Below are 72089 nucleotides of genomic sequence, written 5' to 3'. Positions count from 1 at the left end.
CATTCCATCTCTTCACAAGAGAACAAATTCAAAACATATAACTTAACATATATTACCAATATGCATATTCCGAAATTTTGCAAATTTCAAGGTTTTCCCAAACATGTTCAATGTTTATAAGAAGTTTACATTTCCAAAACTCAAACAACATATATAATGCTTATATTAAACTTGCATTCCCGAAACGCATTCAACATTTACAATGTCTTCAAAATCCAAAACATATACATCATTTTTATAGTTCATAAACAAAGCCACAATTCTGACATACATTCAAACGTCAATAAATAAGTCCAGATATTTCTCTTGGACTTCTAATTCACACTCCCACGTTGCTTCCTCAACCCCGTGATGTTTTCACAATATTTTGACCAAGGGAATCGTCTTGCCTCGCAAGACTTGATCCCACTTATCCAAGACTCACACCGGTCTCTCCTCATACGAGGCATCGTCATCTATCTCTAAGTCGGTCTAATCCAACACATGTGATGGATCAGGCTCATATTTCCGAAGCATACTAATATGAAACACGTCATGCACTCCGGAAAGTTACGGAGGCAATGCTAAATGGTATGCAACCTCCTCAATCCGCTCAAGGATCTCAAAAGAGCCAATAAACCGAGTGGATAACTTCCTACTCTTCCCAAACCTTATCAAACCCCATCTAGGTGATATTTTCAAAAAGACATGATCACCCACCTCAAATGACAAAGGTCTCCTCCTACGGTCGACATAACTCTTTTGGCGACTCTGAGCTGTAACCAACCTCTTATGGATAAGTGTCACCTTCTCCGTCGTTTCCTAAACCAACTGGACCTAACAGAGGTGCATCACCCACCTTGGCCCAACACACTGGAGATCTACACGGTCGGCCATATAAGGCCTTAAATGGTGCCATGCCAATACTCGATTGGAAACTGTTATTGTAAGCAAACTCCACTAAGGGTAGATGTCTGTCCCACGACCCCTTAAAGTCAAGGACACAGCCCCAAAGCATATCCTCAAGTATCTGAATAGTGCGCTCGGACTACCCGTCAGTCTGAGGATGGTAAGCCATGCTAAAAGTCAATCTAGTACCCAAGGCACTCTGCAAACTCTGCCACAACCGGGCAGTGAAATGCGGATCTCAATATAAGACAATCGTCACTGGGACCCCGTGCAATCTCACTATGTCCCAAATATACAAGTCAACAAGGTAATCTACCAAATCTCTTACACGCATAAGAATAAAATGCACTGACTTGATCAACAGGTCAACTACCACTCAAATGACATCACTACCCCGTTGAGTCCTCGGAAGACCCACAACAAAGTCCATCGTAACATGCTTCCACTTCCACTCCGCTATAGGCAATGGTTGCAACAAACCTGCTGGCCTCTAGTGTTCGGCCTTCACTTGCTGACAAGTAAGGCACCTCGATATAAACACTGCCACATCCTTCTTCATACCCCTTCACCAAAACTGGTGACTCAGATCATGATACATCTTTGTGCCTCCCAGATGCACCACAAGGCGTGAATGGTGAAACTCTCGGAGTACTTTCTCTCGGCAAGACTTCGGCACAAACAAGCGGTCTCGATATTTCACACTCAGGTTAGGGTACACAGTTAAACCCTTCTCTACCTTTCCACTGGAGATCTTCTCCCGAAGGGATTCTACCTCAAAGTCACCTTTCTGTGCTTCTAACACTCGGTTCACAAGTGTAGGTTGTGCAACTACAGAAAACAAGGCTGCAGACTCAACAGACTCGCCCAGACGTAAGTCAAATTCACCAAGGGCACCCAACATCTCCCATTCCCGGATAGCGATACAAGCTACACTACTGAAGGATTTCCTACTTAGGGCATCGCCACAACATTAGCCTTTCCCGGATGATAATGCAACTCGAAGTCATAATCTTCTATGAACTCCATCCACCTTCTCTGCCTCAAATTGAAGTCCTTCTTTTTAAATAGATACTTTAGACTCTTATGATCAAAAAATACCTTAAACCTCTCACCATATAGATAGTGCTTACAAATCTTCAGGGCAAAAATTATAGCTGCTAAATCTAGGTCGTGAGTAGGGTAATTCCTCTCGTGTGTTTTCAACTGCCGCGAGCCATAGCCTACTACTTTCCCTTCTTGCATCAATACACAACCCAAACCCTCTCATGAGGCATCACAATACATCGAATAGGCCGAACCCCTCTCCGGAATAATCAAGACTGGAGCGGTGGTAAGTCTAACTTTAAGCTCTTGGAATGACTTTTCACAAGCCTCACTACACACAAATTTGACCCTTTTCTACGTCAATCTAGTCTAAGGCAAAGCTAGTCTGGAGAAAATTTTTACAAATCGACGGTAATACCCGGCTAATCCCAAGAAACTATGGATCTCGAAAATATTTTTAGGTTGTGCCCAATCTAGCACTGCCTTAATCTTGGATGAATCCACAGTCACCCCTTTCCCGGAAACTACATGGCCTAAGAACTTAACCTCTCTTAGCTAGAACTCACACTTTCCGAACTTGGCATACAGCTTATGGGCTCTAAGCAACTCAAGCACCACTCGCAAGTGTTCTTCGTGCTCTTCCTCAGAGGGTGAATAAATCAGAATGTCGTCTACAAAGACAACTACGAAACGATCTAAGAACTCCCGGAAAATCCAGTTCATCAAGTCCATGAACACAACTGGGGCATTGGTTAGCCCAAAAGGCATCACCAGAAACTCATAATGGCCATATCGCGTACGGAATGCCGTCTTCAGGATATCCTCCTCCCGGACTCTCAACTGATGGTAGCCCAATCTCAAATCTATCTTAGAGAAACAACAGGATCCTTTCAACTGATCAAACAGATCATCTATACAAGGCATAGGGTACTTGTTCTTAACCGTAACCCAGTTCAACTTTCGGTAATCAATGCAAAGTCTCAAGGCCCCATCTTTCTTTTTAACAAAGAGGGTCGGTGCTCCCCAAGGCGAAGTACTAGGGCAAATAAAAGCATTATCTAGTAACTCTTGGAGTTGAATCTTCAACTCAATCAACTCGGCTAGGGCAAAATGATACGGTGCCATGGAAATTGGTGTCGTGCCAGGCACTAAGTCAATAGAGAACTCAATCTCTCGGTGGGGTGGTAAACTAATAAGATCCTCGGGAAAGACATCCGAGTACTCACAAACCACTCTTGGTAACTCAATCTGGACTTCATCACACTCACTATTCATAAAGCTAGCGATAAGGTAACTAAGCTCATTCTGCCCGCGCGGATCATACACCGGTGGTAAGACTCTACCAACCCGATCCCCCAAGAAATGAAAACAATCGCCGCTCAAGATACATATAGTAACCCTCTGACGGTAGCAATCTATAACAGCCCGGTATGACGATAACCAGTCCATATCCAAAATAACATCAAAACCGATCATATCTATCAACACAAAAGAAAAGGGAAGCCGACGATCGGCGACCTCTATGTCACAGCTCCGACACCCCTGTTTCAAAATCATCTCGCCCCTAATAGGTGATACAACACAAATAGGAGATGCTAACTGTGCCAACTCCAATCCCAAATAGATGCAAATGGAGAAGAAATAAATGAATGGGATGCACCCGTATCAATTAACACATTAGCAACTGAGTTACAAAACAAAAAGGTACCTCTCACAACTGATGGAGTAGATACAAGATTTGGCGCTGTAACAACATACACGCGCCCCGTAGGCCTTTGATCAACATGCTCACCTCTCGGAGTATAAGACTGCTGCACTGACTGAGTTGAAGAGGCTCCCTGATTGGCTCTCGAGGCCTGTGCTGACTGTGCTGGCTGGTGACTCTATGTCTGCCTCGAACCAGACGCACCAGGTGTGCCACCCAACTGCGGGCAAAACCTTTTCAAGTGCCCCGCCTGCCCACACTGATAACAAGTGAGCGGCTGGCCTCTACCCTGACTCTGGCCCTAAGAACGGGCCGAAGATGATGCTGCTAGCTGCCCTCCTCCTCTCTGTGGACAAGCTGGAGACTTATGGCCCAACTGACCATATATGTAACAGGTGATGTTCCCCTGACCACCTCTCTTAGAACCTGAACTCGGTACTGGAAAGGTAGATCTCAAATGTACTCCCTAGGACTGCTAAGGGTTAGAACCCTTCTGCCTTTTACCGTCCCCTTGACTATCTTGACTCCTTTTGGAGCCCCTCATCATCTCCTTCTCCGTATGCATAATAGTCTCAAGATGGGCTGCAGCCTCCATAAGGCGCCCATAATCCCTAATCATGGACCCGACAACTATGAACATGAGTCTGGTCCTTAATTTCTTCTCAAACTCCTGACAACAGCATTCCTCAGTCGCCATTAATTCCGATGCAAACCTAGACAAGCTAGTAAAAGTGGCCTCAAACTCAGCCATTGGCGGGTTCAACTGTTTGAGCTGAGAAAACTGATCCCTCAGCTTCTCCCTCACTGTAGCAGACAAGAACTTGTCCTGGAAAGCTTCAACAATGGCCTCCCAAGTCCCTCCAATGCGCCCCGGCGCATACGTCCACCACTGACCCGCGTCTCCCTTAAGCTGGAAGAATGCCAAGGTCACCCTCAAACCTCCGTCTTCGATGCCGAGCATCTCAAACGTCTTTGTCATCTGCTCAAGCCACTCATCAGCCTTCAGTGGCTCCTTCGGATAACCCAAAAACTTTTCTGAATTCAATTGGAAGAACTCCCTCTTCAGAAGAGACGGCCCTGCCTCAGCTACTTGGGCCTGGACTTGATTCTCAGCCCTGAGAATATCCATAGATTCCCTCAATGCTCCAGCCATTTCACGGGCTAAGGCACCCATGGCATGTTGACCTACTGGCTCAGCCATGTTGGCCTGACCCACTCCTTCCTCCTGTGCAAGAATCTCATCCGGTATAGGCATCTCATGCCTCCTAGACCTACCATGCCTACCACCACGACCTCGTCCTGACATCCTAATAAAGGTAACAAAGAGATTAGCACATTTACAAATGTGTTGAAGCTATCTCACTCGCGTCCTAATACAATGGACAACTGTAATTCACTCCACTTAAGCACATAATCACATAAACACATACGAATTTCATTTCCGGATAATGACCGTCCTGTGGCGCCGCTAGAGCTCCAATTAGAAATGAAAGTAATCAAGTGCCTTACCAGCAGGACTCCCAAAAACCATAGACCCGATCAACATCCAAGAAATTAAATCTCATACCCATATAGTCACATAAACATGTTATTATATAAGCATGGAACATCATACTTAAGTCTCTAACAAGCGAGACAAACCCATTGTGGTACTAACCACTTCCACGTACCCAAAGTATTCAAATCCGATACGCTCTGATACCAAGTTGTAACGCCCTCAAAGTATTATATAAATTAACCATTCACAAGAATCATTAACATAATAGAAACGGTATATTTCATTCATTAGGGTTTATATCACAAAAGGTATTACATATAGTTTCTAAATGCTAACAACAGAATAAGTGCCCTACGGGTTTACATCTTTCCAAGTTGTTACTTGGTTTTAACAAAAGAAGAGTCCTAACTCTTTTACATATAAAGCCCTAGGCTTGAATTTATATTTAAATACAAAAATAATAACAAAAACGGAGTTTTCAGCCCCTAAACCTCCCAAACTAAGTCCTTGGAGATGGCATGTCATCTGTACCTGAAAAATGGTTTCCCAAGTAGGGTGAGCCAAAGCCCGGTAGAGATATGCTAAATTGTATATGAGAATCAACTAAAATATGAGCATCCGATAAATGTGCAGTATTCTAAACCAACACACACATTCTTTTCAAGGTCATTCAATAGACAGCCAATATCTCGATTCATTTCCGTTCTTTCATTTCGGATAAATCAATTAACAAACTTCATGATTTCAAACAACCAAAATGAGACTACAACTCAATGATTCACAGTTTAGTACATTCATCAATCCAACACTTCTATTTCTTGCCATTTTACGAAACCACGTCCGAGGGAACCGACACCCACAAATAAATAATGTTTCGGGACTTTCACCCAGGACACTCCGACCAGCTTAATTCTCAATGGAGTGCATCCCCTATCTCCTCCCAAACAATGGAGTGCATCCCCTATCTCCTCTCATACAATGATACATATACAATGTATTTAAACACGTTGTCATATACAATGACTCACCAATTTATATATTCAATTGTTTACTTAAACCGTCATATTCAACGACATAATTCAATTGATTAGTTTCAATTTTTCTAATCCTCATGCATTTTCTACAACAATCATAGTTGTCCTCCACCGATAGCCCAAAATAGATATTTCTAAACAGATAAATAACTCTATCAACAGATAATTTATCAAATATTCCATAGGTGAGGGATTTATCAATCCAACTACACCATTTAATCACAATTTCCCCCAATTTCATAATTCCCAAACCAATTTCATATTTCCACATTGATTTCATTATTTATACACAACAGTTTATTTCATTCAAATTAGGGCATTTTTCCCCCTTTCCCAAATATTGCACCCAAGGCTAAAGTTCACCCATTATACACAAATAACCCCATCTTCAAGACCTCACATACACATATGGAGCTCAAAATAGAAAACCTCTCTTTCACAAAGTCAATCCCAAACCATAACTTCACCCAAACTTCCCAACTCCCCCATTTATGCAAAGATGACACACATCTAGGTTAAAACTCATAATAAAAAATAGAACATCCCTACCTTAAATGGAGAAGCTCAAAGAGAAAGAAGGAAAAACTTGAAGATGCTCCAAACTTGAACTTTTTCAGATCAAAAGGAAGCCCACGCCAAACTCTAGCTTTTTAACAAAGGGAATAGGGTAGAAGGACTCTAGATCAAGGAGTATTTGTAGAGAGAGAGGGTGTTTTAGAGAGAGAGACAACCAGATTAGGGTTTTGAGTGAAGAAAAGGTCAAAAAATGATATAAAATCACGCTGCTGCGAACTGATATATGCGAGGCTCGCACGAGCAAAAGAGTTGTCACTCGAGTGACCAGACACAACAAGTGGCCTTGCTCGAGCGCAAAAAGCGTCACTTGAGCGCACAATGTAAAGCTTCAGGTCTGCCACCAACGCAGACGCACGCTCGAGCGCAAGAGTTCTCGCTCGAGCGAAGGAACAAAGAACACACGTCTCGCTCGAGTGCAAAAGTTCTCGCTCGAGCGAAAGCTGCGTCTAAGAAAGAAACCTGAAGACTCTTAATCCTCGCTCGAGCGAAGAAGCAAATACCCAAGGCTCACTCGAGCGCAAAGAGCCTCGCTCGAATGAAGAAGCCAAAACCTGGGCAGCAACCATTTGTACCAATAGACAACCAACTTGTTCCAAACTCGCCTAACAAGTCCCAAAATTTAAATTTAAAGAATTAAAGGGAGGAAACATAACAAAGGCAACAACATACAACCACGGAACCCGAGTCCAGAATACAACAAAGGTCGGGGTAAAACTTGGATCGCTATAGGAGTGGGCCAAACCACGGGCACTATGTTAGCCTTGTGAAAAACTATAACCACTGGTTATTATTTGATGATGAGAACGTAGAGATGATCGATGAGTCTGCTGTTCAAACTTTCTTCGAAGAATTTGCTTAGGGGTAAAGAAATGGAGAAAGAAGACAGTAGGCAGGCTCAATGAAGAGAGAGAGAGAGAGAGAGAGAGAGAGAGAGAGAGAGAGACGAAATAGAGAAAGTGGAGCGAGAAATGAGGTTTGATAGAATGAAGATCAGAAAGAGAGATAGTCAAATTTCTCTGATATGATTTATGGGTATGGGTTTAGGGACCTTAGATATCAAAAAATAATATTATGGATCTTTTCCATTACTAAAAATGGGAGAGGGACCTTAGACTAATTTTTCCATTAGCAAGTCACCCGTTATGCCCGGGATTAAATTTAAAAAAAAAAAAAACTATTTATGTGGACTTAATAAATATAATTTAATTTTTTAAATATAAATTAAAAATACAATCACCGTGTGATTGTATTCAAAAAACATGAATACAACCCCTTTTTTTTCCTTCAAAAAACATAGATTAAATGGAGTGTAGAAAAACACAATCATTAAAAAAAACAAAATCACCATGTAATCAAAATGGAGTATAAAAAAACACAATCACAAATTAAACTAATTAAAAAAAAGCAATGAAGTCAATTGATAATTAAAAAATATAATTTTTTTTCTTTCAAAAAACATAATGAGTTAAAAACCCGATCAGAAATTAAGCTAATTAATAGCTAAAAAGCACAACCATTTTTTTTTATAAATACAGTGAGTTAAAAAATCTAATTACAAAATATAATCCAATCATCATCATTAACAGTGTGTAGTTTATGTGAGCCTAATGAATACAATCTATTTTTTTTTTAATCAAAAAATGTAGATTAAAAATACAATCACCGTATTGAAAAATAAATTAAGTCCAATCACAATCACAAAATACTATCCAATCATCATCAATCAAATAGAGTGTAAAAATACAATCACTATATTGAAAAACAATGAAATCAATTGGTAATTAGAAAATAAATTTTAAAAAAAAAATACAAATTAGGTTAATTGATAGTTAAAAAGCACGACCATTTTTAAAAAAACAATACAATGACTACTTTATGTGAATCTAATAAGTACAATCTAATTTTTTTTTCCAAAAAAACATAGACTAAAAATACAATTACCGTGTGGTTGTATTAAAAAAATAATAATAAATGCAATCTATTTTTTCTTTCAAAAAAACACATATTAAATGGAGTGTAAAAAAACATAATCATTTAAAAAATAAAGTCACCGTACGTAGTTTATGTGAGCCTAATGAATACAACCTTTTCTTTTTCCCAAAAAATATAAATTAAAAATACAATTACCGTATTAAAAAATAAATTAAGTCCAATCATAATCACAAAATACTATCCAATCATCATCAATCAAACAGAGTGTAAAAATATAATCATGGTATTGAAAAACAATAAAGTCAATTGGTAATTAAAAAATAATTTTTTTTTTTTAAAAAAAAAAACATAGAAATTAAGTTAATTGATAGTTAAAAAACACAACTTTTTTTTACCAAAAAAAAAAAAAATACAGTGACTACTTTATGTGAATCTAATAAATACAATCTATTTTATTTTCAAAAAACATAGACTAAAAATACAATCACCGTGTGATTGTATTCAAAAAATATGAATACAATCTTCTTTTTTTTCCAAAAACACATATTAAATGGAGTGTAAAAAAATATAATCGTTTAAAATAATAAAATCACCGTGTGATCAAAATGAAGTGTAAAAAAACACAATCATATTTTTCCTCATTAAAAAAAAAAAAAGCAATGAAGTCGGTTGATAATTAAAAAATACAATTATTTTTTTTTATATCAAAAAGCATAGTGAGTTAAAAATCCAATCACAAATTAAGCACAACCATTTTTTTTTTTTTAAAAATACAGTGAGTTAAAAAACCCAATTTCAAAAAATAATCTAATCATTATCATCAATAGTGCGCACTTTATGTGAGCCTAATGAATAAAATTTTTTTTCCCCCAAAAAAACATAGGTTAAAAATAAAATATTGCAAAAATAAAAAAAGTTTTAATCACAATCACAAAATATAATCTAATCTCATCAATAATTAATATTTTGTGTGAACCTAACGAATACCATCATTCTTAATTAATTTAAAAATATAATTACTATATTAAAAAATAAATGATTTACTCACAGACTTTGAAATATTTTTCTTCCAAAATTTTGTTCCAAAGCTGCTAACGCTGTGATAAGAAGGCTCCAAGATTCTTTCTTACTCTATGTGAACTATCTCTCTCTCTCTCTCTCTCTCTCTCTCTCTCTCGCCCAAATTTAAACTCTCTCTCGTCCAAATTTTTTATTTAGGTTTTTGTGTGTTGTGGTAGGGTTTAGGTTAGTAAGTAGTAATGGGTAATAATTCGCCCAAATTCTTTTTTTTAGGTTGCTGTGTGTTGTGGTAGGGTTTAGGTTAGTGGGTAGTAACGGGTAGTAATGGGTAATAATGGGTTTAGGGTAATACGGAAATTTAATGGATAATAATGGATAATAGGGCTTAGGGTAATACAATTTTTTTTTTAAAAAAAATCAAAAAATTAAGAAATTAGAATTAGAATAATGGAGATCCCACAAGGTTTGTGGATTAAAAAGACCATTTTCCTTATATATATATAGATGCTATGCATACTTTCAAGTTAATTGTTTATGAATTTATTTTATAGAAAATCGACTAATAATCAATATTGAAATATATTCACGATAAGTTATCATTAAAGATAATAAAATAAAGGGTAAATTATAAATACACCCCCTGAGATTTGCTTAAAGTACGGATTACCTCTTGTAGTTTGAAAAATTACAAATATTCCCTTATTAGAATTTTTTTATTTGACAGAATTAACTAAAAAAATGAAAGTCATAACTAAATTATTAATTGAAATATATTTCTAACATCATTAAAAACTATTAATTGACTTGATGATTTATTAATAAAAAAGATGATTTATTATAAAATTAAAAACCTCGGGGGGTGGGTGTAATTTTCAGAACCATATGTGGCAATTTGTATTTTAATTAAATCTCAAAGGATGTATTTGTAATTTATCCTAAAATAAATAAAATAAAATAAGATTAATCATGGAACAATGTGGCGACCTAATGATATGATACTTTTTCTTCCTTTTTAATGTTGTGAAAAATTAACACTATAAAATGGAGAGATTTCTATTTCATTTTTGAAATAGAAAATTTCACTGTGACCTTTTCCATTAGAGAGTCCAATTCGTACGTTTTTATAGTTAAAAGGTCCATTTGTACGTTTTTATATTTTAAAGGACAAAATGATACTTCTCAATAGTTTTAGGGAGTCCATTTGTATATTTTTATCTTGTAGGGGTCAAAATAATATTTCTCAATAGTTTAAGGGATTTTCGTGTAAATAACACCCCCCCACCCTCAAAAAAAAAAAAAAAAAAAAAAAGGGGAAAATTTTAATCCAAAAATAGTAAATTTTATCATATAAATTTTGGGATGAAACTGTGAAATTTCATCCAATTATATTTTTGCAAAAGATCAAGAAGCTGAAAATTTTCTCTATGATTTTAGAAACATGGAAATTTTCTACAAACTTAGGAAATTTGATAAATGAAAATGAAAAATTCCTACCAAAAAAGTATAAATGTCATCCTAATAACCGAGAAATTACATCTCCAAAAGGAAAATTTGGAATGAAATTGTGAAACTTTATTCAAATTTTTGAATTTTAGAAAACTAAAAATTTCTAAATTAAATTTTATAATTTTCACTTCTAAGAAATAAAGAAAATTTTCATTTTATAATTTCTTAGTATGCAATAGTAAATTGAAAATTAAAAAAAAAAATATTTCACAAAATTTTCATAATTTTGAGAAGTTTCACAATTTTGAATTGGAAGTCCCTCAATTGATAAATTTTTCAATTTCCAGAAAATATTTTCTAATTATTCATATAAAAATCAATTGAAAAACTTTAAAAAATGAAATATTTCTCTCCTACAAACATACATATAATTGTTTTACAAAAACTAAAAATTCCATTGTTTGGAAATTGAGAAATTTCTCTGTTTCACCATATAGAGAATTTCTCACCTTCTAATTATTCATGTAACAACTAGTTTAAAACTAAATGAAATGAAATGAAATAAATTCATCTAGGCGGGTTTTGAAATTAAATATAAAAGAAATAGTTCTTTCAATAAAACAAATAATACATATATTATAAAAAAATAAAATGAGACGTTTCTATATTAACAAGGAAAATTGGAAATCGATAATGCATGTGAATAATTTTCATGTCAGCACACTAACAAGTGTGTACAATTACTTCATAAAAAAATTCATATTTTTTAATTTTTACGTAATTTATATTCAATAAAGATCTCAATAAGTAGGTTTGAAATATATAATTTTATAAAAACAAAAACAAAAATAAAAATAAAAATAAAAAGAAATGTGCAATGAAAGTTAATGATATTATCAAATTTCAAAAAATAATAAAAGCAAAAAATGTACTAATCTTGTTTGATAGATCATAATAATAGGTTTTAAAATTATAAATTTTAGAAATGTGTAAAATAATAATTATTCAATCTGGTTAGATTTGTTTCAAAATTTTATTTTAAATTTTTTTAATAATATAAATCAGTTTGATGAAAATAAATATTAAAAACATTTTTACCCTCAAAAAGAGAAAATTATATGAAAGTAAGTGCTTTTTATTTTACATTTCAATTTTCCCACCCAAACTAGCTTTTAATTTTAATTTATACATTTTTTTATAAATAAATTTGAAAAATGAAACTAAACTGTGTGTTAGAAATTGGGCGCTCATGTGGCATGACCCTTAGAACCTTTTGAACCTGCACCTTTTTAACCTTATCTATGTAAGTTTGAATTTGAATTCAAAACTTATTTGGATAACCATTTAGGATATCTATATCTATCATATCAATAGATATGGATAGATGGATAGATAGATATTGGTTATATATCAGATTATATGGTTAATCTAAAGATATACGTATATCAGATATACGTTATGTGGTTTTTACCCATAACTTTTTTTTTCCCAGACTCTCTCTCTGACTCTCTCCCAGAAAATAACGATAAGCCATTTTGCACTGTGACTTGTGTGGGTGATACTCATTTTGTAGTATCACTTCACTGCTGGGTTCGTTGACTGATCAGATTTTGAAAGCACGTGATTTACCCACGAGGTTGTGTTATTAAGGTATGATCCGAATTATTTTTATCCACTGCATTAATTTATAATGCTTTATGATTTACATTGGTATCAGAGCCTATATGGGTTTTTTCGTGCTTATTTTTTATGCATTAAAATATGTGTATTTTTTTTTTATATAAATATATACACATTATATGCATGAAAATTAATGGAGGAGGAAGATGAAGTACACGGTTTTTTGCACTTCAACTCTCATTGATTGAGAATATGATACACTTCATTTTTATGTTCATTAAATGTTATTTTTAATGGCATAAATGCTTTTATTGTGAAAAATGGAGTCCGGCAGTACAAAAAAATCGAACCAGAAAATACCCTGGAAGGCGGAGCGTGGGCCTCACACGCCACCTGACGCCGTGGGAGGCTTCCACGCGCCTCCACGCGTTGCCACGCGCCCTCACGGGCCTCCGTGCGCTCTCACGTGCCTCCACGAGCCTCCACGCGCGCGCTGTTCCGCGCTTTCCACGCGCGCGCCCTTCGCGCCACACACGCGCACCGCGTGCTGAGCAGCGCGCTGAGCCGCGCCGTTTTTCCTCCACCGGCTTGGCTGCTGATGTAAGGGTCTGTTTGTTTTGTTTTTAAATTCAGAATTACGTTAAATGGTCATAATTAATTCGTTATAGCTTTGTTTTAAGCGTGGTTAGTACCGTTAGACTCAGAATTATATTTTCTATCTTTTGTAAAATTTTGAAAATTTTATGAAAATAAAAAGTATTTTTCCTGTGATTATAATTCATTATTTATGCTTTAAAATGCTTCTGGTATTGCATAAATTATTTTCTGGGGTTGAATTTTTTATTGTGGACTTCTGAAATGTTTTACTATTTATTGGAATAATTTTTTCAGTTTATCAGATTCTGGAATTTTTTATTTCTAATTTAATGTGTGTTTATTAGTTATTTAGAATTCAAGAAAATTTCAGAAAAATTCCAGAAAATTTCAGAAGTGATACAGTTTCTGTTATGGCATAATTTGAATATTAAATACAGCATATTATTTTTTTTAGGGTTTGTAATATGTTGTGATTAGAATAGCATGATTAATTGTTTTTTATTTTAATTCTGTTATTAAGTGTAACAGAGCATGTATTGATTGTGAATCTACATTATGATGCTATTGTATGGAATTAGAATTTTTTTATCATGCTTTTAGACATGCCATAGTCAATGGAAGGTTATTCGGTTGAGAGAAATCTTTGTAGATTAACTCCCGAAAACCAATATTTTGCGCATAAATTAAATTAAATTTTGGATAATTGTCACCTGTGGTGCAAGAGATGATTGCGAGCATAGCGGATTTTCGATCTTGCGACTTGTGTATATTGTCACTATTTAATTTAAACTTTTGTGGCAAAATTATATTATGCTAATGAAATTAATCCCAATGCGAATTTATCTCTAAATTGACTTAGCTTATGGAAGTTAATTGGTTGACCTAGACTTAGTAAAGATGTTCAAATGTGAACAATGTAATCCCATTCTTTAGATGAGCAAAAGTCTTGGAGACTTTAGGTCAAGTCTTAATTGAGCCAAAGTAAGGAAGCATGACTCAAAGTCGCCGTGGTTTTGTTGCCTTGTTTGGCATAATAAAAACTAATGTGTGCGCTATGGTTAGCGGCACGCTATGTAGTTTTGGTTGGCGAGTTTTGGAGTTATGAAATTAGTAAGCCATCAATAGATCTGTATATGATCTTGACTATTGAGCTGCGCGGATTGACTTTGTAATTTGACTTGTAAATAATGTTACATCATTGGATGAAGTACCATTTAAGAGTCACGTCATCCAAAAAATACAAGCTTAAATAAATTAGTCATTAAGTGTAAGACGAGTAGCCAGTATGAGCAATGTTTTGCTCTCTACCCAATTATTGGGAGTGGATGGAGCAAAATTTCATGCACTATAATAGTGTGCGATGAATTAACACTAAGTGAAAAGATTAGCACTTAGAAGCTGCAAAATCTATTAACATTATGTGAAAAGATTAGCACTTAGAAGCTGCAAAATTTATTAACACTAAGTGAAAAGATTAGCGCTTAGTGGCTGCAAAATCTATTAGCATTGCCAACTTGTCTAAGACTGGACACTTACTATTTCCACACTTGAGTGTGAGACATGAGGATGGGCTTCTTTGTATGATTCCTTAGCTAGGTTAACGTTTTTTAATGATGTTTACCACTAATCGCAAACGTTGCAGCATAATAATGAAAAGGTCAAGGCTAACAAGGTTGTTATGACTCTAAGAATTAGACACATGGCTCGTGAGAGTATTGTGTTGAATTAGACTCTTTAGCCTAATTCGCGCTTAAGTTACTCAGGAGCTGTCATAGTTGATAGCTTATTCTCTCATTCTTGTGGATAGTAGAATTAATTGCAAGTAACTATGAAGCGAGAAATAGATATGGCAAGAGGAGTATCGTCATCTTTCAACTAGATGCAGTAAAGTGTATGGAGAATAAAATTGACTTGAAGGTGCAGGGGATTAGCACTTACTAGTTAAATTTGCGACTTAGGTGCACTTGATATCTCCATGACATCCTTTTATGACCTAGTGAATATGAATTAGTCGTGAGTCATTACCTAGTTGGACCTAAACCTTTAAAACTTGTCTTTGAGAACTCACGCATTAAGATGATTGGAATTAGTTTATGACATTGGTCATGAACCAGTGGCTTATTATACTTAATCACATTAATGAGATGATGACACGATGGTTTGAGTAGGCCTTCTCGAGCCCACTCGCTTATGACATCCTGCTCTCATGTGAATGTGTAACTTTGTTCGCAATGGGTGCGCACAAGTAAGTAGGAAAGCCGTAGAAGGTCATTTGTTTTGGTGCATTTAGTCCACTATGATATTTGTGACTAGATATGTGTAAAGGTATGATAGCTAAGCCTCAATCTCGACACATTTATAGATTACGATACGCATCTGAGTCAAGACTATTTGATCTCCCATAAGTCAAAAGTTTTGAGATGATTTTTGACATAGCACATATGAGGTTGAGATCAATGAGATAATAGCTTTCGTGCCTTTAGTTTTGACCGAGGTGGCGAGTATCTATTTGAGTTATTTTAGAAAACTCTGTAAAGAGAGATAGATGCTTAGAAAATTGATTATTCCTAGTACTCAACAACACAATGGTGTAGTAGAGATAAGGAATTAAATATTGTTAATGTTAGGTGGATAGTGGCGCAAAATGTTTCCCAATTGGGAATTGCACTAGTTTGTTGCCTATATCCCTAACTAAGTGTCCTCCATATCAGATTTTACACTCCATTTGAGTAATGGGTTAGCAGAGAGCCATCTATGGGCAATCTGTAACCGTTAAGCAGCTTATCTTTATTTTACTTCTCATAAGATTGCGAAGTTAAGACCTAGGGTTCTATAGCGCATTATTGTATGATGTCTTGTAAACATAAAGGGTTGTGTGGCGCATTATTGTATGCGGTCATGTAAACCCTCCGGGTCATGTGCATATAGGTAAGCAGCTTTGTGGTAGTGTAACTAAGTCACATAAAGTTTTGTTAGTAAATGTGACGTGAATAGAGTTTTTGGAACTCTATAAGATAGAGAATTCTAAGCATAGCGCTCTATGTAGCCTAGTTGAGAATTGAAATAAATTTCCAATATCCTAGGGACAGTGGGAGCGATGTGCCTACTAATGGATTACTCTATTAGAGAAGAATACTCTACATTCTTAGTTGTGTGGTAGCGAATGTGAAAATTTTCCACGTCATCACTGGGTGATTGAGAGGGAAACATTCATGATTGCTTCGCAAGATGATAAAGAGCCTAGGATAATGCCTAAGGCTCTAGTCCCCTATTTTTAGAAAGTGGATCAATGTTGCGCAGTTGAAGACAAAGTCTTTGAGGATTAACCATTTTTATAATTTGGTTGACTTTCCATTATGACGCAAAATTGTTATAAAGTTATGCGTAATTTGGATAGTCATAGTTGAGGCATAAGGCTCGCTAGATACCGAAAAGTCGCACCATTGAGGAAAGTGTAGACCATGAGAAGACTTCCTCCTAGGGAGTGAGGTTATTTTGACTGAGGCTATGATTGACATAAGTTCGGAACATTGATTTGTGGACATTGTGACCCAACTTTCTCGTTAGAGAATTGGATAAGTAGATTCGTAGGGATTTACCTTCTGCTTTTATGGTGAAAAGTTAGGAGCGCAAAAAGGTTGCTAGTTCCAATAAATCTTTTACAGCCTAAAACAGTTATCCAAATAGTGGTTCTTAGATTTCGTCAAGCCATGATAGGCCAACGATGATCGATGAAGACCACTGAGGCATGATCAATGGTCCAAAAGAAGTTTTTCCTTACTTAGTCATTATGAGCCAAGAATTTATAAGGTTGTCGCCACCTAGGGTGGGCAGTCCTCTATTTTAGATATGATGGACATGGGTGATGTAATTTATATACTCGGATGTACGATCCTTAGGGATTGGTTTGGGAGAATTCATGTTTTGTCTTCGATGACTTACATAAGGAATATCCTAGAACGATTCTAGATGCAAAATTGCAAACCCATTGACTTACCTATCGGTAAAAGCCAGAGCCTTAGCTATTGAGTGAATCCTCGGATTGTCTTTGGGAGAAACAGATGACCTATATTCCTTGATCTTTTCTTTGTTGTGGGAGCCTAAAGTACGCTATGTGGGCGTATTCGGCATGATAAGTGTTATCTTTGGTAAATGGTCAACTGAGTTGTTTAGACATTGACCTTGCTCATTAGACTATGGATAAAATGCTTTACTAGTAGTATATTAATTTGCTCCTTGTAAGATTCAATGCGCTAGTTGGGTGCATATGCGCTAGTTGGGCGTATCAAGAATGAACGCAAATTGGTCACCAAAATATCTTTAGAGAGGTTATTGTGCAAGAGGTAGTGATCTTAAATCACTTCATGTGAGGCGCACATGGTGGATTCCGTTGTATATACTTATCGCAAGAGGTGCTGATAAGGTCTATGTTTGGAATCTAGAATTGTGATCTTGAATCACTTCATGTGAGGTGCACATAGTGGATTCCGTTGTATATACTTATCGCAAGAGGTGCTGATAAGGCTTATGTTTGGAATCTAGAATTGCGCAAGCTATGGTCAATTTTTTTTTTAATCGATCACTTATTTTGAGATGATGAGATGTTGACATTATTATGGCTTGTGTCAGAATGATTAGCAGATGATGATGTCAGCAGGCAAGATTGGCTCACTCACACGAGCAATCGCGCTTGAGAGCGAGCAAGGATGGGACTAGTGGTTTATTTTTATTTAGAGCCAAGAGAGGCTTAAATAATCCACTATATATGTCGCCTTGGTTACAACCAAGATAAGGTCGTGTTAAGGATCAAACATGGATATTAGTACGCACTTTCCATGTTGTGCCTGTTATGATTAGCCAGATGCGAGATCTTATTTGGCGCCTAGAAGGCGAGCAAATAGAGAATTCGGGTTAGGCGCTAGAAAGCGACTAGACTTATATCTGTACAGTGTATCGAGGATGACATCACTCTTTTGGAAGAGTTACTCCACCGTAACATGTATTCATACTATATGTGCTTGGCGACTGAGTAATGAGGTAAGAGAATGGATCCCTGTTTCCTCACCGTGTGAGTCTTACGTGTCATTATTGATATGACTTTCATTTATGTACCCTTTCGTGACTTTTGACTATGTCATAAGGTAAGGGGTTGATGTTCTGCTACTTTGGTATGTTGCCTGCGGTCATGTATGATTCGGCCTTAAGGGACATCACTGGGAAAGCGGTCAATCCTAAACTAAATGGCATGAGGGCAAAGGGAAGATTATCTAGTATTACACCACTGTTATATATTCACTACCGGCAACTCACATCGCTCTGTATGAGAAGCAGATTGAGTGTGAATATATTGCAAGAATTGAGAGGGTCAAACATGCTCTTTTGAGGGATTAGAGATGTTTTTTGGACCGGTGTAATTAGATGGGCCTAGGGTATATGAGCACTATTTATGTTCTTTTTGGGTTGATGTCTCTATGCTGGCTCATTTTGAGTTTCTAGTATAGAGCTCTCACATGCAAGTGTTCTCAGCAGTCGCACGGTGCAGTGGCTGGTATGAGATTGTTTATTTTTTGGGGGGATTGAGATAGAGATGTGGCAATGTCATGCCAACTCATGTCCGAATGGGTGATGTTAGAAATTGGGCGCCCATATGGCATGACCCTTAGAACCTTTTGAACCTGAACCTTTTGAACCTTATCCATGTAAGTTTGAATTTGAATTCAAAACTTATTTGGATAACCATTCAGGATATCTATATCTATCATATCAATAGATGTGGATAGATGGATATATCATATTATATGGTTAATCTAAAGATATACGTATATCAAATATACGTTATGTGGTTTTCACCCATAACCTTTTTTTTCCCAGACTCTCTCTCTTTGACTCTCTTCCAGAAAACAACGATCAAGCCATTTTGCACTGTGACTTGTGTGGATGATACTCATTTTGTAGTATCACTTCACTGCTGGGTTCGTTGACTGATCAGATTTTGAAAGCACGTGATTTACCCACGAGGTTGTGTCATTAAGGTATGATTTGAATTATTTTTATTCGCTGCGTTAATTTATAATGCTTTATGATTTACACTGTGCAATATATTTTAAAATCTAAAACATAAAAAATAGAAAATTACCATGTTCTGCTTTAAACTAATAGTGTAGTAGAAAATTTTCCAAATAAAAAATGTTACTAAACAATTCGATAGTTGAGTGATAATAATTTTTCAAAGAATAATATTACGAATTCCTAGAAATTATCCAAAATTTTTATTTTATGATTTAGATTTATTCTACATGTAAAGACACCCAATACTCCTATCTGATAATGTGGAAGTAAGTTTATGGGATGTATAAGTAACTTTGGGAAAATGGTATATAAGACTAACAACTAAGAGACGTATGGCATTAGGTATTCCATTACATAACACATCTGATTATTTATTTTTATTTATTTATTTATTTTTTTTAAATTTAAATATTTCGATTACACGCATAATTGTTAATAAAAAGAAATGGAAAATATGGAAACAGATGAAGAGAGTCGAATATCCATCCTATCAAGAATGTGCAGTTCTATTGGCAACCATTAGTCACACATTCGATTAGGGATAGACTCAGTCTTAATTCCTGGTGATTTGGATATACCAAACAATAGATTTGATTCCTTTACCCTATCCTCTCTCCCTCTCTAATATTTCAAGTTACACTAGTGACAAATTAACCTAATAAATAATTGAATGTGAAGATTATTAGACAATTAACCTAATAATTGAATGTGAACAGTAGCAGAATCAGGAATTTAATATAGGGGACACCTTTTAATTATAATCTCAAAATTTTTCTTCTCCAATCAATAACAATAACATAATAATAATTTTTCGAACTAATATTAAATATTAAAAATTAATATTCATAAACAAAATGCTGCATGTTTTGCTATGCTATACTCTAACTAATTAGGAAATTCACTAAACCAAGTCTGATTAAATCGTTAAAGTTTTTGTCCAAATAATTTTTGTGAAAAATTATGATCACGAGATTGACAAGAATCCTTCTAGAGATTTACCTTACGAATTTGGTCTCGATAATTAGCATTATAGTCCATAATCCGAGGCTGTAGTCCTAGATCTACAGGAAGGTCTACTAAGTTGATTTCTATGCGACTTTGTTTTGCAAAAGAATAATTATCATCTTCTTCTTGAGGAAGAGATGATTCTAACTTTGATTTTCTTTCGAAATATTTCTCTATGACTGTTTGAAAAAACTAAAAATCAAAATCAAAATTCATAATCAAAATCACAAACCCCCACAAATCAAAATCTCCAATTTTAATACAAATCAAAAAATTTAAATTTAACATAAATCACAACAAATCAAATTTTCTGATTTTAGCACAAATTATAACTAATCAAAATCCCTAATTTAAATATTAATCACTGTAAATTAATATTTTTAATTTTAGCACAAATCAAATCCCTAATTTTAGCACAAACAATAACAAACCAAAATCTCTAATTTAATATAAATCAGTACCAATTAAGATTCATAATTTTAGCATATCAAAATCTCTTATTTTAACATAAATAATAACAAATAAAACAATTTTACAAATCAAAATTTAACAAGTAACTATAAATTAATACTCATAATTTTTATTTAAAAGTAAAAAAAATTAAATAAAGTTACCTCTAAACCACGAAGAGATGATACCAAGATTGTAGTGTGGTCCCTGTTGAGTATACCTCCTTATTGGAGTGTGGGACCCAATTGATTTACTAAAAGAGTTTTAATTTGGTTTGATTTAGGTATAATATATTTTTATATATTATATCTAATTTTGTGGAGACCTAATCTAATTTAGAAACAACTAAGGTTTGATTAAAAACCCTAGATTCACAATACATATTTTAGCATTGTTTTCCCAAGAAAAAAAAGTAGAAGACAGCCGTTTGGCTTTGGTGAAAAAGCAACACATGTTTTTGATAATCTTTGGAGACAGTGCATTGATAATTCAATTTGTGGAATCATAGTGGCGGTGCGTATTCACTTTTTGGTGGCTAAGATTGGTTCGAGGTTCTTGACCGATTTGGATTCGTTATTTTGGGTCTTCTTCAATTCTAGTTCTGAAGATTTTGATTCTTCTATTTGGTGAGCTCTTTCCTCTTTGTTTATTTGTGATTATTTAGAATTCACCTAAGGGTGGTTTTGTGAGACCATTAGTGTCTCTTTTGTAATCGTTTGGAATTATTTGGTTGATAGTGGAATCGGATTTCGATCTTGTGGACGTACCTCACATTGAGGGAACCACGTAAAAATTCTTGTGTTGCCTTTGATTTAATTTTTCCGCATTAGTTTTTATTCCCATTGATTGATTTACTTGTGGGGAATCACATATTTTTCCCTAACAACTGGTATCAGAGCTTACGATTTATTTGGGTTTATATATTTGTGTAAATCAATGGAGAGGAATGTGGGTCGTATGTCTACCTTTAATGGAAGTAATTGGGTAACTTGGAAAATTAAAATGGAGGACCTATTATTTTGTAAAGATTTGTATAGACCCATTGAGGGTGATAGTGGTAAACCCAAGGGTATGAAAGATGATGAATGGAATACGCTTAATCGAAAAGCCGTTGGTGTTATCCGTCAATGGATTGATGACAGTGTGTTTCATCATGTTGCTACTGAAACTTCAGCACATGATTTATGGAAAAAATTAGAGAGCCTTTATGATAGAAAATCAGCCACAAATAAAGCCTTTCTGTTTCGTAAGTTGGTTAATTTAAAATATAAGGAGGGCAGCCCTATTCCGGAACATCTGAATGAAATAAAGAGTATTGTTAACCAACTTGCTTCTATGAAAATTATTTTTGATGATGAGTTGCAGCCTTTGATGCTACTTAGTTCTTTGCCCGAAAGTTGGGAGACTTTGGTTGTGACCGTCAATAATTCAGCGCCCGATGGAGTTGTCACAATGGGCCAAGTCACCAGTAGCCTGTTGAATGAAGAAACTAGAAGAAAATTAGCAGATTCCTCTCATTCGGAAGCATTCGTTGTGAGAGGCCGAAGCAAAACAAAAGGGAGGAGTAAAACTCCTCATGGTCGTGATCAAAGCCGTGATAAATCAAAAGATGGTTCTTTTTCAAAGAAAGACATTGAGTGTTATTATTGCCATGAGAAAGGGCACATGAAGCGAGAATACCGAAAGCTCAAGAATAAGGAGAAAAGACGTGACAAAAGTGTGGACAAGAAGCAAGAAGACACAACAGCAATTACTACCAATGGTGATCTCATGGTCGTTTGTGAAGATGATTGTATCAATTTTGTGGGCCAAGAGAGCAATTGAGTGATTGATTCCGGTGCTTCTTTTAATGTGACTTCTCGAGTTGATTTCTTCACTACCTACACCGAAGGAGATTATGGTTCTATTCAAATAGGTAATGAAGATTTGTCCAAGATTATTGGTATGGGTGATGTTTGCTTGGAAACAAATTTGGGCTGCAAGTTGTTGCTTAAAGATGTGAGGCATGTTCCCGACATTCGCCTCAATTTGATCTCTACTGGGAAGCTAGATGATGAAGGCTTCAACAACAAATTTGGTGATGGAATATGGAAGCACACAAAGGTTTCTTTGGTGGTGGCTAAGTGTAAGAAGACTCATACACTTTATTCGATGTAAGGAAAAATTTGTAAAGGTGTTGTCAATGCACTTCAAGATGATACCTCTACCGAATTGTGGCACAAGCGGCTTGGCCACATGAGTGAAAAGGGCTGCAAGTTTTGTTCAAGAAAGAGCTTCTACCCGGTTTGAAAGGTACACATCTTAAAACTTGTGTTCATTGTTTGGCGGGTGAACAACATAGAGTTTCTTTTCATAAAAATGTTGCTTCTAAAAAAGAAAATGTTTTGGAGTTGATTCACTCGGATGTTTGTGGTCCTTTAAAAGTTAGAACACATAGTGGTGCACTTTATTTTGTCACTTTTATTGATGATTATTCAAGGAAAGTTTGGGCTTTTCTACCAAAAACTAAAGATCAAGTTCTAGAAGTATTTAAGCATTTTCAGGCCATGGTTGAAAGTGAAACAGGGCAGAAATTGAAGTGTATCCGATCAGACAATGGTGGTGAATACATTTGGCCATTTGATGAGTATTGTCGCAGCCAAGGTATTCGACATCAAAAGACAGTTAAGAAGACTCCTCAACAAAATGGAGTTGCCGAGAGGATGAACCGCACCATTGTGGAAAGAACAAGGTGTTTGCTTTCACAAGCTAAATTGCCAAGATCCTTTTGGGGTGAGGCATTGAAGATAGCGGTTGATGTGAACAATTTGTCTCCTTCCTATCCTTTGAATGGTGATGTTCCAGAAAGAGTTTAGACCGGAAAAGATGTGTCTTATGAGCACTTGAGAGTGTTTGGTTGCCGAGCTTTTGTTCACATTCCAAAAGATGAGAGGTCCAAGCTTGATAGCAAGTCAAGACAATGTATTTTTCTTGGCTATGGGCGTGATGAATTTGGTTATAGATTGTGGGATCCGGTCGACAAGAAAGTCATTCGAAGTCGTGATGTTGTGTTTCTTGAAGACCAAACAATTAAAGACTTTGGCAAATGTGATCAACAGGAGCCAAAAACTAGTGATCTCATTGACATGGATCCATCTCCTTCATCTTCAGTTGATGATGAAAATGGGGGAGATGTACAGCCACTTATTGAAGATATAGAGGATGATGCTAATTCTAATGAAGTTGAGCTAGAAATTGAGAAAGAGCATCCAACTCAAGAACCACCACCACAACTTGAGTTGAGGAAATCTACAAGGGACCGACAACCTTCAAGAAAGTATCCTCCTAATGAATTTGTGTTGATTTCTGATCAAGGGGAGCCTGAGAGCTACCAAGAAGCAATTGAGCATGTAAAGAAAGGTGATTGGAAAAAGGCCATGAACGAGGAGATGAATTCCTTGCTTGAAAACCAGACTTATGATTTAGTGAAGTTGCCTAAAGGGAGGAAAATTTTGAAAAATAAGTGGGTTTTCAAATTGAAGAATGATGGCAAGAATCTGAGGTACAAGGCACGCCTTGTTGTGAAAGGTTTTGGGCAAAAGAAAAGCATTGACTTTGACGAGATTTTCTCACCTGTTGTAAAGATGTCTTCTATTCGGGTTATACTTGGCATGGCTGCAAGTATGAACCTTGAAGTTGAGCAACTTGATGTGAAGACTGCATTTCTTCATGGTGACCTTGAAGAAGAAATTTACATGGAGCAGCCGGAAGGTTTTGTAGAGAAAGGGAAAGAGAAATTTATTTGCAAATTGAAGAAAAGCTTGTATGGCCTCAAGCAAGCCCCGCGGCAGTGGTACAAAAAATTTGACTCTTTCATGATGAATAATGGTTTTTCTAAAACCACTTCGGACCATTGTGTGTTTGTGAAAAATTTTTCGGATGGCAAATTTATTATTCTTTTGCTTTATGTTGATGACATGTTAATTGTGGGTCAAGATTCTACCATGATAAACAGGTTGAAATTGGAGTTGAGCAAGTCTTTTGCTATGAAAGATTTGGGGCTGGCAAAGCAAATTCTTGGTATGAAAATTGTTCGTGATCGCAAAGAGAGGCTGATTTGGTTGTCTCAAGAAAGCTACATTGAGAAAGTTCTTGAGAGGTTCAACATAAATAAAGCAAAGCCGGTTGGTTGTCCACTTGCGGGTCACTTCAAACTTAGTTCGAATCAATGTCCTACAAGTGAGAAAGACAAAGAAGAGATGTTGAAAGTTCCTTATGCTTCAGCAGTTGGTTCTTTGATGTACGCCATGGTTTGTACAAGGCCGGATATTGCTCACGCCGTTGGTGTGGTGAGTCGTTTTCTCTCTAATCCGGGTAAAGAACATTGGGCAGCGGTAAAATAGATTCTAAGGTATCTTCGAGGGACTTCGAAGGTGTGTTTGTGTTTTGGGGATGGTAAACCGATGCTTGATGGGTTCACAGATTCTGACATGGCTGGTGATATTGATTCTAGGAAATCTACTTCGGGGTATTTGATGACTTTTGCAGGGGGAGCTGTGGCATGGCAATCTAAATTACAAAAATGTGTTGCTCTCTCAACTACCAAAGCTGAATTTATTGCCATTATGGAAGCTTGCAAAGAAGAGTTATGGTTGAAGAAATTTTTGCAAGAGTAGGGTTTGAAGCAAGAAAAGTATGTGCTTTATTGTGATAGTCAAAGTGCTATTCATTTGAGCAAAAATTTCACTTTTCATTCAAGATCGAAACACATTGATGTGAGATACCATTGGATTCGTGATGTGTTAGATTCGAAATTGTTACAACTCGAAAAGGTTCACACAGATGATAATATTTCGGATATGTTGACTAAGACTTTGTCGAGGGACAAACATTTGAAGTGTCGAACTTTGGCGGGTATGGTTGATTTCTCCACCTAAGTCGGTAGGGGGAGAATTGTTGAGTATACCTCCTTATTGGAGTGTGGGACCCAATTGATTTACTAAAAGAGTTTTAATTTGGTTTGATTTAGGTATAATATATTTTTATATATTATATCTAATTTTGTGGAGACCTAATCTAATTTGAAAACAATTAAGATTTGATTAAAAACCCTAGATTCATAATACATATTTTAGCATTGTTTTCCCAAGAAAAGAAGTAGAAGACAGCCGTTTGGCTTTGGTGAAAAAGCAACACATGTTTTTTATAATATTTGGAGACAGTGCATTGATAATTCAATTTGTGGAGTCATAGTGGCGGTGTGTATTCACTTTTTGGTGGCTAAGATTGGTCCGAGGTTCTTGACCGATTTGGATTCGTTATTTTGGGTCTTCTTCAACTCTAGTTCTGAAGATTTTGATTCTTTTATTTGGTGAGGTCTTTCCTCTTTGTTTATTTGTGATTATTTGGAATTCACCTAAGGGTGGTTTTGTGAGACCATTAGTGTCTCTTTTGTAATCGTTTGAAATTATTTGGTTGATAGTGGAATCGGATTTTGATCCCGTGGACGTACCTCACATTGAGGGAACCACGTAAAAATTCTTGTGTTGCCTTTGATTTAATTTTTCCGCATTAGTTTTTATTCCCATTGATTGATTTACTTGTGGGGAATCACATATTTTTTCCAAATAGTCCCACATCCGTGTTGTGTTATCCTAATATGATAAATCGTGAGTCGGTAAATTACAAAGCAACAAAGGGAGATAATGAAGACAAAAAAAAAAAATGAAGATACTTAACAAGTACTGTGAATAAATAAAAAAATAAAAAATTTCATACACTATTAAAATTTTAGCCTTGTCGTAATTGGAGTTACATGTACTCATCCAAAAAAAAAATTTGTGTGTCGGTGTTTGGTTGGGATTGAGATTAAAAAAAAAAAAAAAACAGGTCATGGGGCCGTGTGGTGTCAGTGTGTTTGGGATGCATTTGGAAGGACTGTGTAGCAGGCACACTCTAAACAAGACCAAACTCAAATCCAAACAAAAAATAAAATAAAATAAATTAAAAAATCAGTGGGACGCGTGACCCCCTCACCCCCAACGTCCTTCCGCCACTGAATGTGAAGATTATTAGACAATTATTGAATGGAGAGATTATTAGACAAGTAACCAAATAATTGGACGTGAAGATTATTTTAAGATTACATAAAGATTTAGCCGGGCTGCTCGCGGGTCGGTTTTGGTCGGGTGCGGGTCAAACCCGACCTGACCCGCACTTATGCGGTTGGGGAAAAATGGACCCGCAACCGCCTGCGATGCGGTTCGCGGTTTGTGCGGCGGGTGCGGTTCGGTTTGCGGTTTAGTTTTTTTTTTTTTTTTTTTTTTTTTTTTTTTTTTTAACTTGACATTTTTTGTTACTTTCTAAACACTTTTTTTTTTTTAGAAGAGTTATAAATTAAATTACAAGATATACAATTCATGATCATAATAAATAGTCCACATGTTTGATAAGATGATATGGAACCATGCTTGAGGATAGTAATTAATTTTCATCCTTAGCTTGCAAAAACAAACCCTTAAAAGTCAAACTAGTAACACTAATTTAAATATGCAAAAACAAACCTTTAAAAGTCAAACTAGTAACACTAATTTTAATAGTGGATTAATCTTCACTGTTTAGTTTTTAATATGCAATAATGTGATAATAGAATGACAATTCAAAATATCATATTTAACTGTGTCTCCTAGACTAATGGAATATAATGATTTTTTTTATATATATATAAATAAAAGTCAAACTAGTAACACTAATTTAAATATCATTAGATCATGATAATGTATATAAGTGCCCATATAATAAATTTTACTTTCATCCAAAATGTAAAAATAAAAATAATAACTAGTTATCTCCATCCATCCAAAATGTAAAAAATAATAATAATAACTAGTTGTTTTTTCTTTTAAAAAAAAAAGAAAAAAGAAGATGCGAGTTGCGGGCGGGTCGGGTTCGACCCGAACCCGATCTTTTGTCAATTTCTTGACCCGCACCCGCCCGCCTACCTACATCGAAACCGCCCAAAACACTACGAGTAGAGTAGAATCGGACGATTTGTGCAAGCGGATGGGTTTGTTGCCCAGCCCTAGATTTAGCAAATCTAAAGTCTATTATTTGAAGAGTAAAGGACAAATTTCCGGTCTTTGCATATTGTTTGTGACATCAACATCAATGACAAGTAAGCGCAAAGTAACACAGGACTTTCTCGATGTAAAGTTTTGAAAAGTCACTTTTTAAGTTATTTTTTTATTAAAATATAAGATCAATAAAATTATATTGTTTGGAAATAATTTTTCAAATTTAAAAAAATATATATATAGATAATAAAAATAATTTTTAACTTTTTTTATATAACTTCTGATTTTTTTTATTTTTTATTATCAAAACTCTCTCATCCCAAACAAACTCTAAAAGCATTAATCTTTATTTTACTTTTTATAGATAAGATTTCTTTGAATTATTGTTCATAATGTGACAAATATGCATTTTTACAACTAATGTATGAATATATCAGTTCCATCACAATTTACACACGTGATGTGGTAGAAACGTGCAATCGAAATGTGTAATAGATAAATTAAAGATAACACGACTTTCAGTCCTTCAATTTGAACTAATCCATTTGTTTGGGTTGAAAAATGGTTTTGTATTTGTTGGGGTATGGAAAACATTTTCTATGGTCAGAAAATAAGTTTAATATTTGAAAATATAGAAAATATTTTTTAAATTAAAATCTTAGTAATGGCACTATGCTATCACGATCACACACACCTCCACCACCACACCACCCTCACCATGGCCGCCTCCACCGCCCCACTATCATGCCACCATCACCATCACCATCACCAGCTCCACCTCCATCTTTATTCCATCACCACTACCACCACCACCACACCAAACATAGAAAAACATTTATTTTTAAAAAAAAAAATTCATAAAACATATATTTTCCTTAAAAAAATATTTTTCACCTAAATAAATGTAGCCCAATGTCAAAAACAAAATTATTTTCTAAATTCGTGGATTCATAAAGAAGGTTGGAATAAAGGCTTAGTAGTGGTTTGATTGACAAAGAATATACAAAGTTTCAAAATGTTATTTACTCTGTTTGGTTGAGTTTCAAATTCTATTTCTTTTGTTTTCAAAAAATTTAAAATTGGTGAAAACAAAAAAGAAAAAAAAAGAAAGACTCATGATTTTATATGGTTTTCTTTTCTTTTTTTTTTAAAGAAAAAAATATTTAGTGCTTATTTTTGTTAAACTAGTTTAGTTTTTTTGAAAAAAAAATAAAAAATCCAAGAGTGTATTAATGAGAAAAAAAAAATCAAATATTAAACAAAATGGAAAGCTGCCAAACAATGCCTTAATCAAAGACATTGAGCATTGAAAAAGAACAAAATAAGAAAAGAAAATTCTATTGTAAAACAAAAACAAGCCAAAAACGTCATCAATGCGATTGATTTTGGCTAAAATTTGACAAGGTCAATAGTGTAAAACATGTTAGAATAAATCATATGTGGCAGATAAAACTTTGAACTAGATTTAGAAATTAATAAATAAATTGAAACTGAAAATAAATTTGGTGAATTTAGAAAATAATTCAGAAAAAACTTACAAATATAATGTATAATTCTAGAAATAAAAAATAATTTGATTAAGACTTGTGTTAGACACGACATTCTTAAAACAAATTTTGCCTCTCTCTTCGGTGCTCATGAGTTCAAATGGGCATCTGTCTTTCAAGATACAACGATTAAGAATCTTGGAACAATATTTCAATCTGCTGGTCTAACGAACGTTGTTGTTCATATATTTTCTCTTTTATACTAGACTTGACATAATGTATATGAAGGCTAAAACTCTTCTTACAAAAAAATGTCTTGGGGATGGTGTTTTAGTAGCATTGGTGACTATTTTGAAAATTTATAACTCGTTTTATGAAGGGCTATATTATTTCATGCGAACAGGTACCTTACAAGGTCGTACATTTTCAATTTCTATGGAGTTAATTTCCTTTCACAATAAAATTCCCAACAAATTATCCATTCTATAGATCTTGTCATGCGATTTTGGGATAAGATTTTTGAAAATTTTCTAAGCTCAAAGTGCAAACAGTCTTGATGTTCATCGAGCCCTACGATGGTGTCGGGCCTTGATGTTCTCATTGTGTATGTGCATTCCATCAATAAGACTTCCGTCATTGCATAATTTGATAAAAGTACAGGGTTTAAATCATATATAGAATAAAATATAGGGAGATAAAGTGCACTTTGCTTTCTAAACAAATGACGAAAATTTAATGATATTTTAGTGGTTACTTGAATCCACAACCACAAGAGGGTTATGTAGTCATTTTCAAACGTTATAGAGATAGACCGCACATGGTTTAAACTACAAAGAGGTAAAATGAAGCTTATCTTATAATTATTATTGACTAATTCCAATTAAAATGACAACTAATTATAACAACAAAAAAACAAAAACAATTTTGAAAAAACATATTTTCAAATTTCAAATTTCTATAAACTATTTTGAAACTATATATATATTTTTTGATCAATCAAAAAGAGACCTTTATTGATGAATAGAAAACAATACAACATTTGAGAAATATTACATCAATAAAAGACGGAGGGGAGGGAGGGGGAGATGGAGAGGGAGAGGAAGGGAGGGGGGGAGAGCAAAAGTCATTATATCTTAAAATCCAAATCCCAACTAGGTTAGCACCCAGAATAACAATCATATGACAGAACCCAATCCCAAGTTGGTGAGCAACCAACAGAGAACAAACAACAAATTCAATAAAAAACCAACCCCACACAAACCAACACTTACCCATACAACTAAACACCCTCAAATGCATAACCATACTTGATTCATATTCTTCACAATATCATGCATTGAATGAGGGATTGTGGGCAACCCAGACTTCATCCACAACCCAATCATTACCTTTACAATTTCACCAAGCTCCTTCATGTTTGGCTGACTCCCATTAAAAACACACTCATTTCTTAACCTCCATATTGACCACAATATTGCAATTGGTACAAGCCTCCAAATCTTCCTAACTACTTAAATTTTGTTCCCAGCCACCATAGCAGCACTCCATCAATAGTAGCAGGTGTGACCCAAGATAAGCCCCACTATTTTAGTAGAGATGACCAAACCTTTCAAACCTCAGAGCACTGTAACATAATGTGATCCACTGACTCTGCTTCCAACTTACAAAATGGGCATAAATTCTCCACAGTGCTACTTAGGCCTTGTTTGTCATAACCTAAAAAAGTCAAAAAGCCAAAAAGTCACTATCTTATTTAAGTCACATCACATTTTTACCACATCACTTTAAACACAACCCATATTTCATAAAAATTCAAAAAGTGCACTTATTTGGATCATCCCAAACCACCCCTTAATACCCCAAACCTCTCAGTTGTTTTCACCATCCCCCTCCATGCCAACCAACTCAAGAACTAAGCTTTTGGTGGAGCTACACCTTTCCATAGCAACCTAGGAACCTGCAATCTTGGACCTTGACTTAACTCATGCCATTCTCTAATTGCTGCCACAGTAAACTGACCATCAAGGGATGCATCCCAGCTAACTGAGTCCTATAGGCCCCACATTAAGCCAGGGAGCATCTCTTATCAACACTTTTAGCCTACTAACCTCCTTTTCCTCCCAAGCAAGGAGTGGTCATTTGAACAGTAGCTTCCAAACCCCTGAGTTATCCTTCATTTGCATGAAAGAGCTCAATGTCCCTTCTTTTTCCATAGATAATATAAACAACCTGGGAAATTCCACTATTAATTGAAAGTTCCAAAGCCACCTATCATGCCAAAAATCAATCCTACACCCATCGCTAATCAAATTTTACAAAAAAATAAAAATAAAAATAAAAATCAAATAGTCCAGAGTTAGTCCTTGACACACTTGGTATGTCACTCCATACAGTAGATTCATTTCCAACCCCTTCCATCACTAGTAACCATCTACCTCCTACTACCTCATACTTGCTGATAATTACTTTTTTCCACATCGAATCATCTTCTACCCCATACCTCTACCACCACTTAGCTATCATAAAATCATTTATATCCCTTACCCTTCTTATGTCTAACCCTCCTTGTTCTTTGCTTAGAGTTACTTCTTTCCAGTTCTCTAAATGAAATTTTCTTCTTGTCTCTGAGCTACCCCACAGAAATGCTTCCTTCAACTTATCAATTTCCTTTGCTACTCCTTTAGGTAATTTGAAAATGGAAATGTAAACTCCAGGGAGGCTATCTAGGATAGATTTTTTTTATTAATGTTAACCTGCCAGCAAAGGACAACATCTTTTTCTTCCATAGAGCTAACTTGGCCTTTACTTTCTCCACCACAGGCTGCCAAATCTTCTTTTTTCTTGGATTTACCCCAACTGGTAGACCCAAGCACTTAAGGGGCAACTTCTAGCATAGGCACTGCAGTTTTGAGGCAAAGACTTGTTTAATTTCATCACTAATCCCAACTCCACACACCACAGTTTTGTGAAAATTTATCTTAAGTCTTGGCATAAGCTCAAAGCATGTGAGAATCCTTTTGACAGTCACAATCTCCTCCCACTCTACTTTGCAAAATAGGATAGTATCATCGGGCAAACTAGAGATGAGACAGTTTTAATCCTGCTTGCCTAATAGCAGCTCCATTTATTAACCCCAAAGCTTTTGCCCTTTCCAACAATAGGTGAAGTCCCTCAAGTGCTCTATTAAACAAAAAGGGACATAAAGGATCATCTTGCCTTAATCCCTTTTGTGGACAAATCTCTTCGATTGGTGATCTATTAACAAGTACTGAAATCCTTGTCATAGTGACACAAGTTCTTATCCAACCCAACCATCTCTCCCCAAGCCCAATATTTTCCATCATAGAAAACAAATACTCCTAGTTGACCAAATCATAAGCTTTTTCAAAATCAAGTTTGAATATCACTCCCTTCATTTTGGACTTTTTCCACCAATCCACCACCTTATTGGCAATCATCATTACTTCATCAAAGATGTTCCTACCTCCCAAAAATGAAGTTTTCACTTCACTAATCACATATGGTAATACCATTTCAATCTTTTTGAAAGTACCTTAGCCAATAATTTATACACTACACCCACCAAACTTATAGGCCTGTAATCTGTCAAACCTGAGGGGCTGATCTTCTTCAGAATAAGGGTAACGAATGAGCTATTGAGCCCTTTGACCAGCTTACTATTATTGTAGAACTCCTGCATGAATTGGAATAGATCACTCCTCATGAACTTCCTGCATTTCTGGATGCATGCCATGTTAAACCCATCCGGTCTTGGCGCTTTATTCTCATCATAACCTTTTATTGCATCCTATACTTCTTCCATTGTGAATTCTTTTTCTAGAAGCTCCGCTACTTTAGTACCAGACAATTTTGGTCTAGATGGCCAATCGTCCGAAAATACCTTTGTAAAATGCCTTAACACTTCTTCTTTCACCAGTTCTATATCTTTAATGCTAACAGGATCAATTACCACTGAGTCCACTAAGTTCCTTCTTTTCCTTTGGCTAGCAATTATGTAAAAGAACCCAGTATTTCTATCCCTATTTTGAGCCCAATTCAATCTAGACTTTCGGAACCAAATCCGATCCTTTTTCTTTTTTAATGACCATACCAAATTCCTCACCTCCTTTCTTCTTGCAATTTCCTGAGATTCTAATAGCCTTAATTCTACCAATAAATCAAACTCATGTAACTCATCTTCGACCTTTTTCAGTTGATCCTCCACACAACCAAATAGTTAAGTGTTCCACCTTTTCAACTCAGGTTTAAGACTGCACAATTTGATCTTTTCTCTATACCCAACCCATTCTTGCACATGTGAATCCAACCATGATTTGTGCACAACAAATGTGAAGCTTGGGTGCAGGATCCAAGCATTTAGGAACCTGAATGGCCTAGGACCCCAATTTCTCTCGTCTTCTATTTTGAAAATATAAAACTCAAAACAACTTTGAAAATTTATAGTCAAATAAATTTTGAATTTTTAAAATTATTTTCACAAAATTATTTTTCAAAATTAATTTCAAAACTAAACCAGCGTACCATGTTTCTTTGAGAAACTAGTTTGCTACTAAATGGTGTGTTTGACTCAAAATTCTAACTGTTGTGCCTCTTGGTTGGCACACACTCCATGTATAAATGAAACAAGAGCCGACAGTGTAACAAAAATCAGTTATAGGTTATAAGGGTTGTATCCTCTTGTGCTTAGTACACGTGTCCATTTGTTCGCTGATGATTTTTTTAGCATTAGCCAATTTTTCAACAAGTTGCCAACGATGCAAGTGGTAATGAAAGGCGACGATGGGTAGCAATTGAGAAAGTAGAAATAGAAAAAAGAAAAAATAAATAAAAATAGGGCGCTTGGTTCAAAAGTCCAAGTTCGATTTTCTTTTGTTCAAAGGACAAACTTCTATAAGGATAAACTTCTACAGAATGACCAAATTACCCTTATGTATATGGTATCCACGGTGAAACACAAAACAAACCCTCTCATCTCTCTCTCTCTCTCTCTCTCTCTCTCTCTCATGTCTTTGTTTTGCAGCTCTGTCGCCGTCGCGGTTTTATCGTCATCGTCGTAATCTCTATCTCGTACCAAATGCTCTCATTCTGTCTGTCTGTCTCTCTCTCTCTCTCTCTCTCTTTCCGCATTGTGTTTCTCTCTCTTCTCTCTCTCTTGAGTTCATGATTAACAACTAATACTGGCAGAGCGAGATGAAACCGAGCTGAGTGAGTCGAACTCCACTATGTGCTACCACCAAACAAGTTAATCATGAGGGAGGCGATACTCTCAGATTTCGGCACAGAGATAGTAATCCTAGTGTGCACCGTCATCAGAATTGTGTTCTCCTTATTCTAGTAGGTGCTCGTCTCCAAAGTCAAGCTCTTACTAGAAAAACCCTCTTTGGCAACCGCAGCAATAAAACAAGAATAGAGGCTCTCCTGAGTCGTTGATTGAGAAAGATGAAGGTCTTAACAACCACAACGTCATTCAAAAATGCGCCAAAATTCATAACGCTATCTCTGATGGTGAGGTTTCTTACTCAACTTTGAGTAGATCTTGTAGATTTGGTTGTCTTTAGTTGTTATTTGGTGATTTTGGTGATTTGTTTGTCTTTAGGTTTCTCACACAATCTTCATTTTTCTACATAAAATATTTCATTTGCAAGGAAGATGGGGGATAGATGTAGTCGCCTTTATAGTCAGAGTCGTCGGTGGTTTCTAGATCTAGATTGACTTATTCTTCTTCAATTTGTTCAAATCTAGTTGTTGTCGTTTTTTTTTTTTTTTTTTTTTTTTGGTGTGTGTGGTTATCTGCTTAGATCTAGTGTTGAATTGAGCTTTGCACAGTTAATGTAGATGAGTTGTTTTTTGTAGTGGTTTGAACAGATATCAATTGATTGTGATTTTGGTTGTAGTTTGTTGTTGCAGCTAAAAATTATATAGATAAAACATACACAACATATTCTTTCTCTCACAAACATTTTTACAGTCAGTAGTTTTTACCAAGATCAGTTCAAAAACAAGTTTATGGTCGAAGGTAGGGTATACCAATTGAACAGATAAAATATTTAGGAATAAAAAATTGAACAGATAAATTTTTTTTAAAAATTTGAACAGATTAAAAATATTAATATAAAAAAATTGAACAGATAGATCAGATTTTTGTATTTTTTTTTAAAATTGATAGAGAAACTCACAGATTTTAAACAAATAAAGAGAAACTCACAGAAAAATGGAACATATAGGAAAAAAAATTCAACAGATAGATATCAATTTGAACAGATAGTAAAAAAAATTAAACAGATAGATATAAATTTAAATAGATAGATATAAATGTGAACAAATAATTAAACAAAAGTCAAAAGATACAAAAAAAAGTCAACAAATATATTAAGGGGTAAAATTGGAAACAAAATATCCTTCAAAACTAACAAAAGGACTTCTCACAAAACTATTTCACAAATGGTAAATCTCTTACTAATAAAAAAATATCCACTGAACGTAATATCTTATACCCTCCTTAGATTGGATTTATCACCAATTTACTCAAAAAAATAAGGGTAAAAAAAATTATCTTCTAAACTAATAATTAGTATTTCTTTCCAATATATTTCATTAATCATACATCTTTATAAGCAAAACAAATCAATCATAAGACCATATGTCATATGCACGGATAAAAGTAGATTTTTCACTAATTAATCTTAATTAAATTTCCTAAAACATAAAAGAAAAAATAATTGTATTCTATTATACATTTGAAAGAGTACAACAGAAATTCTTGCCACATGATGATTGGAACTATAAGCATTGTAAATATAATGGTCAACTTAATGATGAATAGAACTGTCATCATTGTAATGTTGATTTCATCAATAAAGATTTTACTTGTTGATTAAAAAAAATAAGAACTATTATTCCCACGTACTTAATAACAATACACAAAATTCCATTAATTGAACCATGGGGATGGTCCACCAAAAATACAAAATGAATCAATCAAATGTTGTGTATTTTTCAAGGTAAACAAATTTGCACAACCATATAATATTGAACCTGGGAGTAAAAGTCAATTTTTATGTAGGAGTCTAATTCAATCAATGCATATTGAAAAGAACACATAAATCTTCTAATTATTAGATTCCAATTTACACTAGAGAGGATACATTAAACTAATAAAGAATTGGATCCCAATCAAATTGCATGCATTATTGGACAATTTTTTTAAAGATTAACAATATGTGAAGATTCAAAACAACTCTAAAAGTCTCATCATTTACAAGTGTAAAGCGTAGTTTTCCAAGCATAAGGTTGCCCAATTGTATTTTTATTTATTTGTTTATTGGCAAAGACAAACTTTATTGATAAAAATTGACAAAATAAGAAGATATTACATTAATAAAGAGAAAGAAGAGGTGAGTACAAAATACATCATAAAGAGACAAGATGATTCTGACAAGGTTGGCACCGAAAATTGCGATCAATTATATACAAGCGCAACTACTGAGAGTTGGTGAAAAACCAACCAAATAGACTGAAAAATAACCATCACAAATAACATAACAAAAACAACACTATCAAAAGCCAACTGGAGCATGTCTGCTGTTTGGATGCTCCAGCAGAGGGAAAGATGGTTTGCTTTATTGGCCGGTTGTATTTTTTATCTGTTGGCTTTGGTATGTTTCTGATTTTGGTTGTATTGTGGGTTGGGTTTGTTGATTGTGGTTGGTTACTCACCAACTCACCATCTTTCCCCTACCCCTTCCCCCTCCCCTTCTCCCTTATTGATGTATTCCCTTACTCGGTTTTCATCAATAAAGATTCCTTTTCTTCGCTGATCAAAAAAAAAAAAAAAAAAAAAAAAAGCCAACTGGAGCCAAACAAAAATAATTCCCCCCCAAAAAGAACAAAGATCAGCATGTTTGTTTATTAGGATATCAACAATCATGAATGACTTTTAAGATGGTACCACAACCCATTTTTCTCATTGCAAAGTGTGATCTTGTAGATAAGATTTCTCTCAAAAAATGTTCACTACTTGCCATGGTTCAACTCTCTAACGATTCTATGATAAGCATAAATTTTAAATTTTATATGTGAAGATGAACATCAATCAAGATAAAGAGCAGTGACACAAGATTTTTATCACTACAGAGTCTGTAGAGAGTCTAATGTTTATGTTTTTTTCTCCCAGTACATGGAAAACTGTTTATGATATTTGAATTCATAACACCTAAGTCATAATAAGCAATCCTACTCACCGTCACATGATTTTGAAAAAGCATGTGGCAATGAGTAAGATTGCTGCAAAAAAGGGTAAAGTTGGGCAAAATAAAATGGCTCAGAAGCAAGATTAAAATGTGTAGTTAGAGAGAGAGCAAAAATGTAACAAGAAAAATATTCAAAGTTTGAATGTACATTTAGTGTGGAACACGTCAGAGTCAAATTGAGACAAATATTTCAAATTTTGAGAATTTTTGTAGATAATTTTTCTGCATACTTAACATCACAAGAGATAATGTATATTTTTGTGACATAATACAATGGTTTCTTTTTTCTTTTTCTTTTTTTAAATAGACATAGGTGGTGGAATTTGACTAAGAAGATCAAACGAACTGTATTCTTACACCAATTATTGACTAATCTCTCAATTTATTAAGAGTAATTTTTGTATGTAGATAAAATATATGATGCGGTGCGAAATGCTAAATATTAATAATTTTAAAATCTGTTGATTCAAACAAGAATACCGGAAGTAACATTCCTCTATAGACTCGTTGATTCACAAACAATATGGAGAATAAAGGGTCAACAATGGTTGATTCACAAAGAATATCCAAAGTTGGAACAAAAAAGTATAAACCTCGAGTATATTAATTCTCAAAAACTATCTCCCTTATCTTAAAGCTTATATCTTTATTCATAATGAACCCAATTTTTGTAAAATAAGAAACTAATAAAATAGAAATAAATTCAAAACTAATAATGTAAGAAAATTGCATCATATCAAATTAGGAAATTAAATAACTAAATAATTCTATAATATTCTGTACTGAATTAAAAAATTCCTAATCAACTATGAATTTTAAAATAATAAAATAAAAATATTTATTTTTTAAAATTCAGCTTGCATAATGATGCAACTGAATTTAAAAAAATATCATAATGATGCAAGCCGAAATTTAAAAAATAAATATTTTTATTTTATTATTTTGAAATTAATAGTTGATTATGAATTTTCTAATTTAGTATAGAATATTATAGAATTATTTAATTATTTAGTTTCCTGATTTGATATGATGCAATTTTCCTATTTTATTAGTTTCTTATTTTACAAAAATTTGATTTATTATAAATAAAGATGTAAGCATTAGGGCAAGGGGATAGTTTTGAAAGTTCATATATTTCAAGTTTTGTACTCTATTGTTTCAACTTTGGATATACTTTGTGAATCAACTACTATTGAGTTTTTATTTTCGGTATTCTTTATGAATCAATGAGTTTATAGAAGAATCTTACTTCCAGTATCCTTTTTTAATCAACAGATTTTAAGATTGTTATTATTTCGCGTTTTGCCATATCAATACATGCGTAATTTTTGTAAGTAGATAAGGTATATGTTATGTGGTATCTTCTACTACTGTGATTGATTTTGACAATAAAGTCTACTACATTTATATCGAGTGTTTAGATAATAACAGGGAGCATATCTACATTTATGATTAGCAAAAAACAATGCCATGTGTTATCGCATTAACATACAAGAATTTCTCATTAAAAGGACAACAAATTTTTAACCTATTCTCATGGCACTATATATTTAAAGCCAAAACATGCAAGAGGTGAGAGGGTAACCAAAATCAATTATGGGTTATATACTCTTGTCTCTCCTCCTTGTAATAGCTCAATCAAGAACAACAACAACAAATGGTAGTGAGGAAGCTTCAACACATAGTAGTTATGGCAGTGACTCTCTCAATCGCACCGGTTTTCCACCCGATTTTACCTTTGGCACAGCCTCTGCTGCTTATCAGGTTCCTTTATATCTACCTCAATTTACCGTATATTGTGGTTCATATTTGTGCTACTAGTTATGTTGTTTGGTTGCCCATCAAGAAAAAGTTATGTTGTTTGGTTTGTGCTTTTGATTTTTGTTTTTATTTTTAGAAAACAAAAACAAAAAATAAAAAAGTTCGGTGAATTGTTTCCCAAAACTTTTGGGGGATTTTGTTTTGAAATAACAATCTTTTACAAAACACCAAAAAATTATTATTTTTTTAATTTTGTAAACTGTTTTCGCACAAATGACATGTTTCAAATAGACAAGAGTTATTAATTTTTATGGAACCTAGGTAGGACTCACACAAATGAACTACTTAGATGTGTCTGAAGCAATTTTTTTCTTTTTTTTTTTTCTTTTTTCAGTACGAAGGTGCAGCAAATGAAGGTGGTAGAGGTCCTAGCATATGGGATACCTTCACGCATAGATATCCAGGTCTCATTTCTTCTTTAATTAATCTACTCATCAAATTATTTCCTTTATATACTCTTCTCTCTCCCTCTCTCTCTCTCTCTCTCTCATTTCATATCCCCTCTTACCTATAATTATCTATTACTTATAGATTATCACCTGACATTACTAATGTAATGCTTCAAAAATTAAAAAGTTTCATTTCAAGACCTTACTTCTTCCATTTATTTATTATTTTTTGTTTTTGAGTCTTTTAGGTGGGAGTTAAACAAGTATTGAGAATGACTTGTTTAGGATTACTCAAGTGAATTTGGTTTGCAATATTTTAGATTCAACAAATGTTTACAACTCAATTTGACTAAAATAAGTTAACTGAGCTTTATTTAAAATATACATATATATATATATATATATTAACTTGACAGAAAACTCAATAATCAAGCTTTATATGATTCGTTTGGGATGTGAGTTGGCTTTTTGGTTTTTTAGTTATTTTAGCTTGGCCTAAACAGTCTCGTTTAGGATGAGTTTTTTGGTTTTTTGGTTTTTTTTTTTACTTTTATGAGAAAAAAAAATGAAATAATTTTGGTTTGGATGTAACATTTTGTCTTATTTGGTTAAAAAACCTATTTTGTCTTTTTGTGACTATTTTAACCCCAACCCACCCCAATCAAACTTCCCAAACGAGTGCTATGCATCGCAAGCTCATTAAGATATATATATATATATATATATATATATATATGTGTGTGCGCGCGCACGCGCGCGCGCTTGCAATTCATAGGATTACATAATCCATGTAAACTTCACTTTTGTTAAACAGTAAAGACGACAAAATGAAAAAATTATAAATTATGCATTCTCTCCTTCAATTTTTTTATTTAATATATTTTCACTTCATACGAACAAATGTAAAACTATAATATTTTAAGATATTGAAAATTTCTGGCTATCTTGTTTATTGTATATTATATCAGGTTTGATAATCAAAATTTAATTGATTGTTTTCATCGACTCAATGAGATAAAATTTTGAGTAAAGTTCAATTTTGAAATTTTGAAGCTTTGGTTTAGTTATTATGATTTTCTTTTTTCCCCATCATATTATTATTATTGTTGGAAAATCAAGGAATACTATAATGTTTGGTAGACAAAAGTGTAGTTGTTTACGTAAGTTCAACGTAGGTCTCATTCATTTTGAATGTCAAAAATGAAAATTTTCAAGTTTGGCAATAGCATTCACATTAATTACTTCTTTTTTTAAAATTTTTTTAACCCCTCTATTAAATGATAATGACATAAGCTCAAAGTATTGACATTTGTTGTTTGTTTGTTTGTTTTTGTTTGTTTGTTTTGGAGTTTAGATCTTGGATTTGTAAAATAAAATTATACAGGAAAAAGAAAAAAGGGAGAAAAAATGAAGAAAAAAAATTAACTTCAATTGTATTTACTGTTTTTTTTTTCTTTTTATTTCATTAATTTCTCCACAAATTTAAAATTCAAACCCAATATTTGAGTTTTATCATGCCAAATATTCCTAAGATTTGAATAAGATTTAAAATTCCTAAGATTTCGTTTGAATTATAGATTTTGATATGAATTTATAAAGAAAAATGAAAAGGTGAATGAAATGTAAATGAATATATTGCACTTTTAATTTTTTTTGGATAAATTACAAATACACCCTATGAGATTTGATTAAAATACGAATCACGCCTGTGATTTTGAAAATTACATTCCACCCCCTGAGGTTTCTAATTTCATAACAAATTGCTTATTTTATTAATAAATCATCAAGTCAGTTAACCATTTTTAATGATGTTATAAATATGTTTCAATTAATAATTCAAGTAATTTTATTATTATATAGGAGAGCAATTATGAATTTCATTTTTTAGTTAATTCTGTTAAATAAAAAATTCTAAAAATGAGATATTTGTAACTTTCCAAACCACAAGGGACAGTTTTCCACTCAATTTTTCAGCAACTATTTTCGGCGTGTCCTTATCACCAAATAAAATTTTTCTTAGATTTAATTCTTTGTACCACTTTAGAATTGACTTTTCACCAATTTTCTCTGTATAGTAAAGGCCTAAATGATTACATAACCCTAAAATTAATATATTTGTTAAAAAATTGTAAGATATTATTAAATGAGCACATAATTACATGCATTCCTAACTCACGTGATAATTTCTATATTCATAACGAAACCATCTCGGCTATTTGTCTCTGCTCTCTACTCTCAAGTTTATATTATGTGGTTTCGGTGTCCTGCTCCAATAGTGGTATTTGTTATAGATAAATTTTATGGTACCACTCATTTTGGGGTGTGTCATGTACTCTTGTTTATGATTTTTATCATTTTTAGTTATAACTTATTGAAATTTTAGTCATAATATATTTATATACATTGTAGTATTAATTATGATTTATTATGATATTATTTTAATTATGACCTAAGATATGTGATTTTTGGTTATAATTTTTTTTTTTAATTATGACTCGCATAGGATTGAGTTATGACATTTGTGGTAATGAACCCCACAAATGTCATAACTTGAGAAGATGGTTAAAAACAGACTTTTTGATTTGGTTTGAACTTTTTGACTTTTTTTTGTGAAAAATAAAGTGGATTAAAAGTTAGAAAGTGGCTTTTAATCCACTTTCTAAAATAGTACACACTTTTTTGCCCTTTGTTTTATTGGGGGTATTTGGAAAGAAAGTTGGTGCTAAAATAGCCCACTAGGCTTCGTTTGGCAACTACATGATTTAGTTAAAAAGTCACTATAAGTTGTTACATCATTCTATTTACTTTTCTACACATCTTTTCATAAAAAGTCAAAAAGTTACTAAAACAGCTTATTCCCAAACGAGGCCTTAGACAAAATAAGATAAAATAATTAATAAGACAAAATGTCACATTCAATCCGTAATCATTTCATTTTTTCTCTCACAATCATCAAATCAATTACAAAAAAAAAGTCAATCAATTTCTCAAACACAACTTTTTTAACCAAATTAAAATAATAATAATAAAAAAAAACTAAATAGGCAACTTTTCAAATAAGACCATTATTAGATTATTTTTGTAAAGAGTTTAGTTGTTATGTTATTGTTGCTACCCCCCCCCCCCCCCAAAAAAAAATGGTAATAAGACTCAACATTAAAAAATTAAACAGCATAGCTGGGAAAGAAAAAATGTAACTTATCTTAAATTTGTGAATAATATAGCCCAAGTTGGATTCATATAATTCAAGTATAGCTTAGGTAGACAACTTTCATGACAACTCGACTTGACATAAACAGCCTCTCATCTTCACCCAACCAACAGTCAACAATGCTGGGACCTCCAGTGGGGTGACCCCAGCACCCTCACCTCCACGTGGGAGTTGTGAGAGTAAGACAAAAAAAAAATGAATAAATAAAAAATAATTTGAGTCAATCAAAAAACAGTGGAGGTATTGAGAGTTATCCCACTGGGGTCCAAGTCTTTTTTGACCAATAATTGAATCTGATAGAAACCATTCATAATAGACCTTTGATGTGATGTGGCAGGTAAAATACAGGATGGTAGTAATGGAGATGTGGCTATTGATTCTTATCATCGTTACAAGGTATACATCCATCTAAGCGTTATCAAGTTGTTTCCATAATTTGTTTTCAACTTCACAAAAGCATTAAATTACATGTTGGTCCATTTAAATATATATCCTAGGCAATGCTATATTTTTTAGATAAGCTGCTTGTATTTAAATTTAGGCTTATTGTGAACGGGCGACAAAGAATATGACAGCCTTTCAATTCCAAAACCCTCCTTCAATGTATTTAGGGATGCTTACAAGTCAATTTTATTGACCAAACTTATTTATTTGCAAGTCTTACTTCTTTTTTTTTTTTCCCTCATATATTAATATTCTCAAAATGCACTCCTCTCACCTTCTTGATATCCATTATCAACAATGTTAGAACTCCGTCCCTCCTCTAGCCAACAACCTCTGGCCACCCTCTCCGACCATCAGCCATCATCTTTGGTAGTTGTCTTCAACCACCAATGACCACCTCTGGTGTCTAGAGATATTTTTTCAATATTTCTCTAACAATTTTTATAGCAAAAACATCCATCTCCACCATGTCTAGGGGTGCACATTGGGCGAGCTTAACTTAAGCAATCCGATCTTAGCCCTAATTGTTTTAGGGCTTAGGTACAATATTTTTTAATTCGGTATGGATTTGAACAAAAAATTAAAAGTTCAAATTAAATTTGAGTCAGTTTGGGCAAAGACATCCCGAGCAATCCGAAACTCGAATTATATATATAGATTATAAAAATATACATAAAATTATTAGCCATTACATGATATTAAAGTAATTTAGATCATTATATTATATTGAATATATATTATATACACAAGTAACACAATACAAAATCTTTTTTCTTTTTTTTTTTCACTCATAAATTGTAAAAACTACGATAGTGGCATATCTCTTACATTATAAAAATTATTTGTTTTAATGTTATTAATGATTTTCTTAAAAAAAAATTGTAAATAGAGTTTAATTTTAATAAATTATTAATTTAGTTGCGCAAAAAAAAAAAAAAAAAGGAACCCACTAAAATTTATGTGCAATTCATGCAACTCGGGTTTAACTCGGATTTGGCTTAGGAAAACAAACTCAAGTTATAATTTGAGCCTGTGCAGGCCTGGACAGATCTTAGCGCAATTTAGATTAGGCTTAGACAACCTCCTAATCTAATTGAACTTATCCGAGTTGTAACCCTAGCAATATCACTACTCTCACCATCTCCTTAGATCAGGTGGTGACAATAGAAATGGATTGAGAAAGGGAAGGGAGAATGAAAATTTGGTAGTGATAAATTTAGGGTGAATTACACTAACAATCTTTAATTTGGGGCTCGTGTCACTTTGGTCCTTCATTTTTTTATTGTAACAAATTTGACCATAAATTTTAAATCTTGTTTCAAATAAGAACAATTGAAGATATCACTACTCAATTTCAAGGGCAAGTCTTCAATTTGATAAAATATAAACTAATTTGGATAAAAATAAATGTCAAAAAAATATTTTTGAATTTTTAAAAATTATTTCTACCCACCAAAGATAAAATTATGTAAAATTAATAAATCTTTTACGCATTTATTTATTTATTTTATCAAATTAATTTTTATTATATGTTTGGATGATGATCATGTAATGTGTAGTTGTTAAGCTTTTAATGTGTACTCAATATGTTTAATATATGAAATATTTTTAGTTTTGAATTTTTTGATTTGTTGGATTGATTTAATAATGATATCAAAGTAGTTGATATATTTGAGTTTTGAAAAAATAGAAACTAATTTAATGAAAATAAAAACAACCATCCATTACATAATCATCATCCAAACATATAATAAAAATCACCACTCTTGATTATTACAATTTTAATAAATACAACAAAAATAAGCCAAGAGTCTCAATACGTAACCAGTTATTTAATAGAAGTCCTAAAAGAACACTACTACCTAGTCTTGGTTTCAAATTGCAATGAAGTGAATTTTATATCATTGAAAATGTTTTTAAAAGTATGAATGAATGGTCTAGGTAAATTTAAAAGTATAGGAAATTTCCATGTAAAATTGCCTATGAAATCCAAATTCACCTTTGGGCTTAGAAGTTTCATATGAGGCTCAAATAAATTGTAAAGAGACTTACCATGGCTTTAGGTTCGAGCAGCCTGGACTGTTTCCAGCTTTTGACATTGGCCAATAATCCAATGATGGATTTCTAACTATTATAGCGCGTTAAAATGTAGTGTATACGCTTACATGAATACTGCTTACATAAATCTCACTGGCTTATGGTACTTGGAAATGTTGTAAATTTAACGGAAAAAATATAACATTTTTTCATAAATAAATTTTAGTTATACAATTGAATTGATTTATTGAAAAAAAAAAATTATTAGTTTATTTTTTCTCTAATGATGTTACAGGGAGATGTAGAGATCATGAAAGAAATGGGTCTAGATGCTTACAGATTCTCTATCTCATGGTCTCGAGTATTGCCACGTAAGATGATCAATTATGCAGTTTCTCTAAATGTTGTCAAATATACATTATATATATACAAGGAAGAATGGTCCTATCTTTTTTTTTTGAAACAGCAAGAAAAAGACTTTATTGATGGAAAACTAGTACGATGTACAAAGTGAATTACATCAATAAAGACAAGAGGGAGGTGCATAGGCATCACAATGGGCTAGATCATCCCAACGAGGTTGGCACCAAACTAGCTCATCCTATCATTTGCTAGCACCCCCAGAGTTGGTGAGAGACCAATGAGCAAACACCAACATAACACTCTCGAACCTCTCTCTATTATCACCACTATTAACAGAGGTCCTTAAGCATCCAACAGAATTTTGTTCTACCTGAAACACTCCCAGGACTCCCAGGACTCACACCAATTCAGACCATCACAGCCCTTGAGTTGGCATAAGAAACCTACTGCAGGACATAACAGCCCACCTTATCCATCCACCTGCAGGACCACACCCAAACTTACCCAAGATGGGCACACAACAATCAACCCAGATGACAGCAGTAAGCACCAGCAGATAAAAAAAAACAGAAACAGACCCTTTGCATAGCAGAACAGAACAGACCCTTGCGCTTACCATTGCAGCCACCAGCAGCAACCATCATAATAGAAACAGAACAGGCCCTTTAGATAATACAACCTTACATTCTCCTACCCAAACAAAATCTGATTTGCTCCAGATTATGCAGAAAATCAGTTACAGAAAAAGGAAGATCCGAGGACGTGGCTTTTAACCAGATTGCTAGCCTAATAATGATAACTTCAAGAAGTTCTACCATGTTAGGTTGAGAATCTTGGAAGATGCACTCGTTCCTGTGCTTCCAAATGGACCAGAGAGCCACCAAGGGGATAGCATTCCAAATTATTTTTTCAGCTTTCATGACCTTGCTTCCAGCCCACCACTGCAGTAAGCCATCAACAGTTTGAGGCACTACCCAGAGGGCTCCCCACCATTGCAGGAGACCCGTCCAAACTCTCCAGACCGAAGGGCACCAGATCAGCACATGTTGAACTGTTTCTTGTTCAGCTTTGCAGAAAATACAGACAGTGGCAGCACTATCCTCCAGCACACCAATTCTGTGCAAGAACACTGAAGTTTTTACCTTATGCTTCCATGCGAGCCATCCAAAAAATTGAACTTTAGGTGGAAGGTACTTAATCCACACTAATCTGCTAGAATTATTGACTTCACCATGCTCAACATCAGTATGCTTGTATAAGGTTGAGACAAAAGACTGACCAGATTTGGAAGCTAACCACAAAACACTGTCTTTCACAAGCAGATTCAAGACAGGACTAGGACTGGTAAAGAGGTTCAGATTGAGGAGTTCTTCTTGTTCCCATTGAAATAAGGCCCTTCTGAAGCTAATCACCCAATTTTCAGAGTTTCCCCTTTTATCAGCATAATCCCTTAGAGTCCCATCCTTCTCATTTGACAACCTGAACAATCTAGGGAAAGATTCTTTGAGGCTAGCTCCACCAGTCCAGCAATCATGCCAGAAGGGCACTCTACAACCATTACCCACTCTAATCTGAAGGTTATTAATATAAAATTGCAGAAGGCTGACATTTTGATTTGCTGCCCCCAATATATCACCCCAAATCTTGGATACTCTACCTCCTGAATGAATATCTGGACGCCAATTTCCACCTTCAGCTTTGTATTTGCATACTAACACCTGCTTCCACAGAGCTTGTTCCTCATTGGCATACCTCCACCACCACTTCATTAATAAACAAACATTCATGTCTCTGATTCTTCTAACACCCAATCCCCCATGCTTAGTACTTTTAGTTACCTCATCCCATCTCACTAGATGAACTTTTCTCTTAAGTTCAACTCCACCCCACAGGAATGAAGCTTGTAACTTTTCAATTTCTTTTGCTATCCCTTCTGGAATTTTGAACAGAGAGAGGTAGTACACCGGCAGACTAGATAACACTGATTTAATTAGTGTTAATCTTCCCGCAAAAGAGAGAAGTCTCCTCTTCCAACCAGCAAGCCTGTGCTTTATCCTATCCAAGACAGGCTTCCAGAACACCTTTCTATGGGGGCTTGCTCCCAGTGGCAACCCCAGATACTTGATTAGTGTTGACTTAACTTTACAGTTTAGCATACCTGCGAACTCATGAAGCCCAGATTCAGAGATACCAAACCCACAAATAACACTTTTGTGGTAATTTATTTTAAGCCCTGAAACAATTTCAAAACACCTAAGGATCCTTTTTAAATTAAGCACTTCTGACCATACAGCATCACAAAACAACAAAGAATCATCTGCAAATTGAAGATGTGACACAACCACATTATTGTCACCAAAAACTACTCCTTTTAGCAGCCCCAACTCCCTAGCTCTCATCAGTAACATGTTCAATCCTTCTGCAGCCAAGTTGAAAAGGAAGGGGGATAGTGGGTCCCCTTGTCTGAGACCTCTTTCAGGACTGAACTCCTTAGTTGGTGAGCCATTAACGAGGATGGAGATTCTAGCTGAAGAGAGACAACTTTTTATCCAAGAGATCCACTTCGCTCCAAAGCCAAAGCTAGATAGCATTGAGAATAGGAATTCCCAGTTGAGTGAATCATAAGCCTTCTCAAAATCAATCTTGAGAATTAGTCCTTTTCTCTTAGTTTTTTTCCACCCATCCACTATTTCATTTGCAATCAAAGCCCCATCGAGTATGTTTCTACCTCCTAGGAATGCTGATTGTGCTTCACCAATTACATCTGACATGACTTTTTTTAGTCTACTAGCAAGAACCTTGGAGAGTATTTTATACACTGACCCTATAAGACTAATGGGTCTAAACTCACTTAAGTTGGCTGCATCAATTTTCTTAGGTATAAGGGTGATGAAAGAGTTGTTAAAGCCTTTAGCCAATCTGCCCCTGTCATGAAAATCTGTGAAAAAGAGCATCACATCTTCTTTGAGCACCTTCCAGAACTTCTGGAAAAATAGCAAGTTGAAACCATCTGGCCCCGGGGCTTTGTTGCCATTACAGTTTTTTTCTAAGAGAAAAGGACTAATTCTAAGAGAAAAATAGCGAAGTGGTTTCATTTGCTTGTGTTCAAATTAGTCCTTCCAGAACTTCTCTTAGTTTTTTTCCACCCATCCACAAGCAAATGAAACCACAATTGTAACAAAGAATATGTGAAAAATGGGCTCAAATGAAGATGTAAAAAGAATGTGAGACCCAAAATGAGATTATAATCATTTGATTTGAGTAATACTAGGCATCAAACAAAAAAGGAGAAAAAATTGATAGAAGTTATGAACTAGGATGATCCAATCAGTGGTTACCATACTATTTTTTTTTTTTTATCTTTCTTACCTATATTTGCATAATTTTTGGATGATACTTGTAATATTTCTAGGTGGAAAGCTAAGTGGTGGAGTGAACAAGGAAGGAATCAAATATTACAACCACCTTATAGATGAGCTCTTGGGAAAAGGTTATGATTCAACTCAATCGTGTCATCATTAACTATCTTTTTTAATAGCCTCAAAATTATCTTATATTCTTATGCTGACATTTGTAGGTATAAAGCCATTTGTGACCCTTTTCCATTGGGATCTTCCCCAAGCATTGGAAGATGAGTATGGTGGTTTCTTAAGTCCAAAAGTTGTGTAAGTAATAATATATTCATCTAATGATTTAATTTTTTAGCTTAGTCAATTTGTGATATTTGTATATATTTAAACTAGATAGAAGCATATAAAAATTTCTTATTTTTGTTTTTAAATTAAATTGTTGGTTCATACTGAATATATATATATATATATGAAGGGAATAAAGAAAATTGCTCTATCTCTTATAGTTTTGAGATGGTTAATCTCTTCATTTAAAATCACAATATGCTCTTAATTGTTGAGTTTTTGTTTTTCTTCTTTGTTTTTGATGGTTGTCAAATGGTTTATTTAAGTCAAACTAGGGTGAACAGTTGAATCCTTTATTTTCATCGCAAAGGCTTGCAAATGAGACAGCTCAATTTATTTTTTAAGAATTAAAAATAAAAATCATAAAATTTGATGAAAAAATTAGAGTATTATACTTTCTAATAATATATATATATATATATATTACAAAACATTTCCATATGAAACGTGGACTTTAGCGGACATGAGATGCCTGCTGCACAACAGGGATTCTGTGATCCAAAAACAGCACCGTTTTGTTTTCACTTTTTTTTTTTTCTTCTTTTAATTGTTTTATTTGCTCACTTTATGTATGGCAATTTTTCCACTTTTGACCTTTAATTTTATTTTTTTATTTTTTTTCACTTTAACTCTACATGTTTTAAGTTTTTGTTCAAAATTAAACAAAAAAATGTTATGTTAATTGCCACATGATAAAAAAATATATTACTATATTGAAGTTTGGATTTATGTTAAATTTGTGAATTATATATAATAAAATATATTTATGTCACATGACTGTTAATATATCATTTTATATTTAATTTTGAACGTAAGTTAGCTTTTAGAGTTTTTTTTTTTTTTAAATGAAACATGAAGAGCTAAAGTGGGGGATAAAATTTAAGGAACAAAGTGTAAAAATGACCAAACTTAAAGGGACAAAGTGTATGTACCTTAATTGTCCACTACAAATTTAAATTATGGAAGTATTTCTTAGTACATAGTATTTTTTTTAAAAATACATTAAAAGATACGCATAATTAAAAATGTGCAAATCATATTATCTTGAATGTGGAGCACTAAATTTAAATTTGCACCATACAATTTTTTTTTTTATATTTAAATAGTACATATTCAAATTTTGAATAAATTTCAAATAGTTTTTTAAATATTATTTTAGTACACTACATTTCTTTAATCTATTTATAATCTTTCTTTATAATTTATTTTTCTTACTGTATTAAAAATTAGGGTCATATTAATGACAATTTAAGAAATTTTAATAAGAAAAAGAAAGCCTCAAGAAATTTAAAATCTCAATACAATTTTTACATAATTTAAAACATTGTAACGTATTTGTGTCATATTCCAACATTGATGATCGACTTTATAGGGATGATTTCAAAGGCTTTGCAGAACTTTGCTTCAAAGAATTTGGTGATAGGGTGAAGCACTGGATCACCTTGAACGAGCCGTGGTCATATAGCATGAGTGGGTACGCAGTTGGTAGCTCTGCACCAGGTCGATGCTCTTCATGGCTACAATTAAACTGTACTGGTGGGGATTCAAGCACTGAGCCATATATTGTATCACACCACGAACTTCTCGCTCATGCAACTGCAGTAAATTTGTACAAGCGAAAGTATCAGGTCTCACTTGAAAACCCAAGGAAACTACATATATAATTCACATTATTATCAAAGAGTTCTAAAGTATATGCTAATTTTAATGCTACTTCCTAACCATAGTCGATGGAAACTAAAGTAATTTTATGTTTAAGAATAGATTTGCTACATATGATAAATTTTTGATACAAATATATTAGATAGTTTTGAGTTACTCAAATGATGGAAATGTAAACAGACATCACAAAAGGGAAAGATTGGAATTACACTCGTATCACATTGGATGGTACCTTACTCAGAAGAAAGACAAGACCGCACTGCTGCACTAAGGGCCCTTGATTTTATGTTAGGATGGTGAGTGTTTTATAATTGTCCTTTTTGTGATAATGCATATATGGTACTGAACAATATTGTCATAAGTAGGGTCATCAATTTATAATATGTCCTAACTATGTTTTTCCTTGTGTATTGGAGGTTTATGGACCCTCTAACAACTGGCGACTATCCACATACAATGCGGACTCTTGTGGGAAAAAGACTTCCTAAGTTCTCCAAAGAACAGTCCAAGATGTTAAAAGGATCATTTGATTTTCTCGGACTGAACTATTACACCGCTAATTATGCAGCATATGCACCAAACTCCAATAGTGTAAATGCCAGTTTTTTAACAGATTCTCAGGTTAACCTTACAAGTAAGTTCAAAGTTTTGTACCATTAATTAAAAACATTATTATAACTTAATATGTGCTAACTAGACATGATTCTTTTGTTATGCTAGCTAAGCGAAATGGGGTTCCTATCGGTGCTATGGTAAGAAGTAGAAATTTAAGCAATTCTTCTTGTGGAGCTTGTTTAAATTTAATATATTTACCAACTTGCATATGAATAGAAAATTTTCATAATCAACTCTATAACTTTACGTGATCTTACAGGCTGCTTCAACTTGGCTTTTTGTTTATCCAAGAGGCATTTATGATATTCTTCTCTACGTGAAGAAAAAATATAATAATCCTCTTATTTATATCACGGAGAATGGTAATCAATTCATTAATAATTTTGCATTAACATAAAATTGTTTCATTTAGTAACATATAAATCTAATAAATTTGTAATTACAAATTAAGTTTACACTAAACATTCTTAGCCCATTCATTTCAGGGATTGATGAGGCAAATAATGCTACATTATCACTTGAAGAAGCCCTTGCCGACAACATGAGGATACATTACTATTATCACCATCTTTCTTTCCTTCTACAAGCAATCAAGTAAGTTCTGAAGGTGACTAATAAATAATGTTGCATTTACAAAATATATGAGTGCGAAAGTTACACTTCAAGAAATTTAAAAAAAAAAATAAAAAATTATTACATATGAAGTTTGTTGTTGATTTTGTTTTTCATATAGGGATGGTGCTAATGTGAAAGGATATTTTGCATGGTCACTGTTGGATAATTTTGAATGGAGCTCGGGTTACACAGTTCGTTTTGGCATCAACTATGTAGATTACAAAAATGGTTTGAAAAGATATTCCAAACTTTCAGCCAAATGGTTCAAGAATCTTCTAAAAAATGGAGACATATGATTGAAAATGTAATTCTCCAATAATTTTACATCCTACAAATGTATTAGTAAAATAAGTTAGATTCTTCTCTACACTTTGTAATGATCTCTAGCAACATTGTTTATGCTTTTAAACATAATTTAATGGTGATGCAAGAAAGAGATGTAACCGAAATAAATCAATAACAGTTATCAAAAAATCTTTTACATTTCACAAACCAAAATTATCAAGAATAGACCAACTATTATTATTAGAATGCATATAGTGATCACGATCACAAATTTAGCTAATACTAAACAAATTTGCCTTCAAATAAAGAATATTCTCCAGTCTAGATAGACCAAGAGAAACCATTGTTTACTTTTTCAAGGATTCGTGCACGATTGCCATTTTCAAAGGTCACATTCTCATGACTTTCCTTGAAAAAGCCAAACAACTAAGGAGCACTAACAGGTCAGTTTGGCATTCTTAGGTATTTTGGTTTTGCCTATTAGTTAGTTTATGATTTTCTAAGTTTGAAATTTTCTTATGATCCAAAAAAATTTATTTAAGAAGAAAATTTAGTGTATTGAATAATTACATGAACGAAGATGATGCAATAATAAAATAATTCAATATTTCATGTGTGACATTATCTGTCAAGTGATGCTAAGGTTTTACTTATTGTATTATCGATTACTTCTAAAAAATTGGGAATAGATTAAAAGAGTGTTGGGCTTAGATTACAAATTTTTAGAGTTAAAAGTTATTGGGATAATTTTTTTACAAATTTGAGCAACCTTGCTGTAGATTTGCCTTTCTCCGCGCCCCCTTTCGGAAGGTTTGAAAAGAAGGCCTCACAGTTCGGACTTCTGCGGTTCTGAATCTAGTCTCACAAGTGCAATGTGAAACTGATAAACAGTAAAAGAGTCTAAATCCGACAAATCTTTTTGGAAAATCTATTTTAAATCAAATAATGCCAAAATTGGACAGATTTGCCAGATACAGAGTCACCACCTAAATAGTTTTTAATTTGAAAAAATTTAGAAAATCCTGACTTGTGCCAAAGGCTACATATCCGTTATCACCAAAGTTGTTTTGACTCGGGAACTTAGGCACGAAGGGGAAAAGTCACGAATTGAGCACCCTTTCTCGTCCGATCAAAAGATCATCCTCTACTAATTATGATATGATTTTTATGTACATTACGTGCTCTTGTTCCGATTATTAGACTAGCTTTACTATGTGATATGCACAAGCAAGTATAGACTAGTTTGCTCAATTTGGAATAATTCAACTCATGTTTGTTTGTGAAAATAGTTTGAATTTGTCACTTTAAGTGGGCTTAAAAGTTGCAGATTTGCCACCAAACATAATGGACTTAAAACATGATTTACCACTCAACAAAGTAGGCTTAAAACGCACATTTATTGAATCGTTCCAATTCAAACAACAAGCTTTCATCCACAGGCATTCATGCAGTTTAGCATTTAAGCACATAGCCTCATGGTAAGCATGCTAATCATCGCAACATTGACATTCATGCGAGTATGCTAAAGCGTAAAACTCACATAGTACTCCAAGCTAGGAAAATATGAGTTAGTGAAATATGCATGATTCATAACTATACAGATGCCTAATGCAACATATGCAATATGCAATTAATAGACTCGGCTACTAATATGACATATGGCTTGATTTGAACAACATGTGATCGAACATGTATTCAAATAAGTATATTGAAATGACAATACAGTTTGAATGATGCACCGAGCATCAGTGCATGCAATACAAATGAATGGATGCAAGCATAAGGCATAAGGTATGTTAATCGAAATATATCCATAATCTAACTATCGAAAGCGATTAAATAAAAGAGAGAAAGATGTGGGGTTGGAAAACATATGCACACGCACGCACACTTATTACAATATTATGCCCTCGCGAATGAGGGTCCGAATAAATAAGAGCTAAGCTAATTAGACTAATTATTACAAATCAAATGAATAACTAGTTAAGCTAATCACTAATTATTACAACACTTTAACTAACTAGCAAACTAACTACTCACTCTACTCCAAAATAATGGTCCATTTTGGGGAATGTAACTTTTTTTGATAGTATAATTATTGCACTTTAAAAAAGTTGATTTTTCAAAATTACCCTTTTGATAGTACATTTTTTGGGAATATCAATGTCATAATTGTACTTTTCATATTGTTTATTAATTTAAAAGAAGGGCAAAATAGGAAATTTATATTATTTTTGTATTTGATTTTTGAAGAGGGACTAATATTTTGGGATAATAAAAAATGGAATAAAGGACTAATATTTTGGGACAGAGGGAGTGATTAATTTACAACACAAATACGAGTAAACTAAGCAACTAACATTCCTAACTATACTGCCACTACTCCGCCTTGGGAAGTGAAAGATGCACATGCTCAGTTTTGGCCCGAAAAGACCTCCGTTTTGCTCTTGAAAGTTTCTGTTTGTAGGGTTGAGCATTTCTAGAAAGTTTCTTCTTCACCTTACCAAATCTTTGCTGAGATTTACATCAGTGGCCTACCGGCTATGGAGGGAAGCTGCCGGCCATTTGCCGGCCAAGGAGGTGTCCTGCCCGCCAGAAATGATGCACTGCCAGACATAATGGTAGTCTGCTGGCCACTGATGCATTGGATCACCATGCTACAACATGGCACAAATAGAGAAAAAAGAAGGTTTTTCCAAGGCTTTGTTTGTACTGTATCCCTCCTTATTATCTCAATATCTCAAAGAAGTGACATATTTAGATCCAAAAACCACCAATCAAACAAGTTCATTGCATGATGGCCAAAGATCCAAGTTGTACAATTTCGATAAATGCACAAATATGACCGACAAGATCACCACCCTATCATGCATGATCAAGGGCAATGGAGACCTAGGAAAGTGGTACATTTCATCACTTTTGAGTATGAAATGTCCCATTTTCTTTGTGTTCAAATTAATGTCCGATTTGAACACATACAATGCAACAGAAAGACATCCTTATCTTGTCACTTTTACTTGTCAATTTTGTTTACACATTTTAATTACCAAATCATTCTTTAATCAATTTGTCCATTGGTGAGTATCTTCTAAGATGAAGGAAATATCAACCAAGGGACAATGTAAGGCAAGAGAGAGATCATGCCTTTGATAATGAACCCTAAAAAAGGATTAAACCATTGAGCATGACCTCAATCTCAAGCTTAAAGGATCCCAAGTTTGACACAATCCTAAAAAATAAGTGAAAGAATGAAGTAAATGGGGAGGTTGTAGAGATTTAGGTGCTGAAATTGAGTGATAAAAACACTAAAAACATGTAGCCAAGTCACACCAATGATGTTTAAAGCCTTAAAACAACAAGCTAGTGCAAGGATTTACACTACAACTACACAAAACAAAGTTCAAATGAACCAAACAGTCCAAAACAGAACTAAAACAAGCTATTTTAGAGGCTAAAAGATGCTAGACTTAAGCTAACTTAAGCTAGAAAAATATGCTAACATGTAAGACTAACTAAGCATGCAAACAAGACACAAGGGGGGGGAGGTTAACCCCTCCAATTTTGGACTTCAAAATGAGATTTTTGCCACTAAAAAACCTCTGAAATTCAGTGGTTAAAAGGCCTAAAAAGGTTGGTTTGAAAATGATGGATAAAGACACAAAAGCTTTATAAACTAAGAAACAAGAAGGGTGAACCACCCCCTAACTAAAAAAGGGCTCAAACCACCATTTTTAAGCCACAAAAACAGAGCTTTTTACAGTTCAAAAACAGCCCCAAAAACAATTGAAAAAGATAGAAAAACAAGTATTGAAAACAAGATAACAAGACTAGTATTCTACCTCTTGAAGAAAAGAACACTTTAGGCACAAGTTCAAGCCAAAACCATCTTCAAGAGCTCCAAGAAGGCCCTAAGGAACCTCAGCTCAAAGGTGAGAGAATTTGGTTAGGATAAGTAGGCAAAAGTGTAGAAAAACTAGGCAAACACACACAATTTTACAAGAGAGAGAGAGAGAGAAATCTAGAGAGAGAGAAAATTTATATGTCTCAAATTTTTTTAACCCCCACACATGAGAGAGATGGGTTCTATATATAGAAAACACAAATTTCCCTCACAAACATCCAGCCACACACGTGTAAGAAGATGTATGAATCTATGCAAATAGCTTACACAAAATATCACAAAATATATGCAGCATACAATGGTGGCCGGCCGGCCATCAGTGGTGGCCGGCAAGGCTTCATTAATGGCAGGCAATGCACATCAATGGCCGGCAAAGGAGAAGTGGTGGCCAGCAGGCTCCATGGATGGTCGGCAGGCCATTAGAAACTTCAAGCTTAAAAGACCCAGGCCTGGTCCAAAGATGAGACAAAATGGATATAGGGTTTGAAATGCTCAAAGCTATGGCATTTTGCTAGAGACTTCGAGCGTTTAGCAATCAAACAAACTCATCATCAGATGTACTTGCAAGAACATCCAAGTCTTAAAGGGCCGTAAAAAATGGGGTGCCTACAGTCACTAGATTGTAGAAGTTGTCGCTTTTTGGCCGAACCCTGTCGAGTATAGCGGCCATTTGGTATGCCAAGCTTGAAAACTCTGTGAAGAGAAATTGAGAGGAAATGGCCGAGGCCTTCATAGCACAGTACTCCTATAATACTCAGATCGAGGTCACTACTCGTGATCTCGAAGCAACTCGCCAGGAGCCGAAGGAGGGCTTCTCAGATTTTGTGACCCGATAGAGGGCCAAGGCCTCTATGATGACTATTAGGCCATCTGAGAAGGATCAGATCCGAATGGTGTTCTGTAATTTGTAATGGAGACTATTACAAAAGATGATAGTCTTGCCTTTGCCTACATTTGTTGAGTTCCACGAAATAGGGGTTCAAATTGAGGATGCGATGAAGCAGGGGCTAATAGACCATGAGAAAGAATAGCCCAAAAAGCCCTTTACACGCAGCTCCATGTTGTCTTTGGAGGAGTGCGAGTGCTTAGTCGCTTTATTAAAAGATTTCAAAGATGTTTTCGTGTGGTCCTACGAAGACATGCCTGGAATCGATCCTAAGATTATACAACATCAGATCCCTCTTGACCCCGAGACCCGACCCGTCAAGCAGAAGCTTCGGAGAATACACCCAGATTGGGCTTTGAAGATTAAAGAGGAGGTCACCAAGCAGATAGACGCAGGGTTTTTGCTAGTATCTGAGTATCTAACTTGGTTGGCTAACATCGTTCTAGTGCCAAAGAAAGATGGCAGAATTCGAGTGTATGTGGATTTCAGAGATCTGAACAGAGCCAGTCCGAAGGACGACGTTTCTTTACCGTACATTGACGAATTGGTGGACTTCACCGCAGGCCATGCGTTGCTCTCCTTCATGGATGGATTTTCTGGGTATAACCAGATTCTAATGGCACCCGAAAATAGAGAGAAAACCGTTTTCACTACGCCGTGGGGAACCTACTGCTATAGGGTGATGCCGTTTGGGCTGAAGAATGTCGGGGCTACCTATCAATGGGTTGCAACCACAATTCTGCATGACCTGATCCATAAAGAGGTTGAGGTGTACGTGAACGGCATAATTGTCAAGTCCAAGGAAAGAGAGGGCCACTACACTGCCATGAAGAAATTCTTTCAACGGATCAGAGAGTACAAATTGAGGTTAAATCCACAGAAGTGTACTTTTGGCGTAACAGCAGGGAAAATGCTGGGTGTCTTGATCACATAGAGGGGCATCGAGGCAAATCCTTGCAAAATCAAGGCCATCCTAGAAATGGCACCACCAAGGACTGAAAAGGAGGTGCGAGGCTTTCTGGGTAAAGTGCAATTCATAAGACGGTTTATTTCCACTAAGATGGTTTATTTCCTCACACCCTCTTGACCGAAAATGCTCTCTCTCTCTCTCTCTCTAGGTGCTTTCCCTCTTTAGATCTGAGCCTTTTACGCGTTTTCCAACGCCCCACATAAACTTTATTCGCTAAATCCTTCTAGTTCTCTTCACTTTGAACCGATTGGAATTTGATTTTGACGATTCTTTCCTCATTTCCACCATTCTACGCTCATTCCCTGTGAGTTTCTCTCGAGTTCTGTGCACTTTTCCCGGCTTTGACTTTTTCCTTCATTTTCTCTCTCTTAGGGTTGACTTTTTCCAAGTTTACCTCTTTTTCTTCACTTTTCGCCTATCTCACACCTATTTTCAGATGGCAGACGATTTTTCTCAAGATGGGGCTTCTCCCGAGCTTTCCCAGTAAACTTTGAGGTGGACATCAAGGCCGAGCCAGATGTCGAGCCAGAGTCGTTCCGCTAAGTGTACGACTTTTTGATCCAGCGAGGTATCATCCTCAAACACACATATTGCCCACTACCGAAGGCATCAGATGTTTTACTAATTTCGTTGATGACGCGCCAGAGGACCTCCTGTTGTGGGAGCCAAAGTCTCATTTATTGGCCATTGCCATTGAGGTACGAACTCTGTTTTTATGCATTTCTGTCCTTAATTGTTCGCATTTCTTGCATTGCTTTCATTTGACTGTGTCTTATACACTGCCTTGATTTGATTGCATCTCATGCACTGCCTTGATCTGATTACATCTCATGCACTGCCATAGGGTGAGTCTCGCGCCTTTAGGGGCTGTGGTGTGACGACTGCTCGAGATTGGTATGACGAGCTCCCAACTAGAGTTCGTGACATTGTTGACGAGGTAGGCTTCGGTCTCTTCTACTCCATCTTGACTCGGGTTACTTCGAGCTGTCCCCTTTTAGGAGCACTGGTGGAGAGGTGGTGGGACACCACCAACTCCTTCCACTTTTCTACCACATGGGAGATGACGATGACTCCTTATGACTTGGCCATGATCACCGGCTTAGGCGTAAGGGGTGATCCGATCCCTCTTGACCCAGATATGGAGGAGTGAGAGGCAGTCTGGCTCAAGCTGCTTGGGGCACATCCACTAATATACCAGACAAGCATGGTACGATACACTTGGTTCGAGGAGCAGTTCAGGGGATCGAGCCTAAGACAATAGAGGAGATAGAGCAGTATGCCAGGGGCTTCCTGATGTTCATCTTCGGTACCACCCTATAGACACCCCATTTTTGACCGACCTTAAGGCTCAGATGTTACCTTTTGAGCGCTCGGTGATGATGCATATTGTGCTCGTTCTGAGGTTTCAGAGTCTCGGCTGCGAACCTTGCCTCCGGACTTCGGGGCTCTTTTGTGCTTTGCCTCAGTTTGCGAACCAGGTCCTGTTTTCTCTGTTTTTTTTCCGAAGGGAAAGAGAGGTCTCGTAGACTATCTCTCAGTGGCCGTAGGCTATGTTTCATAGTCGTAGGCCATTTTTTCCGTTTGGAGACTAGTTACCGATTTTCGAAGCCGTCGGCCGTGTGCCTTGGTTTGGAACCGCTTAACTACCTCCGTTTGCTCCAGTTTTTGGCACACACCTTGTTTCCTCTCCCTAAAGGGACACTGTGGCCCGAGAGACCACCTTCGTGGTCGCGCGCCACCTCCAGTGCCTAACAGCCTATTTTTGGGGCTCCGGGCCGCGTGTTTTGGCCCCCGAACCCTCGTTTTGCATCGGTTAGGGTTCATTTTTGCTATGAACCCTATTTTCATTGTTTGGAAGGCGGTAGGATGGTGGGAGACCAACAATTCTTTTGAAAACCATTTTCTCTCTCATCCAGCCGATTTTCTTGACAGAAAGCTGGTTTTTCTCACTTTTGGACCTTAATTTCTGGTCTCCCATACCATCATTGTGTTGTACTCATCTGGGAGGCCACCAATATGGGTAGGCCGACCAGCTTTTCTTCCTGACCCTTTTGAACCTTGATAGAAAGCTGGTTTTCCTCTCTCCTGGGCCACAATTTCTGGTTTCCCACCATATAGCTTTGTTGTACTCATCTGGGAGGCCACCTTTCTGGTATGGCCGACCAGCATTTCACCTTGACCCTTTTGAACCCTGGTCGGCCGACCAGGGTAAGTGGTCAGCCGACCACTTGAATTGGTCAGCCTACCTTCTGCTTTTTGGCCCTCCTGAGTGCAACACAGCTGTGCCAGCTGTGAAGCACTTGACCCTTCCTCTGAGATTTTGAGCCTTTTGTTTGTCTTCTTAAGGAAGATTTGACCCTTTTGCTTAGCTTCAAGGAGAAGCTTGACCCTTTTGTCAAGCTTCTTGAGGAAGCTTGACCCCTTTGGTCTAGCTTCCTCAAGAAGCTTGACCTTTTTGGTTAAGCTTCTTTGAGAAGCTTTGACCCTCTCTTGAGGCTTCTCCAAGAAGCCTTGTCTCTCTTCCTCTATAAAACAAACCTTCCCTCTCCATTTGCAAGGGTTAGAAACATTTGGCTAAGATAGATACACCTCACCCTCCATAGCTCTCTTCTTCAAGCTCTAAACCCTAATATTCTTGGCCATTTACACTACACCTCATAGCCTACCACCTCCACCATCCATTCAATCACCCCGAAGCTGTTTTTCAGAGGTTGAAGGCTCACCTTCTTGGTCTAGAACTTGCTGCTTTGCTGTGCTACAAGGGTAAGTCATCATTTCTCCCATTTTTGCATTATCTTGCTTCATTACTTAGCCCTATTTAAAAGCATTTCTGGGTTTCGTCTTAAACTAAAAAGTGTCTTATTTTGAGCTCCTCTTGAAGTTTGATTGAGGACACTTTTCTGTTTGAGGTCCTCTACCTCCTTGTATGCTCCATCCCTCTTTGTAGGCTTATTTTGCTTTGTATCTTAGCCCTATTGGAAAGCATTTTTGGGTTTCGACATAAACTGAAAAAAATTTTATTTTGAGCTTATAAACATGTTTTTATTAAGGTCACGTTTCTTTTTGGGGTCACCTTCACCTTTGTATGCTTCATTTCCCCATGTTTAGGGCTATGCATTAGCGTATTTGTGTTGGCCTTGATTTGGCCTTTTAGCCACTGAAATCCAGTGGATTTTTAGTGACTTAGATGTGTTTTTGAGCCCTAAAATTAGAGAGGGGTGACCCTCTCACCCCTTGTTCTCATTACTAGCTTTGTTGGCCTTCCAAAGGACCCCCATTTTGCATGCTTTGAAGTCTCATTTCAAGCCCCATTTGGTGAGTTTTAAGGTCTGCCTTGACTCTGTCCAGAGCCCTTTTGGTCATATTTTTTGTCCCTCATGCATGTGTAGAGCAATCCTCCTCAAGGCCTTTCAAATGGACCTTTCATTGCATGCTTCATTGACCCATTTCAGGCCCTTTTCAGTGAGTTTTAGGGCTGTCATAACTGATTTCCAGAGGTGGTTTTGCCATGTTGCATGTCTATCTTGTATGTGTTGAACAACTCTCTTGTTGGCCTCTCAAAGGAGCACCTCATTCTAGCATGTGTTGACTGAGTTTACATGGGTTTTGGGGGTTTATTTGACATGCCATATTTCTATTTTTGGCTGGTTTGGTGACCTCTCTTGTGCTTCATATATATGTAGTGAAAACCATGCTTACTAGCCTATGTTGCTTGTTGTTTTGGCCCTTCATGTTAGCACCTTTTGGCCATGCCTTAAACTGATCTTAGGCATATTTTGAACTGATTTAGCTCTGTTTTTGAGTCTCATGGTCGAATGGTGTTTGTTTTGCATGCTTGTGGTTCAATACACTTGCTTAGCTTTAAGTTTCGGGGCCCAATACATGCATATACTGAGGTATTTCCTTGTTTTGGGGCCATTATACATCATATTTCAGAGCTTTTTTGAATGCCATATTGTCATGTTTTATACTCTTTAAATGCGTTTGAGAGTTGGGCTTGTATGCCTCATTTACCGACCATTGAATGAGTTCCATTTCGTTGCATTCTGAGCCATCATTTTAGGCCATTTTCCCACTATTTCAGACCTGCCTAGGGTCTGTTTGGGGTTGGTTTTTCCATTAGTGCATTGCTTTGGGTACCTCTAGTTTAACGCACTTCACTAGTTTCGGTACCCGGGCCCCCTGGCTTGCATTGTGTGCCATGTTTGCATGATTCGGAACCATTGCGCATCATGTTTCAGAGCTGGAAATTGCATGTTTGTAGGCCATCTTTCATCCCTTGCCATGTTTCGGTTGAGTGGCATTTGATGCCTTAGGGTTGATCCTTTGCATCCATACATGTTTGCATGTATTTCGGTTGTCTCATTTTCATCACATGGCCACTGATGTGAGTGTGGCTGAGGTCCACTCATATTGGTGTAAGTCCATCTTGCATTGTGTATGCCATTTCAGTCCGTAGCATTGCGTATGCTAGGTTGCATGTTAGAGCATTGTGCATGCCATGTTACATCACCCGCATTGTGTATGCCATTTTAGTCCATAGCATTGCGTATGCCATCTCATTTGCATTGTGTTTGGGATATGAGTTAGCCCAAACACGGGAAACGAGGGACGTTTCGTACTCAAAGTGACGAAACGTGTCCCGGTTACCGACACTTCAGATTAACCATGATGGAGTCTAAGCCTTGTTGTGTTTATACTTGCATTCATTCCATTGAGTCGTGCAATTCGACTTCTCAGCTATCATGCATCGAGATGCGTGATTGATGGCACAAGGATCGAGGTCTACACTCCCTTGAGCTTGTGCAAGGACGGTGAGAGTGGTCTTGCACACATATGTTGAAAATACCTTGCTTTCTCTCCCTCTTGCCTTTGTTGCAGAAAAACCAGGATCCAGGGACAGAAAATGGTCGGCCGACCAGGTTTTTTGGCAGGCCGACCACCTTTTTTGCTTTCCACCACAAAGGGTGGTCGGCAGGTGTCTCCCAAGTCAATACCTGGTCGGCAGCCTTCCCAAGGTAGAGTTTCAGCCTTCTGGAGCTTTGTGCAAGTTTCTAAAATCAGTTGCAAACAAAGGCGAGACGAGGCATCGCGATGGAATTTCCCGACGAGGCGACTCGAGCATGCATGCATCTTTCATCATTCGGAACAGAACTGAGGCGGTCCATGAATTTTAATGCTAGTTTATTTGCTTTCCTAGTTAATTTGTTAATTAATTAGGGTTTTGTAATATTTAATCATTCTTCGGACTGTAATTATTTATTTGGACTGTATTATTTATTCGGACCCTCCGAGTGAGGGCAATGTTGTAATAAGTGTGCGTGAGTGTGATGTATGTCTTCCAACCCCACTTCTTTCTCCCTTTTATTACCAGCTTATGATGGTTAGTTTAGAGCATGTTTTAATTAGCATACTTATGATAGCATGTTTGCATTGATTCATCTGTCTTGCATGCACCGGGCTCGGCGCATCATACTAACTGCATTGTATTTCAATTCCGAGTTGAATACTTATTAGTTGTAGCATTTCACATGCCATCTTTAGAATAGCCGAGCCTATTGTAGTTGCATTCCTGCATGTGTTGCATTAGGCATTTCAGCATAGTTAGGATCATGCATAGATTTCTAACATAGCTTCTGTTTTGGTTTGGAGTACTCGGTAAGTGTTTATGCTTTAGCATCCTTGCATGCGTGTGAGTGACGGCCATGATAGCATGCTTACCATGAGGCTATGTGCTTATGTGGTATAACTGCCTGAATACCTGTGGGTGAAGGTTGGATTATCTGAATTGGAATAATGCATTGACTGTGAGTTTTAAGCCCACTAGATAGTGGCAAAACCATCTTTTCTAAGCCCACCCGAGGGTGGCAAAATCTGTATTTTTAGCCTACTTGCGAGTAGCAAACCGTTTCAAAAGTAAACATGAGGTGTTTTGTTCCAATTCAGGCGATCCAATTTATACTTGTATGCTGTGTGCATCACGTAGTAAATTTAGGCTAATAACCGGAATAAGAACACATAATGTTTTCAAAACTCGATATCATGGTTAGTAGAGGTCGATCTTTGATTGGGCGAGCGGGGGTGCTCATAGCTGACCTTCCCCAATCGTACCCAAGTTCCCGTGCCGAGGCAACTTTGGTGATGACGGACACGTGGCCTTAGGCAAACGAGTCAGGGTTTTCTAAATTCCCCAATATAAAATATTTAGGTGGCGACTCAGTATCTGGCAAAGCAGTCCATGTTTAGCACTTCTTTCAAAAAAACCTGTTTTCAAAAACGATTTGTCGGATTTGGACTCTTTGATGATTCATCGGTCTTGCATTGCACTCTGCGAGATTAGATACAGGATCGTGACATTTAAGTCCTGAATTGTAGTGAGCCCAAATGAACAGAATGTGATTTCCCTCCCGAGACATTCGGGGACATCTATAGTTTCTAGCGACTCTGCTGGGGAGTTAGAGAACTTGACTCAAGCTCGTGATATCTGGTTTTGACTACACTTGTGTGTTTCTTTGCATTGCATTTGCATTGGTGCGCTTAGGACACCGTGTTTGCCGTATGCTATTCCTGAATGGTTTGCCGGAGGCTCGCTTCGAGAAGCGTGCCATAAGGCTGATCGGTTACGGGCTCTGCCACGACAGGAACACAAACCCCAGTTTTACCGGGGCACCCTTTTTGACCATTTGACCTAGTGCATATCGGAATCCATAGTGACCATTCCAAAGCTAGGACAGGTTGCTTGCCCGATTATAAGTTGTTTGAAACCGCTGTGTGCGTAGTAAAACCTTAGCTCCTGACAAAATAGGACTTGGAAACCCTACCCCAATATAGGGGTGTTTTGGCTCTCACTTGCTTGTTATGTCCTTTTAGAGTGCGTCTCTACAGGAATGCATGTATCAGTTTGCGAGTTTGGGACATCAGGCCTGCGGGCACCAGTTCAATATTTTGGGAATCAGTTATCTGTGGGTATCAGGTTCAGTTTTGGGGGCAGTGATTTGGGGATAATGATCAGTGTTTGAGAACAATATTTTCAGCTTATCGACTTTGTATTGTGATACCCGACTATGTGTCGTGTATTTATTTTAAGCCGTTATGATGTCCATTTGTCTGGTTGTTTATTTCCTTATTATTGCTTTATTTATCTTTTTGCTAGCTAGTTTAGCACAATTGCTTCAGACCAAGCAGATATTTCCCAAGCACTCTAGACAAGAGGTCGCCGACTCAATCGATCTGAGGATCTGGTCGACGGACAACTAGTGTTCCACTCTCTACCCCCAGTTATCAGATGGAGGTCGAGGAAACACAGTGTATCCGAGCAAAGATTGCCAGATCAGTGGACTTTGAACAGTCAGGTTGAGCTTCCTGAGGTTACTCCAGAGTTAGACCTACTAGTAGTTCAGATAGATCAGGGTAGTATGGCAGGAATGACAGGAGTTGAGGAAATAATGCGTCAGATGCAGGACACCATGAGAGCCATGCAGCAGGACGCTGTTCGTCGAGATGAATTTGCCAAACAACAGGCCGAGATCATGGCCTAGCAGGCAAAGTTAATTGCCAGGCCGCAACAACAAACCGGAGCATCTGCTTCACATCAAGCCCCTCCACCACCAGGGGTTCAGACACCCGGGGAAACACCCAATGTCCAGGAAGGTACGGACATTCTGGTAGGGCCGACTCCGCCCCCAATTTTACCCCAACTATCCAAAACACCAACCAATCTATCGAACTCTCCCTTCGAGTTCGAGGTCGACCCTACCGTGTTGAAATTGAGCAAGCTTGAGAAGTTATTCAAGAAATCCCAAGGAGTGAAGTCTATCCCGGACATTGAGGATGGGTACACCGACGTGGCTGTGACGCTACCAGATAGATTCCAAATGCCACAAACCAACTGCTTTGACGGATCTGGGGATCCCATGGTGCATCTTCGGTTGTTCTCAGATATACTACGGCCGATGGGCTTCACTAGACCGCAGAAGCTTTCATTATTCGACCGAACCCTGTCGGGTGTGGCCGCTATCTGGTATGCAAAATTAGAAGACGATGTTATGCAAAACTGGGATGAGATGGCCGAGGCTTTCATTGCGCAGTACTCCTATAACACACAAATCGAGATTATAACCCGTGATCTTGAGACAACAAGGCAGGAGCCTAAGGAGAGCTTCTCTGAATTCGTAGCCCGGTGGAGGGCAAAGGCCTCAATGATGACCCTAAGGCCCACCGATAAAGACCAAATCCGCATGATTGTGCGCAATCTCCAGCCTAAGTTGATGTAGAAAATGATCGTGCTCCCCTTCCCTACCTTTTCAGATCTGCATGAGATGGGAGTACAGATTGAGGATGCCTTGAAATAGGGCTTGATTGATAATGACAGAGAGTAACCCAGAAGTACCTTCAACCGCAACAACAATACAGGCACCAGTAATGCCGCAAATGCTAGAGCTTCAGAAGTAAGCATGGTCACCACCATTCCCCCTCCACGACCCATGGCAGCTACACCTTTGTTCGGCGCGTCCGGAAGCAACACACAAACCACCAAATACCAACCTCGAGGCCAAAGGACCTTCACCCCATTATATATGCCCCTGTCCAAGGCTCTGGGGGTATTAATCAGGAAAGGGCACTTAAAGCCCCTGGAGCCGAGGCCATTGCCAAATCCATTCCCTCCCTCTCATAACCCAGCAACATGGTCACGACACTGACCAATGTTTTAGACTGCGTCACGAGATCTAGGATCTCGTTGACAAGCAGGTGATTGTGCCTCTCGAAAAACCCAATGTCACAACAAACCCTCTCCCACCGCACAACCAAGCTTCACCCCCTAAACGTATCAACTTTATCCAGATTGGGGTCGTATCTTACGATCTTAGTATATATATCACCCCGTCCCACCTACCCAAGCCGGAGGTGCTCCTTCCGGACTGCACTGACGTGTGCATGTTGGACATCTCTAGAACCCAACCCGGACCAATGGTGGTGACTGTCGAAGACAGAACAGGGGAGATTTCAGGGGAGAATGGGATTGTTGAGTCAGAATCTAAGGAATCTAAGAGTTTTGCTGAGGAGGTATACAGTCCGAGTGACTATATTCTATCAATAGGCTAGGTTGGGGCAAATGTGGAATTGCCGGCAGGGGTAGAGCTTTGTGTGATATAGGGGGTGAATCTGGTCAGAGGATAGATGACTTGACAACTGTGGAAGGAGACTTTGCTAACCTCCAATTTTTCAATGAACAAGATCCAGAGGGCATGGTAGTCAACTGGTCTGATTTTGAGGAGTCAGCAGAGGTCACCGGGTGGCTTGATGACCTACCAGATGTTGTCGACGAAACTCAGTTGGAATGGGGCCTGACAGGGGCAAGAACATTAGTTGTGGCCGGAAGGGCCGAAAATCAGAATGCATCGCCGAAAAGCGCCAGTACTAAGAATTTCGCTCAGGATCTAGGCATTTGGAATGCAGGAATTATAGAGCAGCCAGCTGTACTGACGCAGTTGGAGCAAAAAGGAATCGAGGATTTTGAGAGAATCAGAAAAACCAAGGCCTCCGTGGGGACTGAAAGTACTATGTGTACGAGGATAGAGAATGCTGCGAGCATGTGGACGGAAAGTACTGCGAGTAGAATTGTACCGGAGCTGGACAGGTGTCTGTTGGCTGTTGACGGAATGTGGTGGGAAGACGATGATTTATGTCTTGCCCACACGGATGAAGATTGGGGGAGTAACCAGCCAGACGATACTTGGTACATCGACGAAGTCGATCATATGGCTAGAAGTGAGTGGTATTTCAAGCCCCCACATCTAGATCAGCCAGAGGTGTCTGGGAAAGATAAGGAGGCGGAGAAACAGAAAGAGAAGCAACTAGAAGAAGAGGCTGTACTGAAGCAGTTAAAAAAGATACAAGCAGACATCTCCATCTGGGGACTGCTTGTGGCATCGCGAGTGCATCGACAAGCTGTCTTATCGGCCATGGACAAGGCCAAGCTCTCAATAGACACCACGCCCGAACAGCTGGTGGGCTTAGTTTTTCCGGGAGGGGCTACCCCGATGTTGACTTTCTCTGACAAAGAACTACCACCTGAGAATACGAACAATAACAAGCCACTCTACATCTCTGTGGAGTGTAGAAACAGATGGATACCCGTGGTGCTTGTCGATACAGGGTCCGCCATCAATGTGTGCCCGGCAAGAACTGCATATGCCATCGGTTTAAAGACCGCGGACTTTGTGCCGACAGCCCAGGTGATTCAGGCATATGATAACACAAGCCGAGAAGTAATGGGGATAGTAAAAATTCAGACCAAGGTTGGGCCGGGACAGCATGAGGTAGACTTTCACGTCTTAGAAGTTCCTGCGACCTTCAATCTACTCTTGGGGCGGCCGTGGCTGCACCAGGTGATGGCAGTTCCGTCCACCTTACATCAGATGGTGAAATACCCCCATGGAAAGGGAGTAGCCATTGTTTTTGGGAATTCATCGATCCATCCACCGCCAGAGGTGTCTACACCAGTCCTGGAAATTGAGCACGGTATGAAGGATGTGTTCTTATCCGGTTTCACTTTAGCCGAGGCCCGGGTCGTGCAGAACATTTTGGCTGTTAATGAGGGGGTGTATGTCGGCGCTCAATCAGTATACCTCATGAACAAGCTTCAACACATCCCCGGGATGGGATTGGGAAAGAGTGGCCAGAAGGGCGTTACAGCGTTGGCCGAAGTGCCACACAACCCACATACCTTTGGTTTGGGTTATCTGCCCACCAAAGAGGATTGGGTGAGAAAAGGTAAGGAGATGGCTGGGAGAGCCAGAGCAAAGAAGGCAGGGAAGCCATATGAGTTAATGCACCGACCCATCCAGGGTACCCTAAACGGATGCTTTGTCCGGGAGGGGGAGGACTTTCCATTTTGTGGCTTCCCGGAACCATGGTTGAACGCGGAAAGGAAGCGCGTGCCGAGGTTTGAGATCTTCTTTGACCTGCAGTTATCCGGGGATGACATTGTCGAAGAGTAGACAGACCCATTAGTTGAGGCTGAACAGAGTAAGAAAGTGGAGTCTGAGGACGCCGGAAGTGAAATAGGGGTAGTGTTGGCGTGTCTACTTTTAGATCCTCCGATCGAACAGAAGTGCTTGGGGGATAACTTCTCGGTATGCGTGATCGGGAATGAAACGGCTGCGGGCCTACCAGCAAACATTTTGGATGCATCTATTGCACCCTCTCTCATTTGGCAGTATGAAGAGGGATTTTTGTCAAGCAGCACCGGGTCAGGTAGTGAGCTGGAATCTGATTCCACCGAGTCTGTTGAGTCGGAATCAAGTTCCAACTCGACTGAGTCTGAGTCCGACATTCCAGGGGTGATAACCCGGATACCACAGTCCTGTCCAGGTCATCTTTTTCTTTCTCTTTTGAGTCTGTTGTAACCGAAGAATTGGACGATTTGGATGTGCTTAATGAGAATGATGTGGCTGTGGTTTCTGAGTACTTTTCTGTGCCCTTGATTTATTGCATTAACTCAGACTTTCAAAATTTTGATGAAAACGACGAGGAAGAAATTCCTTTGGTTTTGCAACGCTTAATTGAACAAGTGCAGGAAAGATTTGTTAGACCCTTAATGGATGAAATCACTACTGTGAACATTGGTACTGAGGAGGACCCGCGGCTGGTCCAGATCGGGTCCACGTTGTCTTCGGAGGAATGTGAGCGCTTAGTCACTTTATTAAAAGATTTCAAAGATGTTTTCGTGTGGTCCTACGAAGACATGCCTGGAATCGATCTTGAGATTGTACAGCATCAGATCCCTTTTGACCTTGAGGCCCGACCCGTTAAACAAAAACTCAGAAGGATCCGCCCGGACTGGGCTCTCAAGATTAAGGAAGAGGTCACCAAGCAAATTGACGCAGGTTTCCTGCTGGTATCCGAATACCTAACTTGGTTGGCCAACATCGTTCTGGTGCCGAAGAAGGATGGTAGGATCCGGGTATGTGTGGATTTCAGGGACTTGAATAGAGCTAGTCCGAAGGACGACTTCCCCTTGACGCATATCGATGAGTTAGTGGACTTCACAACGGGGCATGCTTTGCTTTCGTTCATGGATGGCTTTTCGGGCTACAACCAGATAGTGATGGCACCTGAAGACTGAGAAAAGACTGCATTCACCACCCCGTGGGGGACTTATTGCTACAGGGTAATGCTATTTGTGCGGAAGAACGCTAGAGCTACATATCAACGGGCCACGACCACAATATTGCACGACATGATCCAAAAAGAGGTTGGGGTGTATATGGACGACATGATTGTCAAGTCCAAAGAAAGAGAGGGCCACTACACCGCCTTGCAAAAGTTCTTTCAAAGGATCAGAGAATTTCGGTTGCAGCTGAATCTTCAGAAGTGTACGTTCGGTGTTACAGCAGGGAAAATGTTGGGGTTTCTGATTACACAGAGAGGTATCGAAGTCGACCCTTCCAAAATCAAGGCCATCCTAGACATGCCACCACCAAGGATTGAAAAGGAGGTGTGAGGCTTTCTGGGTAAAGTGCAATTCATAAGACGGTTTATCTCAAAATTAACCTTGACTTGTGAACCACTTTTTGGCCTCCTGAAGAAAGGAAAGAAATTCCAATGGGACGGCCGATGCCAAGCTGCTTTTGAACAGATCAAGGAATACTTACAGAACCCACCCGTGTTGTCGCCACCAGAGCCGGGGAGACCGTTGATTTTATATCTTTCAGTGACTGAGACTACAATGGGCTGCATGCTTGCGCAAGAATTAGAGGACAAAGTGGAGAGAGCCATCTACTATCTGAGTAAGAAGATGCTAGATTATGAGACTCACTACACACCGTTGGAAAAGGCTTGTTTAGCTTTGGTATGGGCTACCAGGAAGTTGCGGCATTACCTGTTAGCTCACTCCGTAATGTTGGTTTCGCGACTAGATCCCATCAAATATCTCTTCTAGAAACTGGCACTTACGGGTAGGCTAGCTCGTTGGTTGCTGTTGCTTTCCGAATTCGATCTGAAATATGTGACGCGCAAGTCAGTCAAGGGAAGAGCAGTAGCAGAATTCTTAGCCGATTATCCAGTGGAAGGGGGTGAAGCAGTTGAGTACTTATTCCCAGATGAGGCCATTTTGCATATCGAAGACGAAACTTGGAGGATGTACTTTGACAGAGCGTCAAACCAGTACGGGTATGGGATAGGGGTGTTACTGATAGCACCCGACAATTTTCGTATCCCTCTAGCATTCAAACTCCGATTCAAAGTCTCGAACAACGAAGCAGAATATGAGGCATACATTGCCGGTCTAGAAGCAGCCCTGGAACTAGGGGCAAAACGGTTGGACGTCATCGGGGACTCGAACCTTGTTGTATCCCAAGCTAAAGGGGATTGGAAGGTCAAAGAGGAAAAGATGATAATGTACCACCAGACCTTGGACCTGCTGATTCCTCGGTTTGAGAAGCTAAACTTCACTCATCTACTAAGAGAAAACAACAGGTTCGCAGATTCACTAGCAACTC

General features: G+C 36.6%; 1 protein-coding gene across 2 annotated transcripts; it reads left to right on the top strand.

Moving 5' to 3' along the window:
* The first annotated feature begins 39234 nt into the window (after window positions 1-39234).
* On the top strand, window positions 39235-53043 carry LOC145814217 (beta-glucosidase 12-like). Of its 2 annotated transcripts, XM_082910773.1 has the most exons (13): window positions 39235-39457; window positions 39849-39918; window positions 43452-43510; window positions 45891-45966; window positions 49371-49448; window positions 49536-49623; window positions 51026-51281; window positions 51496-51611; window positions 51732-51949; window positions 52036-52067; window positions 52190-52292; window positions 52416-52524; window positions 52664-53043. In XM_082910773.1, the coding sequence occupies exons 1-13, from the start codon at window positions 39290-39292 to the stop codon at window positions 52839-52841; spliced, it is 1551 nt and encodes a 516-aa protein (XP_082766899.1). In that variant the 5' UTR covers window positions 39235-39289; the 3' UTR covers window positions 52842-53043. The 2 variants fall into 2 exon arrangements, with proteins under 2 accessions (XP_082766899.1, XP_082766900.1); XM_082910774.1 differs by lacking the exons at window positions 43452-43510; window positions 45891-45966 and having other exon boundaries at window positions 39259-39457.
* The last annotated feature ends 19046 nt before the right edge of the window (window positions 53044-72089 follow it).

Source organism: Camellia sinensis, unplaced genomic scaffold (genome assembly GCF_055761805.1).
Source record: "Camellia sinensis isolate YWXY unplaced genomic scaffold, ASM5576180v1 Unanchor1, whole genome shotgun sequence".
In the NCBI taxonomy this organism is placed as follows: Eukaryota; Viridiplantae; Streptophyta; class Magnoliopsida; order Ericales; family Theaceae; genus Camellia; species Camellia sinensis.
This window is presented reverse-complemented; position numbering and strand designations above follow the sequence as displayed.

Excerpts from the sequence above, each read along its gene's own strand:
- LOC145814217 (XM_082910773.1), top strand. The coding sequence starts at position 39,290 with ATGGGTTATATACTCTTGTCTCTCCTCCTTGTAATAGCTCAATCAAGA. Across the intron at positions 43,511-45,890 it reads ATTCTTATCATCGTTACAAG|GGAGATGTAGAGATCATGAA; the intron begins GTATACATCCAT and ends ATGATGTTACAG. Across the intron at positions 49,449-49,535 it reads AGATGAGCTCTTGGGAAAAG|GTATAAAGCCATTTGTGACC; the intron begins GTTATGATTCAA and ends TGACATTTGTAG.